General features: G+C 34.6%; 2 long non-coding RNA genes and 1 pseudogene across 2 annotated transcripts; all 3 read right to left on the bottom strand.

Moving 5' to 3' along the window:
* Nucleotides 1–22,821: 22,821 nt before the first annotated feature.
* LOC139899367 (uncharacterized) lies at nt 22,822–51,731 on the bottom strand. The gene is made up of 6 exons (XR_011777448.1): nt 51,600–51,731; nt 51,216–51,383; nt 50,429–50,770; nt 50,232–50,277; nt 49,349–49,429; nt 22,822–22,904 (listed from the first exon to the last, which is right to left on the bottom strand). It is a non-coding gene; the product is annotated as an uncharacterized lncRNA (long non-coding RNA).
* LOC139899368 (uncharacterized) lies at nt 23,034–24,173 on the bottom strand. The gene is made up of 3 exons (XR_011777449.1): nt 24,052–24,173; nt 23,863–23,907; nt 23,034–23,061 (listed from the first exon to the last, which is right to left on the bottom strand). It is a non-coding gene; the product is annotated as an uncharacterized lncRNA (long non-coding RNA).
* Nucleotides 51,732–65,653: 13,922 nt separating the features above from the next.
* LOC139899366 (protein TRANSPORT INHIBITOR RESPONSE 1-like) lies at nt 65,654–68,036 on the bottom strand (annotated as a pseudogene).
* Nucleotides 68,037–72,089: the final 4,053 nt, after the last annotated feature.

Genomic DNA, 72,089 nt, shown 5'->3' with positions numbered 1-72,089 from the left:
AACTTGTGAATCAGTCCACGAATCATTCCAATTTACATTTGACTCTTCATTATTATTAGGTGAGTCAATGGGACTTGTTCTAGAGGTAGACATCTATCACATAATATCAAACGCGTTAAGAGATTAATATATCACATAATATTCACATGTTAAAAAATATATAGTTTCCAACAAAATTTGTTAAGCAATCATTTTTCAAGTAAACACGGTCGAAGTCCAGACTCACTAATGCATCCTAACAAACTCGATAAGACACACTAATGCAAAATTCTGGTTCTCTAAGACCAACGCTCGGATACCAACTGAAATGTCCCGTTCTTATTGATTAAAAACGTTCCATATTAATTGATTTCGTTGCGAGGTTTTGACCTCTATATGAGACGTTTTTCAAAGACTGCATTCATTTTAAAACAAACCATAACCTTTATTTCATCAATAAAGGTTTAAAAAGCTTTACGTAGATTATCAAATAATGATAATCTAAAATATCCTGTTTACACACGACCATTACATAATGGTTTACAATACAAATATGTTACAACAAAATAAGTTTCTTGAATGCAGTTTTTACACAATATCATACAAGCATGGACTCCAAATCTCGTCCTTATTTAAGTATGCGACAGCGGAAGCTCTTAATAATCACCTGAGAATAAACATGCTTAAAACGTCAACAAAAATGTTGGTGAGTTATAGGTTTAACCTATATATATCAAATCATAATAATAGACCACAAGTTTTCATATTTCAATACACATCCCATACATAGAGATAAAAATCATTCATATGGTGAACACCTGGTAACCGACATTAACAAGATGCATATATAAGAATATCCCCATCATTCCGGGACACCCTTCGGATATGATATAAATTTCGAAGTACTAAAGCATCCGGTACTTTGGATGGGGTTTGTTAGGCCCAATAGATCTATCTTTAGGATTCACGTCAATTAGGGTGTCTGTTCCCTAATTCTTAGATTACCAGACTTAATAAAAAGGGGCATATTCGATTTCGATAATTCAACCATAGAATATAGTTTCACGTACTTGTGTCTATTTTGTAAATCATTTATAAAACCTGCATGTATTCTCATCCCAAAAATATTAGATTTTAAAAGTGGGACTATAACTCACTTTCACAGATTTTTACTTCGTCGGGAAGTAAGACTTGGCCACTGGTTGATTCACGAACCTATAACAATATATACATATATATCAAAGTATGTTCAAAATATATTTACAACACTTTTAATATATTTTGATGTTTTAAGTTTATTAAGTCAGCTGTCCTCGTTAGTAACCTACAACTAGTTGTCCACAGTTAGATGTACAGAAATAAATCGATAAATATTATCTTGAATCAATCCACGACCCAGTGTATACGTATCTCAGTATTGATCACAACTCAAACTATATATATTTTGGAATCAACCTCAACCCTGTATAGCTAACTCCAACATTCACATATAGAGTGTCTATGGTTGTTCCGAAATATATATAGATGTGTCGACATGATAGGTCGAAACATTGTATACGTGTCTATGGTATCTCAAGATTACATAATATACAATACAAGTTGATTAAGTTATGGTAGGAATAGATTTGTTACCAATTTTCACGTAGCTAAAATGAGAAAAATTATCCAATCTTGTTTTACCCATAACTTCTTCATTTTAAATTCGTTTTGAGTGAATCAAATTGCTATGGTTTCATATTGAACTCTATTTTATGAATCTAAATAGAAAAAGTATAGGTTTATAGTCGAAAAAATAAGTTACGAGTCGTTTTTGTAAAGGTAGTCATTTCAGTCGAAAGAACTACGTCTAGATGACCATTTTAGAAAACATACTTCCACTTTGAGTTTAATCATAATTTTTGGATATAGTTTCATGTTCATAATAAAAATCATTTTCTCAGAATAACAACTTTTAAATCAAAGTTTATCATAGTTTTTAATTAACTAACCCAAAACAGCCCGCGGTGTTACTACGACGGCGTAAATCCGGTTTTACGGTGTTTTTCGTGTTTCCAGGTTTTAAATCATTAAGTTAGCATATCATATAGATATAGAACATGTGTTTAGTTGATTTTAAAAGTCAAGTTAGAAGGATTAACTTTTGTTTGCGAACAAGTTTAGAATTAACTAAACTATGTTCTAGTGATTACAAGTTTAAACCTTCGAATAAGATAGCTTTATATGTATGAATCGAATGATGTTATGAACATCATTACTACCTTAAGTTCCTTGGATAAACCTACTGGAAAAGTGAAAAATGGATCTAGCTTCAACGGATCCTTGGATGGCTCGAAGTTCTTGAAGCAGAATCATGACACGAAAACAAGTTCAAGTAAGATCATCACTTGAAATAAGATTGTTATAGTTATAGAAATTGAACCAAAGTTTGAATATGATTATTACCTTGTATTAGAATGATAACCTACTGTAAGAAACAAAGATTTCTTGAGGTTGGATGATCACCTTACAAGATTGGAAGTGAGCTAGCAAACTTGAAAGTATTCTTGATTTTATGTAACTAGAACTTGTAGAATATATGAAGAACACTTAGAACTTGAAGATAGAACTTGAGAGAGATTAATTAGATGAAGAAAATTGAAGAATGAAAGTGTTTGTAGGTGTTTTTGGTCGTTGGTGTATGGATTAGATATAAAGGATATGTAATTTTGTTTTCATGTAAATAAGTCATGAATGATTACTCATTTTTGTAATTTTATGAGATATTTCATGCTAGTTGCCAAATGATGGTTCCCACATGTGTTAGGTGACTCACATGGGCTGCTAAGAGCTGATCATTGGAGTGTATATACCAATAGTACATACATCTAAAAGCTGTGTATTGTACGAGTACGAATACGGGTGCATACGAGTAGAATTGTTGATGAAACTGAACGAGGATGTAATTGTAAGCATTTTTGTTAAGTAGAAGTATTTTGATAAGTGTATTGAAGTCTTTCAAAAGTGTATAAATACATATTAAAACACTACATGTATATACATTTTAACTGAGTCGTTAAGTCATCGTTAGTCGTTACATGTAAGTGTTGTTTTTAAACCTTTAGGTTAACGATCTTGTTAAATGTTGTTAACCCAATGTTTATAATATCAAATGAGATTTTAAATTATTATATTATCATGATATTATCATGTATGAATATCTCTTAATATGATATATATACATTAAATGTCTTTACAACGATAATCGTTACATATATGTCTCGTTTAAAAATCATTAAGTTAGTAGTCTTGTTTTTACATATGTAGTTCATTGTTAATATACTTAATGATATGTTTAATTATCATAGTATCATGTTAACTATATATATATATATCCATATATATGTCATCATATAGTTTTTACAAGTTTTAACGTTCGTGAATCACCGGTCAACTTGGGTGGTCAATTGTCTATATGAAACATATTTCAATTAATCAAGTCTTAACAAGTTTGATTGCTTAACATGTTGGAAACATTTAATCATGTAAATATCAATCTCAATTAATATATATAAACATGGAAAATTTCGGGTCACTACACTAGCTGCTATTCGAAGATTGGTCTGAGATCCGGTTATCATCAATTGAGGGTCAAGGAAGCTGATGTCTCGAAGATGGCGTTTAGAACACGTTATGGACATTATGAGTTTACAGTGATGCCGTTAAGTTTGACGAACGCACCGGAAGTGTTCATGGATATCATGAACCGTGTGTGTAAGCCATACCTAGATAAATTCGTCATTGTGTTTATTGATGATATATTGGTGTACTCCAAGAACAAAAAAGAGCACGAACAATATTTACGTTCGATACTGGCTATTCTTAGAGAAGAGCATTTGTATGCAAAGTTCTCGAAGTGTGACTTTTAGTTGCAAGAGGTGCAATTCCTTGGTCATGTGGTAGGTGCCAATGGAATACAAGTTGATCCGGCAAGGATTGAGACGGTTAAGAGTTGGGAAATCCCAAAGATACCAACACAGATTCGACAATTCTGGGGTCTAGCTGGTTACTACAGGAGATTCATCGAAGGATTCTCTAAGATTACCCGACCATTAACCGCGTTGACTCATAAAGGCAAGAAGTATGAGTGGTCAGAACCACAAGAAACTGCATTTCAGTTGTTCAAGGAGAAGCTAACAACTGCACCGATATTGTCTCTACCCGAGGGAAATAAAGATTTTGTTATTCATTGTAATGCCTTGCGTCAAGGAATGGGTTGCGTGCTTATGCAACGAAACAAGGTTATTGCTTATGGATCGCGACACTTAAAGATTCACGAGCAGAACTACACAACGCCTGATCTTGAACTAGGAGCTGTAGTCTTGGCACTCAAAATGTGGAGACCTTACCTGTATGGAACCAAGTTTACTATCTTCACCGACCATAAGAGCCTACAACACATATTCGATCATAAACAGCTCAACATGAGACAGCGACGCTGGATGGAATTACTTAACGATTACGATTGTGAACTTCAATACCATCCGGGCAAGGCAAACGTTGTAGCGGATGCTTTGAGCAGAAGAGAGAGAGAGAGAGAAACCTCTCAGAGTTAAAGCTCTTAACATGATTGTACGTACGAACCTTACCTCACAGATCCGCGAAGCACAACTGGAAGCCGTGAAACAAGAAAACGTTGATGTTGAATTTATCAGAGGGTTAGATAAGAAATTCGACTTAAAAGAGGATAGAACACGGCATTTTGCTAACCAAATTTGGGTACCAAAGTTTGGTGGATTGAGAGAACTAGTGTTGGAGGAAGCACACAAGTCAAGGTACTCAATTCATCCTAGATCAGATAAAATGTACCAAGATTTGAAGGCATTTTATTAGTGGCCAAATCGAAAAGCTGACATTGCTACCTATATCGAAAAGTGCTTGACTTGCACGAAGGTCAAGGCTGAACATCAGAAGCCATCAGGGTTACTGACTCAACCAGATATTCCCCAGTGGAAATGGGAAGGTATTACAATGGACTTTATCACAAAATTGCCAAAAACTGTGGGAGGTTACGATACCATTTGGGTTGTCGTGGATCGTTTCACTAAGTCTGCACACTTCTTACCGATAAGAGAAACTGATAAAATGGAGAAGTTGGCTCAAGTCTACATTAAGGAAGTCATTTCTTGGCATGGAGTGCCTATATCTATTGTATCCGATCGCGACAGCAGATTTACTTCTAGATTCTGGCAGACATTACGGAAAGCAATGGGGACTCGTTTAGATATGAGTACAGTATATCACCCCAGACGGACGGCCAAAGTGAATGAACTGTTCAAACACTTGAGGACATGTTGCGAGCATGTGCCATTGATTTCGAAAACGGATGGGATAAGTATTTACCGTTAGCCGAGTTCTCATACAACAACAGCTACCATACGAGCATTTAAGCTGCACCTTTCGAAGCGTTGTTCGGAAGGAAATGTAGATCTCCCGTGTGTTGGAGCGAATTGGGGGATAGTCAGTTAACAGGTCCTAAGATTTTTCAGGAGACAACAGAGAAAATAATACAGATCCAAGAACGATTGAAAACGGCTCGGAGTCTTCAAAAGAGTTATGCCGATGTCAGACGACGAGATTTAGAATTCCGAGTTGCTTAAGGTATCACCCTGGAAGGGTGTGGTACGGTTCGGGAAACGAAGCAAATTGAGTCTTAGATACGTTGGATTATTCAAAATAACAGAAAGAATTAGACTAGTGGCTTACAGATTGAAAATGCCACAAGCACTCAGTGGAATATATGACACTTTCCATGTGTCCAACCTGAAGAAGTGTCTAGCCGACGTGAACTTGGTGATTCCTTTAGAGGAACTGCGTATCGATGACAAACTTCATTTTATTGACGAACCTGTCGATATCATGGACCGTGAGGTCAAACATTTGAAACAAAGTAACATTCCTATCATTAAGGTTCGTGAAGAACGCGAGAAGAGGACCAGAGTTCACATGGGAGCGTGAAGATCAAATGAGACAAAAATACCGCAACTGTTTCTGGAAGGAACTACTTCAGCGGACGTTCACTAAAATTTCGGGATGAAATTTTCAATAACAGGTGGGTAATGTAACAACCCTGATTTTTCCGTCACTTCTGTTAACTGTCTGTTAGTTGATTTAACGGCGATTACTTCACTTTTTTATGTATTTAAGTGTATTAAATGCATACTTGATCCTTGGAGAGTTACTTGAATTAATATGGGCTAATATTAATTGATAAATATATTTCGAATAATGAAATACGATAAAAACGATACGGTTTGATTAACTGCAAAAACTACTTTTCGTGCAATGAAACGCTCGGGTTTATTTTAATAATTATATTAACAATTATTAACTTTTTAAAATATTTAATTTATTGGTATTTTTAATAAATTAAACGATTGGTTGCATTTTAACGATCGGTTTAGCGTTCCGGGCCTTCGGTACGTTTAAACGGCACTTGAAACGGACCACGATTACACGTTTTTGTAAAACACGAGCCCGGACACTCTCCTTGGGCCATGTTCGGCTGACCACACCACTCCCTACCCCATTTAATTTGTTTTTGGGCTTATTGGGTTAACTAGTGACTTTAGGCCCTAACTTAAATACTTAGTAATAACCTAAAATAGTGCAAACCCTCACACAAACACAACACAATCGACTTCTTTCCCTCCTTCCCCTCCCACGACCCTCGTCCAACACCTCCATACAATCACCTTCAATTTTGATCTTTTGATTAAACCTTCTACATGAATCTTGCAATTCCCTTCATCCTCTACGCGTTGGTGTAAGCAATTTTGTGATCAAAGGTATATTTAGATGAACCCTAATTTCTAAAAATCTGATTTTGATGTGATTACATAGTGTATGTTGTCAATTGCTCAAGTCTACACGCTTACATGTTAATTGCTTACGTTAATTTGATCGTTTGATGTGATTAGGGTTAATCCCGAATTTGTTTTGTGTGATTACAGAAATTTGACTTTTCTAAGTGTTAAATATTATTGTATATTTGTAATCCTCTCGAAAAACTAATAATTTTAGGCTTTGGATTCGCGTATTTTCGTTACCGTATGCTTAAGTTATGATTGTTTGATGTTTTGTTGATGAATCTGTGAGGATGTCGAATTCTGAAATTCTGAAAAATTGTGCATGAAATTGAATTACATACTGATCATGAATGGATATAGGACTTAAAAACACTGAAGTTATACTAGGATATCATGCGATTTGGATTTATAATGCTCCCGTTATGCTTAATTGATCGTAAATGAAAAACTGATTTGCGCGGTAACTTAAAATAAATGTTTAAGGCTATTTGAAACGAGGTAATGAATCAAATCTTTACATATCTAGAAAATTCACATTTTGTAGATAACTTTTCATCTAGGCCTTGCATCATTTAGATTTGTGAAACTTGTGTAATGTGCGCGCGAACATGGTAACTTGTATGCTGTCCAAAACTGTAACGTATGCATCTTTTGCCCTATAAGTTGAATTGTACATGGTTTGAGAACTTAAGCTTCTGGATTATTGAACTTTGTATGTTAGTTTGATATATTTCTAGTTTATTGGAACCTCCAAAACCTTATGCATTGTGCACACTAAGGCCATAGTTTTGATAATTACTGAATTGAGCTGAAACAGAACGTCCAACTTGATTGAATAACTTGTACCAATTGGCAAAACTAAAGTTTCTCATTTTTGGATATGTGGTAATTTGACTTGTCCTTGAACCATGGCCACTAACCTAGCTTGATTTTCATGTCCCTAGCTCCGGTTTTAGCCATTACGAGATTGGTGCGTAGTCAGAAACAGATTTAGTGAACCCTAAATGTACCTCTTCTGAAACCCGACTTGTAGACATCGTATGAGACCCTGGTTATGCTTTTTGGAAATTTTTATATGTATAGTTAAGATCTGGAGTTTGCCATGTTGCCATGAATTATGTGCTATGGGATATTATGCGTTGTTTGCAACATGTACATGAACGTTATGCTTGACGATAATCTGTGATCGCATATTTGGCAAATTATGAACTGAAACGTGTTGGTTGACCTAGGTTTGACATGTTGACCAATATTTGACATGAACCTACTGATGTTGACCTTAGTTGACTATTTTGACCAAATTTGACTTTTGGTTTGACTTTTGGTTGACTTTCGTTGACTTACATGAACTAGTTGACTTTTACTTTGAAACGCGTCGAGTCGAGCCATAAGACAACTTACTCCATGGAACCACTAGTGTATATGATATAAATATTGACCAACCTAAATACGTATACTTAGGTTGCATTTCTCGGCAATAAACCATACAAGTTACTTGCTTACTTGTCGTTCAAGAGCTTTTCAAAGTTGAGTCTACAGTCCCGCTTTTTACATGTTTTCAAAGATGAGAATACATGCTGTTATACTTATATTTTCAAATGCTTTTATGTTTACACGAGTACTTATTATACATATTGAGTTTGATCACAAAGCCCTTAGCTTGAATACTTTTATTAACTTCGGGTAAGCACAATTTAGATGGACGGATCCGTTAGGTTAGACGAACCTCACCCTACATTATTATCTGTGGTGCATTTACTTTGAACATTAGATACACTTGAACAAGTGTATACGTTTTTATGGGGTAAAGGGAGTGTAGTGGATACTATACTCTGGTCATTGCTAGTGTTCATGTACTCATGGATTATGTATACTTTGCAACTTTGGGTTGTGCTTATTGAAATCTCGTGGTCAAATGCGATTAAACTATTTTTCTAAATAAAGTTTTTCAGATGCTATATTACGTTATTTAAAACTATGGTTTACAAACAAGAGAGATAAAACTTGACATGATATTGTCTACAAATATTTGAAATTTGACACGATGGTGTCTACAGCATTTGAAACAGGACACATTATTGCCTACAAACTTTAAACATGAGACCATTGTGGTCTCATACGTTGTAATTGGTTACTTAAACTTGTGTTTTGCAAACAGAAGAAATAAAACATTTTTTAATGTCATACACAACTGAACTTGACATTGATGTACACAAACAGACTCACACTTGTCAAACGTTGTCTGCAAACTTTTAATATTAACCTTGGTGGTCTTTTACTAATAAACGTTTTCTGAAAATCGTTTCTTAAACATACTGTATTGTTTACCTAAAACATGTAGATTCACTCAACATTATTGTTGACCCGTTTTGCGTGTTTTATTCTCAGGTATTAATTGATTCCGCTGTAAAATATTGTTGTTACGTAGAAGTCAAGCCAAACACTGGGACCAGAGTTAACATCCCGTTAATGGATTTTGACGGGGTGTTATATAGGAGGAATAGTAAAGAAAGGGTTCCTTTTTTTTTGAAATGAAATTTCCACTCTTAATAGTTACTTTTTCCACATAAATTTACTAAACTGCTCTTAATGAATTAATAAAAAAAACTAAAGGCAAATATGTTTGAATTAATAAAAAAAACTGCCCTTAATCGGAAAATGTGACGACCCGAAAATTTCTGACCAAATTTAAACTTAACCTTTATATGTTTCCGACACGATAAGCAGAATTTGTAATGTTGAATCTCAAAAAGTTTGGAACTACATTCATGTAATCAATTACCCTTTGACCGTGTTCGACGATTCACGAACAATTATGAGTATATAGATATGTATATATAATATATAATATTAACTGAAAACATTAACAAAGTATTAGATATATGATACTTTACATGAACGTATTTGTTTCGATATATTTATCGACAGAATTAAGAGATAATATCAAATGATTGAATTATCAGATACATTATGATATGATTACGGGCCTATGTTATGAGGTCCACTGTGATTTAAGAAATCTATTCTTTTTGACAACATTCGGAAAATGGTAAAGTGATTTATAAATAAGAACAAATGTGTCAATTAACGGGAACTAGACAAGGGTTAGTGGAAATTCTTGTTTAATTTCCAAGGCATGTTTTATAATATTTTCCTCGTGACCTTGATAAGATAACTATGTTAACTTTCATTTTATTTAATATGAAAATAAGAACGTGGAGTGTAAATAACTTAGATGTTGGATATCGACAAGTTAAGTAACTCGACATTTTTCATTAAGATGATTTCATACGTTTATTTAACCTTTGGACTTTATCCCATGCTTCACCAACAGACTGTAATTTAAAAACTTGAAACCTATTATGAATATATATAATTCTACTTTTCTAAAATGTTTTGTGGTATAACGATTTCCATTATTTTAACCCTTTTACAAAATGATTCTTAAATATATTTAGTTTTGGAAAATAAAATTATCATATTTATTTGATTTAGTTTCAAAAGTACAAAAAACGTTTTCAGTTTAAAAAGAACTTTATTATTAAAACGTATATATCTTTTATAAATATCTAGAACCACTTTTGACAACTCATTACTTAACCAGTATGATAAAGATAACGATATTTATATTTTATTTTATTAAATATATATAACGATTTAAATTAATATTATATATATTTATACGCGTATTATACGTTTTATACTTTTACTATACTTTAACTTTACCTTTACTTTACTTTTATTTTACTTTAACTTTAATAATTCATACTTTAATAATTTACTTTAATAATTTACTTTAATAATTCATACTTTAATAATTCACTTTAATAATTCATACTTTAATAATTCACTTTAATAATTCACTTTAATAATTCATACTTTAATAATTCACTTTAATAATTCACTTTAATAATTCATACTTTAATAATTCACTTTAATAATTCAAAAATCTATTATAAATAGAATTCAATAGGTTTCATTATTTCATAGAAACTTGAAAATATATTTCTCTAAACTCTCTCAATCGAATTACACACACACACACACATACATACATATATATATATATATATATATATATATATATATATATTTTGTATTATTTCAAGATATTATTAGTATACATAAAATACTACGACGGAGTTATACTCGGACGATTTCAAAATAAGTTTTCAAACGGGATAGAGCTAAGGAAATTATGGGTTATAGCTATGGAGGTTATGGGTATTGATCGAGGGTATTGCTCGTGAGGTCAACCTAACGTTTATCATTTTCAGTGCCGTCATATACATAATTGCTACGAAATACAGTATTGTTAGTTTCATTTGTTCCCTTTTTAATTGCTTTTGCAATATATATTTTTGGGCTGAGAATACATGCGCTGTTTTATAAATGTTTTACGAAGTAGGCACAAGTACTAAAACTAATTCTATGTGGGTTTAAACCAGAAATATACCCTTAGCTTGGTAACATTAAACTACTTGTCTATGTACGGTAGGCGCGAATCCTAAAGATAGAACTATTGGTCCTGACAAACCCCATCCTGACTATGGGATACTTTAGTACTTCGAGGTTATTTTAAACACACCTGATCTGGTGTACTTCAGAGGGTAAAACATGAATGTTAAGGCTTGTTACCGGGTGCCTACAACTTATAGAATACTTTTAAACACTTGCGAGTGTACGGATATTTATGGAAACTGAAATCTTGTGATCTATTACTATTACGGAAATGATTGATTATGATAAACTAATGAACTCACCAACCTTTTGGTTGACACTTTAAAGCATGTTTATTCTCAGGTATTAAAGAAATCTTCCGCTGTGCATTAACTCATTTTAAGGATATTACCTGGAGTCATTCATGACATACTTTGAAAGACGTTGCATTCGAGTCGTTGAGTTCATCAAGATTAATATTAAGTCAATTATAGTTGGATGTAATATGAAATGGTATGCATGCCGTCAATTTTTGATGTAAAGAAAGTTTGTCTTTTAAAAACGAATGCAATGTTTGTAAAACGTATCATATAGAGGTCAAATACCTCGCGATGTAATCAACTATTGTGAATCGTTTATAATGTATATGAACGGGTCCTTTCAGTTGGTATCAGAGCGGTGGTCTTAGCGAACCAGGTCTTGCATTAGTGTGTCTAACTGATAGTTGTTAAGATGCATTAGTGAGTCTGGACTTAGACCGTGTCTGCATGTCAAAAGTTTTGTTTATCATTTTTAGTCGGAAATCATCTACTTACCATCCTTAGGAAATTACCTGCTTATCATTCTTAGTCTAGACACGTCTTGCTGCATTGATTGCATGAATAGTGTATAGACAAAATTCATATCTTAGCGTATCTGCTAAATCATATCTTATCGTATCTATTACCGTAAACTTTGCCTGACATATTCCGTAAATTCCTCCGTAATCTATGAAATCTTTTGATCTATATATATAGATATTCTATGTAGTTAGAATACCACCCGATAGCCGGAAAATTTTTTCGTATCGAAAAATCCTTTATCAAATCGTCCGAAATGGAATTCGTCATCAGTTCAAGTTCCTCGGATTCCGAAATGGAATCCCACTCAAGCTCCGAAAGCAGTGTGACTGGAATGGATCAACCAATCAGCCATCATCTATTCTGGATGAATTGGGGATGGGTTCGTAGCCTCCTTAATCATTGGAGACAAGAAGAAGGCGATCCTTTCCATCCACCACATTGCCCTCTTGGCAATGAACCTGAAGCACTTACCGGCGAACCTGTTCGAAACACCATTTTCTCTCATTTCCAGAGTATCTCGTCATGATTATATACTACACTAAATTCTAGATCTTATTTATCCGCTCGTCCGAACCGACAATCACCCAGGTGTAATAGAAGAAGTCAACGAGCTTCGCGCTCGGGTAGTGGCTTTGGAGAATATGGTGCAAAGGTTACAAACACCAGCAGCAGCACCAGCAACATAACAAGTACCACCATCAACAACATCAACAGTACCATTACCACCACCAACAACAACCGCATCGCAAACCTCAACTTCACAATCTGTCCCATGAGCATCGACGTCATACGCCCTGTAGATACTAAGGAATACCACAACGATGAAGTATTGATTCATAACTTCATTGGGAAAACATTCTACGACGATTATGTAATTTCTAAAGTTTATAAATTATCTATCCTAGCCTTAACCATAAATCAAGTGAGTTTAATTTAATATTAACTCATTAAATCTATATTACATCTGAAGAAATATACACATATATTTCCATAAAGACTGTAATAAAATTCTTTTGTACAAAATATTAATTGTGACATTTTTTTTAACGGGTAGGTAATACCCGAAAGATATATAAATTCACAATTAATATGTTACATTCTTCGAATTTGATTCAGCAGATCATCCATTATACTCCCTACTTTCACAACAATATACATTCTTTTATAGAAATCAAAACAACCATACTCATTCAAAAATCTAATTACATATTCTGATTTTGAAATCGCCGAATTCAATTCATGTTATAACCGGTATCATCACTCTTAGATTCTTACATCTTTCAAAGCTATACTTTAACTTCAAAACTGTGTTAGAACATCGTATGTATATTAACGATTATAATCTGTGTTCAAACCCTTCGAAATACCTGAAGACACTTCAAATAATGAACAATCGAGATGATGATCCAACCACATGTTATGCACAGTTACGTACCTGAAAAACTCTTGAAACTAAAGTCATAATTTAACATGTATCCATGTCAGACCTTTTGACATTTACTAGCTAAAATAACTTTTCAATCCCTTCTAAAAATAGACGGTTTTGTCACAGCTCCAGCAAACCAACTTCAATTGTTCAATCGAATAAGCCTTATTATAATGATTACCCCTTCATCATTATTACCGGGGAACCTTTCATATCTCGCCACATTTGCAGTAAACTTATTAACAACTTCATTGATCTTTGATTTTCCGAAAAATCTTTATATTTATCAAAACCCCATCATTTACTCATCTGCATCTTGTAACGAGAATTGCCATACGAACCATCGGAAATTAGCAATCAGTATTTTGAAATCTCGCAGCATGTCTACACCAACAATTATATGTGTCTATCTTCTGGACTTATATACTTTGAATGTGAAGTTTCTGAAAACACCCTAAACTGCGAACTAGTTCTCGAAATACTGATGAAGCAGCAAAAACTATAAACGACCTTAATAGTAAAAAGTTTGATGATAAAGAGTAGTGTGTTAGCAAAGCTCAGAAAAAGAGAAGATTTGGTACTGAAAAATACGGATTGAGCAAACCATGAAGAAGGCTGTGGATAAATCACAAGGACGAAATCTACCTTCAAAGAATCCAAATGATTCCATGTCTGCTGAAGTTATTATCGAATACCTTGCTCCTGACTCTAAACCCTTACGGACAATATTCTTCATCATCCTCTAATATTAGAAATTTTAAGATATCATCGTATCTTTCATTATAAATATCCTCCATATTTCTGAAGATATTTCCATAATTATTCTTATCTGAAATCATTTACCTCTTCATGCTGTCTGTATTACATCATAAAAGAAACTATTTTAGTTTCTAAATTCTGAAACTTTCGAATTTAAAATAGGAATATTTTTGAAGTAGTGTTGGGAACTGAAGCATGAACTAGTATAATATAATGACACTTGATCAACGTGATTATATTACAGTAAGTCATGCTGAGTTTCTAAATGGAACGTGATGATTCACAGATTATAACGTCATCATGTTCTATGTTACACGACTCTTGTATTCTCTTTAACCTCTAAAATATCAAGAAAATATTTCTTGATGATTCGGCCTTATCCGAGGTATTCTAGTAATTTGACAAGTCAAGATCGTGCCATTACAATTTCCTTCTTAGAACATTAACAATGTTCATTCCGAAATTCATATATGCGAATTCTGGACCATTACAAGCGGTGCTTAATCGCAAGAAGAAGAAACGAAAGGACAAAACTCCGAAATAGAAATTGGGGTATAAATCGCAGCAAATAAAAGAGAGCATTAATTGGGGATGACAATAATTATAGAAGACAGAAGCAGGGACATCGAAATATAAGGGAAGATATAAAACCCAACAACAACCCAGAAATTATAAACCGTATATATCGATGCATATAGCAATATAAAGACACGGGAGAACAAAAAAACACTATAAAACCAAGAGTATAGTAGAAGTAAATAGATTCTTCCGGAGGTAGATGAAAAAGAAGAACGACAGATATGAAAGTGAGGAGTATATCTAGAATCAGCACTGGATGAAGCATATTGACGAATAATTTTAAAGTAAGAATTGAGGGAGAAAGAATAGAAGGTGAATTAAAAGGAAACGAATGAGGTGGATTTATAGTGAAATATCCGACAGAAAAATCGAGATGAATCATCGCATTAAATCGAAGAGGATCATAATTTCCTTAATCATCGAAGAATCAAATCATATATAGATTACAAAGATTTTCTTTAATCCGGAGATCAACCGTGATGACGTTAAAAGATAAGACGAATCCCTATTTTCTCATTTCACTCTTTTACGATAGCTTCACTCATACGTTTCGAGTAATCGAATTATTTTATCCATATTTCTCAATCATGATAAAACCCTATGAATCAACTTATATTCGTCATAAAAACATCCTTATTGTTAGCCATGACGACCTCGATCAAATTTCGGGACGAAATTTCTTTAACGGGTAGGTACTGTGACGACCCGAAAATTTCCGACCAAATTTAAACTTAACCTTTATATGTTTCCGACACGATAAGCAGAATTTGTAATGTTGAATCTCAAAAAGTTTGGAACTACATTCATGTAATCAATTACCCTTTGACCGTGTTCGACGATTCACGAACAATTATGAGTATATAGATATGTATATATAATATATAATATTAACTGAAAACATTAACAAAGTATTAGATATATGATACTTTACATGAACGTATTTCGATATATTTATCGACAGAATTAAGAGATAATATCAAATGATTGAATTATCAGATACATTATGATATGATTACGGGCCTATGTTATGAGGTCCACTGTGATTTAAGAAATCTATTCTTTTTGACAACATTCGGAAAATGGTAAAGTGATTTATAAATAAGAACAAATGTGTCAATTAACGGGAACTAGACAAGGGTTAGTGGAAATTCTTGTTTAATTTCCAAGGCATGTTTTATAATATTTTCCTCGTGACCTTGATAAGATAACTATGTTAACTTTCATTTTATTTAATATGAAAATAAGAACGTGGAGTGTAAATAACTTAGATGTTGGATATCGACAAGTTAAGTAACTCGACATTTTTCATTAAGATGATTTCATACGTTTATTTAACCTTTGGACTTTATCCCATGCTTCACCAACAGACTGTAATTTAAAAACTTGAAACCTATTATGAATATATATAATTCTACTTTTCTAAAATGTTTTGTGGTATAACGATTTCCATTATTTTAACCCTTTTACAAAATGATTCTTAAATATATTTAGTTTTGGAAAACAAAATTATCATATTTACTTGATTTAGTTTCAAAAGTACAAAAAACGTTTTCAGTTTAAAAAGAACTTTATTATTAAAACGTATATATCTTTTATAAATATCTAGAACCACTTTTGACAACTCATTACTTAACCAGTATGATAAAGATAACGATATTTATATTTTATTTTATTAAATATATATAACGATTTAAATTAATATTATATATATTTATACGCGTATTATACGTTTTATACTTTTACTATACTTTAACTTTACCTTTACTTTACTTTTATTTTACTTTAACTTTAATAATTCATACTTTAATAATTCACTTTAATAATTTATACTTTAATAATTCACTTTAATAATTCATACTTTAATAATTCACTTTAATAATTCACTTTAATAATTCATACTTTAATAATTCACTTTAATAATTCACTTTAATAATTCATACTTTAATAATTCATTTTAATAATTCAAAAATCTATTATAAATAGAATTCAATAGGTTTCATTATTTCATAGAAATTTGAAAATATATTTCTCTAAACTCTCTCAATCGAATTACATATATATATATATATTTTATTATTTCAAGATATTATTAGTATACATAAAATACTACGACGGAGTTATACTCGGACGATTTCAAAATAAGTTTTCAAACGGGATAGAGCTAAGAAAATTATGGGTTATAGCTATGGAGGTTATGGGTATTGATCGAGGGTATTGCTCGTGAGGTCAACCTAACGTTTATCATTTTCAGTGCCGTCATATACATAATTGCTACGAAATACAGTATTGTGAGTTTCATTTGCTCCCTTTTTAATTGCTTTTGCAATATATATTTTTGGGCTGAGAATACATGCGCTGTTTTATAAATGTTTTACGAAGTAGGCACAAGTACTAAAACTAATTCTATGTGGGTTTAAACCAGAAATATACCCTTAGCTTGGTAACATTAAACTACTTGTCTATGTACGGTAGGCGCGAATCCTAAAGATAGATCTATTGGGCCTGACAAACCCCATCCTGACTATGGGATGCTTTAGTACTTCGAGGTTATTTTAAACACACCTGATCTGGTGTACTTCAGAGGGTAAAACATGAATGTTAAGGCTTGTTACCGGGTGCCTACAACTTATAGAATACTTTTAAACACTTGCGAGTGTACGGATATTTATGGAAACTGAAATCTTGTGGTCTATTACTATTACGAAAATGATTGATTATGATAAACTAATGAACTCACCAACCTTTTGGTTGACACTTTAAAGCATGTTTATTCTCAGGTATTAAAGAAATCTTCCGCTGTGCATTAACTCATTTTAAGGATATTACCTGGAGTCATTCATGACATACTTTGAAAGACGTTGCATTCGAGTCGTTGAGTTCATCAAGATTAATATTAAGTCAATTATAGTTGGATGTAATATGAAATGTTATGCATGCCGTCAATTTTTGATGTAAAGAAAGTTTGTCTTTTAAAAACGAATGCAATGTTTGTAAAACGTATCATATAGAGGTCAAATACCTCGCGATGTAATCAACTATTGTGAATCGTTTATAATGTATATGAACGGGTCCTTTCAGAAAATCATCCCAGAGATATGTTTTTAGCAAATACGGTATCTGAATTAGCAAATATGGGAAGATGTGAGCTAATTATTGATACGACGGCTGATATTTAAGATACATAAAAACTAAAGGTTTTAAAATTATATAGTCGAGTTCACACTCTTCTTCCCTCCAAAACAATCACTGAAAACGAAAACCTAACAAGCTTAGGTATGGAGCAAGCTAACAATCCCTTGCCACCTCCTCTGAAGAAATTAAATCTCGTAACATTCTGATCGTGACTCGCGATTGATTGAATTTGTATATAGCATATCGTTCGATTATAATATTTCATAACTCGTATAAAGATGAAGAAAGCTCAATGTCATGGACTTATCTCTATAAGCTCCTCGCACGGCATTTAATCCCTACTAAGACAACCTTACTCAGCGATTTAAGTAACCAATAGTGAACTAGTGAGAATAAAGGAAAATACTTATACTCCCTCCTCCCCATTATTATTGTCCAATTGCAAAATTTGTTAGATTTAAGATAGATTGGTAACTTGTCATTATTACACTTTATTAAATCAAATCTATATAGTCATTTAAAGTTCTAAAATGATGATTTCATCATTAAGCTAATTACCCTTTAATTTTCATAATGATGATGTCATAATTATATATTAATTTAATTAAAAATAATACGAAATCTTTTATAAAAGAAAATACTAATCTCTCCTAAATTGTAATTTTAATTTTTTAAAAATTTTTAAAAGACATTTATTATTACTAACTTGTCATTATTACCCTTTATTAAATCAAATCTATATAGTCATATAAAGTTCTAAAATGATGATTTTATCATTAAGCTAATTACCCTTTAATTTTCATAATGATGATGTCATAATTATATATTAATTTAATTAAAAAATAATACGAAATCTTTTATAAAAGAAAATACTAATCTCTCCTAAATTATAATTTTAATTTTTTAAAATTTTTTAAAAGACATTTATTATTACTAATAAGTATTATTATTATTATTAAAAATATAAATACTCAACTTTGTGCGAACTTTCTTATTATTATATACTTTTGATATAATAATTATAATTATTATTATTATATTATTAATATTCAAATATGAATTCCCTTTACGAAATTAATTACGTTACATATGTATGTAAAAATACATTTCTCTATATATTTGTAAAAATAACGACAAGTTTCTTAGTCAAATGGGTCATTAAAATAAATAACTTTAGCATTTACATTCACTTAATACCTAAAACATGTTATTAATTGTTTCGTTACCTATTTTAATTTTCAATTTACCTTCTTTCGTTTAAGTTACAAAGTTATGGTTAATCTTCATATAATTAATTACTTTCTACATTTACTTCTTAAACTTACAAATATAGAAAAGGATATATAATAGGATCTTTTAGGGATTTTTAATGTTATTATGAATAAAGAACATTTTTAGGTACAAACTAAAATAGTATGTGGGACAATTTTTTTGGGACGAAGGCAGTATTAATGGAAAGAACTTTATAAGAGATGATACAAGATATTTGAGGTATGTTGTGCCAAATGAGATTACCCATATCTATACCACCTTTACTACCAAATCGATGACTAGAGTTAAATCATATGAATGGTTATGATCAAAGTACTAGAAACTTCAAGTATGTAGATAATTTTAGAGATATCCATATTGTTTTCGCACCAATCCAAAGAAGAACCAATTAGAAAGTTCTAGGACTTTCCTTGATTTTGAGTTGACATCTCACAATTGTGCTACAAACTTAGGGAGTTTGACATCATCTAACAATTCAATAATATTTCAATAACAACTCTATCTATAAATTGTAACAAAATATTTTATTGAGAAAAAGAAGTTAATAATCATCACCGTTTTAAATAGAATAAATGTACGAGCCAAATCAATAAATCAATTTTATCAAATATAATCTATAACATATAGTTAATTTTGCACACGTAGAGGCATTTATCATGAACTAGCTTGTCAATAGTAGTTAAATAGTTATGATTAATTAAGTATTGATATAATTTATTTATTTACATATATACTAATACCCACCGATTTTTTTGTCGTTTTATGTTTTGAAAGATGTAGTTTCAGCTACGGAAGAAAATGTGTCAAACCACCTATACTTTAAGGGTAAAGATTATAAATATTCAGTGACAAAGTTGTAATTGTTTAGGGTATAAATGGTAATTTTAGGGACTAAAATGTAATTTTCTTATATAATATTTTATAAAAAAATACGAGATCCATTAGATAATTCACCGTTAGATTTTAACTTAATAATACTATCAAAAACTATAACTTGTTAAAAAAAATAAGTCGTAACATATGTAACCTACATGCTGTAAATTACATAGCTGACTAGTATGTCATAAGTTTTGTGTATGTATACAAATATACAATCTGATTACAACAAATACACCACACATATTAGAATATGATCATCTCTCAGGATATGCTAATCGGAATATCAGTTAAATATCTAGGAAAATATCCGTAATTTATAATGGAAAATATTAAAAATTTAATGCAATAAATAAGTGAAAAAATGTATAAATTTAATGAAATGCTAAGTAATTATGATTATGTATTTATGTTTATATATCAAATTCTATATATATATATATATATATATATATATATATATATATATATATATATATATATATATATATATATATATATATATATATATATATATATAAGCATTTCGGGTGAAATCGAGTTAATCCATAGAATACAAATTGTCATCCATATCCGATCCAATAAACATTCATATCCATACCCATAGCCAATATTCATCAAGTTAGATCATCCGTATCCGCTTTAAGCGGATCGGATCGGATGAATATCCAGCGGATCAGATGTTAATTGTCATCCCTACTCGCGGTAGCGAGATGGTGTTTTTCAGGAAACTCTAACAGAAGCTTTAACCGCATTTCTACGATCCTGTTTACAGTTTGGATCGTGACCGCAAAGTTTAATGTTGCGACCACAAAACTTTGACTTGGTGACCAAGTTGGAAGATTTATTTCCTTATTTGTTTTGCATTATAAAGAGGGCCCTGAAGTAATCTGTAACCCTAAGCACGAAAATTCAATAAAAAGCTCTCTAGTTAGCCGTTGACTAAAGCAATCACAACGATTGCATATAACCACGTAATATCTTGTGTTGTTTGATGTTCCTTCGTTATTTTGTCCATTTGTTGATTATGGGATCACGATACTTGATTGGTGATTGTTGTTTAGGGTCCATAAAATCCTAACAAATTCAACGTATAATAGGTCTCTTTGTTTAGGTGTCCCCTTGTCTCCACCTCTAGTCCCGGAGAACTAGATTTCATTAGTCATGCACTCATGCCATCAACAACCTCATGGCTTTGTTTGCTATTACTGCAATAAGGCTTACTTCTCGTATTATGCTTTGTAGCGTGTGGGAATTTAGTGGTTATATGTTGGTATTTGGTGGTCTTAATGTCTTATGCTGCACAGGTCCTAGAATTTTGTTGGTGCTTTGTTGTAGATGTATTGGGAATTTCTTAACAAATATCAAGCCCATGTTAGTCCATTGAACCCATTTAGTGATTTGAGCATAGCATTCAATATATCTATCAGTCACGAGTTGTTTAGAGGTTGCCAAACATTGGTTACATGTAAGCTAGTTTCGTTGTTTTAAAAATCAAGATACATTTGAGTATTATCAGAATTATTGTGTATATATATTAATGCACATTCACCTACAATATGACCTATTCTTCGAAACAAAATAAAAAAAAAAAAAAAAAAAAAAGTTGAGCCTAGCTTCCAATACATCATTCAAGAGTTGTTTAGAGTTTGCCAGACATTGGTTATATGGTTGGTTATATGTAAGCTGGTTTCATTGTTTTAATAATCAAGATACATTGGAGTATTATCAGACTTATTGTGTATATTCTCATATATATACCTACTGCTCACAGTTGGTAAATCTGACTACTTCGGTATGTGATGATTCTTCCAAAAATTTTGATTCTATGCTAAATAAGATTGTGGAAGATCAGGTTATGTGTATTAAGATTTGGACAAGGTTCAAGTATAAGATAGGTCAAACTGAATATAACAGGGTTGTTAATTACAAAAGGTGAAACCTTCAGTCTAAAATCTTCTTGAGTCAAAAAAGCCAAAGGTGTAAAAGGATACAAATTAGGGTTTTGGTGGAAAAATGATCATGCTGAGTTTAGCATCAATAGTTACACACTTATACCCTTAGTGATATAAGGTGGTTTTTAGTCTATTTTTATTTTTATTCTATTTTGACTCAGTTTCCAAAAAAACATTAGGGCTAAGGCTTTGTTGAAACTGCTTATAAGAAAGTGTAGAAAAAGAGCTTTAAATATGTTGAAGACAACAAGAAACTTTAGATCAATTGGCGCTTTTATTGATATTTTATTGTTCGTATTATTTAAGACTCATCATAGCTTGGGAAGTTAAGATGATCATCACACAATCCAATTATTGCCAGGTATCAAGTATTTGTTTTCTGAATAAATTATTTTGAACTTACCGATTACCAATTAACGGAGATAGAATAAAAGGCCGATACTAAATCACGAAGAGCTTCAGACAGGTTTAAACTCCATGAAAATTTGATTCTACAATTTCTATGGTGTCTCACATAACTTACTTATTAGCCCATCCATATCTCATGCATGTTGCTTAATGATTCATCGGTCTAGTACCATAACCCTTTAGTTGCTCACTCGATGTGATCGCACAAAATGCTATCTCCCCAAATTTTTGGCAAACATATCATAATTTCAAAATAAATAAATAAAAAAACAAAAAGTAAAAAAGTAAATGAGAACAGACATATTGCAGTGTTTTTTACCTTACATAAGGGCGGTATGTAATGCCACCCATGACAGCATTCCCTCTAATGACCATTACAGATTTGTGACCTCTGTAACAGTTAAAAAAGTTTAATCATCAAATAAAGATCCTCCCTTTTTTAACATAATATATTGTTAACAGTATACCTATCTATAACAAGACGAACAATGTATTCCTTAGGCATGTTAGGTAATTTCCCTGCACATATATTCTGCTGACCAATTAATCTGCAAATAAAAGAGAGATAAGTGCAATTGACATAATACTCATACATCAATCTTTGACTAGTAAACAAAACACTCCTGGTATTATACTATTTATTTGAATAAATACGTAAACTGTGCGTCATTCTATTACACTATTTTAAACACATAAACATCAGCCACTAGTTCATGAATTCTGAATCATAACTCAAACTCAGTAACTCATATGTTTGTCTTGAAGACTACACAAACAATATGGGTTTTACACAAATATCTCTAATTTATAAACTCATATTAATATATAGGATCAAACATACAAGGAGAGAAAAGAAGATACCGCATCATATGTTCATCATTTCTATCATTTGATACATAGTTAAATTTAGTTTTCCCCCTTCGGATATCGGTTTACCGAAAAACATATTGCAAGCTGACCATGAATAAAAAAAAATGTTGAATTTTAACTGCTTTAAAAATTAATAAACAATAAACTAGTTAGGTTTAAAAAAAATTACTATTATTTTTCTTGATATAACAAAATATTTTTTAAAATATTCATAAAATTCTGAACGTAATTTCATCAACAAAAACAAATTCAACTTGTACTAATATATATTTATACCGACCAACAAAGCTAAACCCTAAAAACCGATTTTTATTTTTTGTAAAATTCAAGCTACTTGCATTTCTAAGATGCTAAACGGTAATCAATAAAAAGAGAAATTTTCAAAACCAGTCTTCAATTTGTATGATATAAGTAATTCAAAGCGAGCACTAAGTTTGATTTACGAAATACATAATAACTAGAAAAGCAAAAATTGATACCTTCAGATTCGGTACTGGTAGTAGCATATCGTGGAATTGTAACATCTGGTGGAACAATATATTGTTGTTATAAGTTATTTGAAATTGATATTTTATTTTTTGATTTAATTATAATAAATAACTATAATTTAATTTAATTTTAGTAAAGGAGAGTTATGGTTTGCTTAGCAAGTAAGAAAGATGATATACTTCCGCCTTTTTCTCTACCCCTCTGGCTACCGGCAGTGGTCCGGGTCAACTCGCCTGCTTTTACTCTTTCCCTTTACTCTCTCTCGTTCCCTTCTCCTTCCTCATCTGGATCGGACGTTTTTGGTTCATTTGGACCTTGGTCTTGGTCGTTGAAGATGGTTGGCATGTGGTGGAGCATGAGGTGAAAATTTTTTAGGGATTTTACAAATGGATTTTCAAGAAGAAAACTGATATGGACGGAAATGTACATACATTTAAGGCAAGACTAGTGGCGAAAGATTTCACTCAAACTCATGGTGTTGACTATGACGAAACTTTTTCTCCAGTAGCCATGCTAAAATCAATTAGAATACTCATCGCCATAGCCGCATATTATGACTATGAGATATGGCAAATGGATGTCAAAACCGCATTCCTTAATGGACACTTAAGTGAAGATGTCTATATGGAACAACCAGAAGGTTTTGTAAATCCTAAGTATCCTAATAAAGTGTGTAAGCTTAAAAGAGCCATTTACGGATTAAAGCAAGCATCTAGAAGCTGGAATCTTCGTTTTGACGAGAAAATAAAAGAGTTTGATTTTATCCAAAATGAAGATGATCCATGTGTTTACAAAAGGGCTAGTGGAAGCATAGTAGTATTTTTAATCTTATATGTAGATGATATACTACTTATTGGAAATGACATCCCAACTTTACAAAAGGTAAAGTCTTGGCTTGGGAAGTGTTTTCAAATAAAAGACCTTGGCGATGCTGCTTATATTCTAGGAATAAAAATTCATAGAGATAGATCAAAGCGGCTAATCGGCTTGAGCCAAAGTGCATATATTGAAAAGATTCTAAAAAGATTCAAGATGCAAGATTCCAAACGCGAATTTTTGCCAATGTCACATGGTACAATATTGAGCAAGTCTCAAAGTCCTAGCACAAATGATGAGCTTAGACGAATGAATGGAACTCCATATGCTTCTGCAATTGGATCCATTATGTATGCCATGTTATGCACAAGACCAGACGTATCGTATGCTTTGAGCATGACGAGTAGATACCAACAAAATCCGGGTGAAAGCCACTGGATGGCTGTCAAGAACATCCTAAAGTACTTGAGAAGGACTAAAGATATGTTCTTAATTTATGGTGGTGTGAAAGAAGATCTTACTGTAAAGTGCTGCACAGATGCTAGTTTCCAAACTGATAGAGATGATTCACGATCACAATCTGGATATGTCTTTATCTTGAATGGAGGAGCTATAACTTGGAAAAGTTCTAAGCAGAAAGTAGTTGCACAATCTACTACAGAAGCTGAATACATTGATGCATCAGAGGCAGCAGAAGAGACTGCGTGGATGAAAAAGTTCATTGCTGATTTAGGGGTGATGCCAAGCATAGAAGACCCCATAGAAATATTTTGCGACAATAATGGTGCTATTGCTCAAGCAAAAGAACCTAGATCGCATCACAGCACCAAACATATCCTTAGGAGATTCCACTACATACGTCACATAGTGGGAGACGGAGATGTTTGTATTCGTAAAGTTCACACAGACCAAAACCTTGCTGATCCTTTTACAAAGGCTTTGGCACAATCAAAACACGAGGGTCATGCTCGGTGCATAGGGCTTCGTAATGTTAATGATTGGAATGATTTGTAATTTAGTATTATGATATTTTGGAACATTTATGCAACATTTATATTAAATGATATGATGTATTTGGAGATAATCATACTCATTAATAATTGTTGTATTCTTTATTAGTATGTTTAAATCCTTGAATAACCCCGTTATTCAAAAACGTCCATAGTCGATCACAACTATGAGAATAGTTGTGAGTTAAGACTAATGTGAATAAGTTGGTTGACTTTCATGAAGATGAAAGTAGAGCAAGGGAGTTGCAACCAAATTCACCTATGTTTATTGAAGAATAAACATTGGACATGACCCGCTTTCAAGATCACTTCATGGATCGATGTCATAAGTGATTCTTGAAAATGGTAATATCTTTATATCCTTAGACCGTAGATACATATTGGGTCTTAAGTGTGAGGATTGTTATACTTTGACATAGTTAAGCATTGTTCTTTAGCCAGGCAATCATAAAAGCTATTGTTAAGTATAATATGAGACACATGAGAGACGTGTGTAGTCTAGACGGGATTTGTTCCTCTCATTTGGATGAGAGATTGACATCTATGGGCCCCTCGATGATTTAAATTGATTAAGATGCGTGGCCACGCTCAAACTATGTTGATATATTCAATGGTGTTTGTTTTATCATTTTCAATCTTGATCGAGTAACATAATGTATGAGCTAAATATGAGATTGATTACTATCCATGTCTCATGCTCAACGTGATGTCAGTAACAAAGGAATAACTGATACCTTACCTATATATTGATTTGAAGTTTTAACTTGAGAATCAATAGATGCTCGGAATGTAACATTTTCATGTGTTGTTAGGGGCAGTGGCATGTTGCTAGACATTTACCACTGTTTGTGTTGACATATATTGAATCTTGTGCAAGTGGGAGATTGTTGGTTTATATGCTCAAGACACGATATATGTATACACTACTAATAACATATGAACCTATAGGGTCACACACAAATAGCAAATAAATATCAATTAAGTATTTAAATGGGATTTAGATATTATCAACCATAAAATGTTTAATAACATTATTATTTAGGAGAAATAATGATGTAGCATGAGAATATAAGTATGTACACATGAACTAGTAATGTTACAAGTAACATTCTCTTGTGTTATATTTATTAGAAAAATACAATATGGTATGGTCATAAGTCATGAGTGGTATGGTCATTAATCATGAGTGGTATGGTCATAAGTCATGAGTGATATGATCATAATTCTTATGCCATCATTATGTCTAGCAATTATTGTTGCTTTTGTATTTGTGATGTGTGTAAGAACACTTCTTAAATAAGTTACTTACATACACTTGCAATGTACATACGTACACACATATGAATGAAATGGATTCAAGTGTCATTTCATTTTAACTCATGCAAATAACTTTCAAGTAACTCTTTTAGTAAGTAAAAGTGTTAGTGTTCTTCATCTTGTTATTTCACTTATTATTGGTTGATAAGGACTAGCATCCATTTGGTATTGGAACTTTGCTCAAGTGTGGATTACCGATAGAGGAAGGCTACGTTGGCTTCTTGGTATTCTTTGTATCCATAACTTCTCAAGTTCAAAGTCTTCAAAGGTTGTAGTCTTTAAACTCACTATTTATTATTTAGTTTTCTTAACAACATGCAATTGGATCCTTGGTGGGGAGTTTTTGAAAGGTTTAAAAATTGTTGTACATGCTTCCGCTGCTAAAGAGTTTTATGAAATTTCATACAAACCCCTTCAGTGATATCAAGAGCCGCTTTTGCATGTGTTAAGAAACTTATGTTATATACAATAAGAACTTGTTCTTATTATTAGAAATGAACAACTTTTTTTTCTAAAAAGGAAAAGTTGTAGATTTCTAAAATGCAACTTAGTTATTTTATTTGCTACAACCATTCCTTTTACATGCATGTATGGTTGTAGAAGTTGCTATATATATATATATATATATATATATATATATATATATATATATATATATATATATATAATAGTTGATATATTAAGTTGCATGGTGCATAGAAAGCCTTTGGATCATTTTGTGATGTTTGGTTGTGTTGAAATTCGATTGGGTTGTAAATTATTCTTTCATCTATAATGGTTTGTAATAATTTTATTTTTCATGTTTTGTTTAATTTTGAGATGTAAAAGTATTAGTGTAGACTTGTATATTTTATCCATAAAAATGTAACAAGACATGAGGAAAATTCAAGATGGAGTTCTAAGCAATTTTGGAGCCATTTGCAACACCAAATGTTGACTAGGCAAGTGGGAGCTTCAAGACATCACAATGAAGCATGGATATTTGTTATGTCCTTAGATTGATCCGGTCCCTTCGTTTGGCTCACGAAAACCGATTAGGAAAAGGCTTGGCTATGCACCTATTAATTGTTGTGTTTATGATTGTATGTTGCATGTTTGAATATAGGATATTTGCATGCTAGAAAATATTTTTTTTTTTTAACAAATCAAACACAAATAAGAGTTTGGTAAATTTATATATAATTTTGAAAATGGTTTTTCGTAAAAGTATAAAATGAGTTTTAATAAAAAGGAGTTTTTACATAAAGCTCAAAGTTAACATTAAAATTATGAATTTTAATAAATTATTATGAATTTAATAAATTTAAACCAAACTCTTGTATAAAGTTTTAAATAAAATGAGTTTTATTAGAAACTAAAATTGGTCTTAAGTTAGCGCGCTCAATGTATACATATTAATATAGGATATTAGTTTAAAATTGGACACGCCGTGAGTGACTAAAATAGTGATTCTATAAACTCAAGACCAACATATAAAATATGATTTTATCTAAAGTATACGTATAATATATTGTTGAATGCATGCAACAATTATTATACGAAATGTTTTGTCAAATTGAAATAATACAAAACACAAAATCCCTTTTAAAATGCAAGTTTATGCCATCCTTATTAAGACACTCGCTTGTCATTTGTACGTCGTTGTGGAGAGAGCATCAGCCAACCACCATGGTCGTCTTGTGATTACCGAGATGGTGTTTCGCGATTCCCATGACAGTCTTGGGCCGAACATCATAGTTTTTTAATAGGACAAATTAATTAGTGCTTCTTGTGGAGAGAGCATCAGCCAAACACAAGAGGCCCAAGGCATAGATGGGATTGAACATACCAGTTGACAATTGTTGTTAAAGATCCCATTAAGATATAGAAATTGTATTAGACTTGCAATTGGTAATCGCTACCTACCTTGTTAATTTAAACTTAGTGGAGAGAGCATCGGCCAACCACTCAAGGTTAAATGTAACTTGGATTCTAGCCTTTAACAAATTAATTTTTCATAAAAAAGTTAGGGTAATTAATTATTAAAGGATCAAATATTAAAATACTAAAAGAACTTTGTTAATTTTGTAGATGTCACCCAATGCAACTACACCCGTTCACCACCTTTCTCTAAGATCTGTCTTAGAGAAGGAAAAACTCAATGATACGAACTTCTTAGACTGGTATCGTAATTTGAGAATTGTTCTCAAAGTCAAAAAGAAGTCGTATATACTTGATGGACCCGTTCCCGAGGAACCCCCTGCTAATGCCACTAAGAGCATCCGAGATGCTTGGACTAAGCACACGGATGACTCCACAGAGGTAGCATGCCTCATGTTAGCCACCATGATTCCAGACTTGCAAAAGGACCTGGAACATCATGATGCCTTTGAGATGCTTAAGCAGCTAAAGGAAATGTTCCAACAATAAGCTAGGCAACAACGCTTTGAAACTGTCAGAGCGTTACACGCATGCAAGATGACAGAGGGGACATCTGTAAGCTCTTATGTTCTAAAATTGAAGAGCTACATAGATCAACTTGAGAGGCTTGGATCTTCCATTGGTCCTGAGTTGACAATACACTTGATCCTCAACTCACTGCCAAAGTCATATGACCAGTTCGTCTTGAACTACAATATGAACAATTTGGAGAAATCTATCTCGGAGTTGCATTTAATGCTTAAGACTGCCGAGAAGAATATTCCATCCAAAACCTCTGAAGTCCTCATGATTCGGGAAGGAAAAATCAAGAAGCCACAAGCCAAAGGCAAAGGTAAAGGCAAACCTAAGAGTCAGGGCAACTACAAAGGCAAAAAGTTTGTCCCAAAGGATTATGTCAAGAAGAAAGAAAAACCTGCCAAAGATGCCACTTGTTTCCATTGTGGAGAAATTGGTCATTGGAAGCGAAACTGCCCGACTTACCTTGCAGAGCTGAAGAAGACAAAGGCTAGCAATGCTAGCACCTCAGGTATCTATATGATAGAACTATTTGCTTTCTCTAGTAATTCATGGGTATTTGATACTGGTTGTGGAACTCACATTTGTAATAATGTGCAGGGACTAAGAAAGATTAAGAAGCTGAAACCAGGCGATTTGGTATTGCATGTTGGCAACGGAGCACATGTTGCGGTCGTAGCAATAGGCACTTATGAACTTTTATTACCAAATGGCATGTATTTAATATTAAATAATTGTTATTATGTCCCTAGTCTAACTAGGAACATTATTTCAGATGCACGTTTGTATGAATCTGGATACTCGTATGCTTTTCCTAATGGAAATATTTCAGTTTTCAATAAAGATATTTTTTCTTTTGAGGCACGACCTCACAATGGCATATATGAAGTTGACATACAAGATTCATCCAATAATAGTTCTATGTATAACATAAACACCAAAAGATCCAAGCATGACTTGAATCAAACTTATCTATGGCATTGTCGTCTTGGTCACATAAACAAGAAACGCATAACCAAACTCCAATCTGATGGAATTTTAAAATCAACTAAATCTGAGTCATTTGATGTATGTGAATCTTGTTTAAGCGGGAAGATGACAAAGGCACCTTTCTCCGGTTCCGGAGAAAGAGCAAAGGATCTTTTGGGACTTATACATTCCGATGTATGCGGTCCTTTTAGAACTATGTCAAGAAATGGTGAAAGATACTTCATTACATTTACTGATGATTTCAGTAGATTTGGTTATGTTTACTTATTGAAACATAAACATGAGGCATTTGAAACGTTCAAAGTGTTTCAAAATGAGGTTCAAAATCAGCTAGGCAAAACGATAAAGGTTCTCCGATCGGATCGAGGAGGTGAGTACTTGTGTCAAGAGTTTGACGATCATCTAAAGAATTGTGGAATTATTTCACAACGCACTCCACCCGGAACACCACAACATAATGGTGTTTCTGAGAGGAGGAATCGAACCCTACTTGATATGGTTCGATCTATGATGAATCATACTTCACTTCCTCCATCTTTCTGGACCTATGCCTTATTATCTGCTGCTCGCATACTAAATATGGTACCAACCAAAAAGGTAAATAAGACACCATATGAGTTATGGCATGGAAAGGTTCCAAATTTATCTCATTTGAAAGTTTGGGGTTGCGAAGCTCATGTTCGACAAGAAACTTCCAACAAACTTGATCCCAGATCTATCAAATGCATTTTTGTGGGATACCCAAAGGATTCTATGGGATATTATTTCTACAATCCTACCGAGAACAAAGTGTTTGTTTCTAGACACGCTACTTTTCTAGAAAAGGAGTTTCTATTAAATAAAGCAAGTGGGAGTAATGTAGAACTTGAAGAAATTCAAGAACCACAAAATATCACACCTGAAGTTGGCACTAGCTATCAACAAGTTGTTGAAGAACCTGAACAATTGGTTGCTCAGGAACCTGAAGTAACACAAGACATTTGTAGATCTAGTAGACCTCGTCATAGTCCCCAAAGATATGACGACATTTTCTTAGTGGATGAAAGTGAGCCCACTAACTACAAAGATGCTACATTAGATCCTGAATCTAAGAAATGGAATGAAGCCATGAATGAAGAGATGCAGTCCATGTATGACAACGAAGTAGGGACTTAGTTGATCTACCTCCTGATAGCAAGGCTGTTGGGAGCAAATGGATTTTCAAGAAGAAAACCGATATGGACGAAAATGTACATACATTTAAGGCAAGACTAGTGGCGAAAGGTTTTACTCAAACTCATGGTGTTGACTATGACGAAACTTTCTCTCCAGTAGCCATGCTAAAATCAATTAGAATACTCATCGCCATAGCCGCATATTATGACTGAGATATGGCAAATGGATGTCAAAACCGCATTCCTTAATGGACACTTAAGTGAAGATGTCTATATGGAACAACCAGAAGGTTTTGTAAATCCTAAGTATCCTAATAAAGTGTGTAGAAGCTGGAATCTTCGTTTTGACGAGAAAATAAAAGAGTTTGATTTTATCCAAAATGAAGATGATCCATGTATTTACAAAAGGGCTAGTGGGAGCATAGTAGTATTTTTAATCTTATATGTAGATGATATACTACTTATTGGAAATGACATCCCAACTTTACAAAAGGTAAAGTCTTGGCTTGGGAAGTGTTTTCAAATGAAAGACCTTGGCGATGCTGCTTATATTCTAGGAATAAAAATTCATAGAGATAGATCAAAGCGGCTAATCGGCTTGAGCCAAAGTGCATATATTGAAAAGATTCTAAAAAGATTCAAGATGCAAGATTCCAAACGCAGATTTTTGCCAATGTCACATGGTACAATATTGAGCAAGTCTCAAAGTCCTAGCACAAATGATGATCTTAGACGAATGAATGGAACTCCATATGCTTCTGCAATTGGATCCATTATGTATGCCATGATATGCACAAGACCAGACGTATCGTATGCTTTGAGCATGACGAGTAGATACCAACAAAATCCGGGTGAAAGCCACTGGATGGCTGTCAAGAACATCCTAAAGTACTTGAGAAGGACTAAAGATATGTTCTTAATTTATGGTGGTGTGGAAGAAGATCTTACTGTAAAGTACTACACAGATGCTAGTTTCCAAACTCATAGAGATGATTCACGATCACAATCTGGATATGTCTTTATCTTGAATGAAGGAGCTATAACTTGAAAAAGTTCTAAGCAGAAAGTAGTTGCACAATCTACTACAGAAGCTGAATACATTGCTGCATCAGAGGCAGCACAAGAGGCTGCGTGGATGAAAAAGTTCATTGCTGATTTAGGGGTGATGCCAAGCATAGAAGACCCCATAGAAATATTTTGCGACAATAATGGTGCTATTGCTCAAGCAAAAGAACCTAGATCGCATCACAGCACCAAACATATCCTTAGGAGATTCCACTACATACGTCACATAGTGGGAGACGGAGATGTTTGTATTCGTAAAGTTCACACAGACCAAAACCTTGCTGATCCTTTTACAAAGGCTTTGGCACAATCAAAACACGAGGGTCATGCTCGGTGCATAGGGCTTCGTAATGTTAATGATTGGAATGATTTGTAATTTAGTATTATGATATTTTGGAACATTTATGCAACATTTATATTAAATGATATGATGTATTTGGAGATAATCATACTCATTAATAATTGTTGTGTTCTTTATTAGTATGTTTAAATCCTTGAATAACCCCGTTATTCAAAAACGTCCATAGTCGATCACAACTATGAGAATAGTTGTGAGTTAAGACTAATGTGAATAAGTTGGTTGACTTTCATGAAGATGAAAGTAGAGCAAGGGAGTTGCAACCAAATTCACCTATGTTTATTGAAGAATAAACATTGGACATGACCCGCTTTCAAGATCACTTCATGGATCGATGTCATAAGTGATTCTTGAAAATGGTAATATCTTTATATCCTTAGACCGTAGATACATATTGGGTCTTAAGTGTGAGGATTGTTATACTTTGACATAGTTAAACATTGTTCTTTAGCCAGGCAATCATAAAAGCTATTGTTAAGTATAGTATGAGACACATGAGAGACGTGTGTAGTCTAGACGGGATTTGTTCCTCTCATCTGGATGAGAGATTGACATCTATGAGCCCCTCGATGATTTAAATTGATTAAGATGCGTGGCCACGCTCAAACTATGTTGATATATTCAATGGTGTTTGTTTTATCATTTTCAATCTTGATCGAGTAACATAATGTATGAGCTAAATATGAGATTGATTACTATCCATGTCTCATGCTCAACGTGATGTCAGTAACAAAGGGATAACTGATACCTTACCTATATATTGATTTGAAGTTTTAACTTGAGAATCAATAGATGCTCGGAATGTAACATTTTCATGTGTTGTTAGGGGCAGTGGCATGTTGCTAGACATTTACCACTGTCTGTGTTGACATATATTGAATCTTGTGCAAGTGGGAGATTGTTGGTTTATATGCTCAAGACACGATATATGTATACACTACTAATAACATATGAACCTATAGGGTCACACACAAATAGCAAATAAATATCAATTAAGTATTTAAATGGGATTTAGATATCATCAACCATAAAATGTTTAATAACATTATTATTTAGGAGAAATAATGATGTAGCATGAGAATATAAGTATGTACACATGAACTATTAATGTTACAAGTAACATTCTCTTGTGTTATATTTATTAGAAAAATACAATATGGTATGGTCATAAGTCATGAGTGGTATGGTCATTAATCATGAGTGATATGGTCATTAATCATGAGTGGTATGGTCATAAGTCATGAGTGATATGATCATAATTCTTATGCCATCATTATGTCTACCAATTATTGTTGCTTTTATATGTGTGATGTGTGTAAGAACACTTCTTAAATAAGTTACTTACATACACTTGCAATGTACATACGTACACACATATGAATGAAATGGATTCAAGTGTCATTTCATTTTAACTCATGCAAATAACTTTCAAGTAACTCTTTTAGTAAGTGAAAGTGTTAGTGTTCTTCATCTTGTTATTTCACTTATTATTGGTTGATAAGGACTAGCATCCATTTGGTATTGGAACTTTGCTCAAGTGTGGATTACCGATAGAGGAAGGCTACGTTGGCTTCTTGGTATTCTTAGTATCCATAACTTCTCAAGTTCAAAGTCTTCAAAGGTTGTAGTCTTTAAACTCACTATTTATTATTTAGTTTTCTTAACAACATGCAATTGGATCCTTGGTGGGGAGTTTTTGAAAGGTTTAAAAATTGTTGTACATGCTTCCGCTGCTAAATAGTTTTATGAAATTTCATACAAACCCCTTCATTTGTTACTTTACATATAGGTGTTAAGTACAAATGGGAGGCCCGGAGGAGAGCATTTAGAGAGTACAAAGGTTCAGCATTAAGAGGTGGGAAGATGTAAATATCTTCGCCAGTTGAGGCTGTGTAATGAGGAGCAGTGACTGGTCAATGGCAGGCTGTTTCCCGGGACGAGTACCTCTGCCCGCCTCGATATGAGTGTCGGGTGAAGAAGTAACCAACGAAGTGCCATGACTAGCAGCAAAAGAGATACCTAAAGACAACAGAGAAAAAGTGTAAACAAGGACATAACGGATTCAAATCCGGCATAAATGATGACGCATACCTTCACCAATTGGGGGGACTACCGTTCGGCGCCTCTTGCGGTGAACAAGGTCACCGGTTGAGGAAACTTGGGCATCCTTAGGAGAGCGCGTGAGCCGGCGTCTCTCCGTCACCACCTCCATTAAATCTAGTAATTTACTAGTAAAAACCAAGTCCCTGGCACGAAGAACTTCCGACAAAGACAACTCTAAAAAAAACAAACCGTCAAAGAACATGTGACAAAATTGACAAAAATAGGAAAGTAGTAGTACATACCTCTACCACCCTGACTAATAACAAGAACACGGTCTGCACGGTCCGAGTTATTGCTAACGTTACCTAAAACAAGAACATGTTCAACGTACAATCGTTGGGGTATCTTTAAACCCTTGCACTGCTCAAAAATATCACTCTCTTACTTGGAAAGGGGACAGGGACGTTCGACAGCAACTTTCCTCCGCTAGAATGACTCATCATGCTTCATAGGGAAATCCGCACGACTCACAAAAACAAATGTCTCTAACCAGTCATCTGCAAAGGTAGACATTTGACGAAGAAAATCCACCTGATCGGTAAGCGTATACCAACCTTTGTGATATTCAGTCAGGCGGAAAATATTCTTAAATATCTTCAAACTCAATGCTAACCCAACACTATTAAAGTACATCTCAAACAAAAAAATGCATCGAATCGCATATGGATGCATACGCCCAATGTTAACACCATAGAAGTCAGATGTACAAAACCTCGTCAGAGGATAACGAAGATTGGAAACCTCGAAAGATTTTAGGTATATAGCAAAATGATTATTCGAAAGAGGGAAACAAGCACGCTGATCTCGATTTGGAATAATCGGTTTTAAATTGGCAAATTGAGGACAAAGATAATTAATTCTATCAAGACACTAGGGTGTAACTGTGCTAGGAACACGACTAACATCAAAATACAGAGACGCGGAGGTTTGATATTTGGGACCCATATTCCTGGAAAAAAAACAGAAAATGGATGAAAATGAAGAAAAGCAAAAGCTGATTTTTAAAAACGAAAAAGAAAAATAAATCGATGACGATGTATTTATGAAATTGGGCCAAAATAGTGGGCCAAAAAGGAAATACAAGGCAAAACAGTGTCACGAAGACCGATAGGATTGGATAGCAACTTTTGATGTGACATAATCGAAAAAAGATCACTCATAATTACGTGACAAATGGAGCCCACTATGACTTAAAGGTTTGATAAGTTTGGCAACGCACACGTTCGGCTAGCGTCACCAAACTGGGGGACTTGATGATACGCATATAAATCCGTATCAAATAAATCCTATTTCTTAATACGATTTATTAACAAATATACTACCTTGCCTTTATCATCATCCGACACTCCGCAAACAACTAAGTAGTTTGTGAGAGTTTGTGTCTGCCTTGTTTACATGAAAGTGACAGTATATTAGATTATTAGCATTGCATATTCAAATTCAAGAATAAATATATATCTTTCTATATTCTAATCTACCTTTTTTGGATTAGATGGATTCAGGTAGTAATTTTAACTGTTTTATTATAAATAGGTAAAAATTAGAGTTAAGTTATTTTCGCCAATAACAAGAAATGCAGAAAGATGAAAAGAAACTGGATCAATAAGGACAAACAAGTCAAAAGCCACCAAAAAGGCAAAAATGTATTTTAATTCATAAAATCTCCTAAATCATAGTACTCAAATTAGTAAATGCCGGTTATCATATCTGACGCCCTAATTACTTGCAATAAATACTCACATATATATTTATGACAAAACATGTTTAAACCTGACCCAATATGACCCATATACGAAAATGACATATTACCTAACCCACCAAGTTTTCCACCTCTATTATGTACCAAAATAAAGAGTACATACATTTCTTCATATTTGCATGAATTTGTCCACCCATGTACTCGATTTTGATCTTCCAATCATCTTACACATTACCAACCATCTAGAAAATGTACTCTTATGAATGTCTTATAATAGAAAATGTATTAAGAATAATACCTTGGTTGTTACAGATGGAACACCCATAATACGAACTTTCAGATCTCTGGATTTTTCACTGTACAATGATGATTCGGACATTCCATTACCAGCTGTTTTTTAGAAGTAGGTGAAGTCTGAGGCATTATCCGAACAGGTTTTTCCACCGTCCATGTCTGGAACTAGAGGATTCATTACACGAGAACATTATTAGAATTTGTATGCCCCAATTCTAACAAAGTAAAGATGGGACCAATTTACTTATGAACAGGTCGACTAGGGTTTGCATAATCTCAAACAAGTCATATAAAAAAGCATCCATTAAGAAATGGGTCGAAGGGTCAAAGGCTGCGCAATAATCAATGTTCACAACTGAGTAACCTATATTAACTTAACATATCAAATACGGAGTACAATAGTAATAGTAATAATATTGTTTTCGTAAGCATGACAATGTACTAAATTTTTGATAATATAAATACTTAAATTTAAAGGACAAAGATGGTACCATCCTAGCTTGGCCCGTTTCAACTCATACTATACCTGCCTAACCCACCCAAACAATGAATCAAGACTTTTAGTGAAGTACCTTGTTTAGATATTGGTTTTCGTTCCTTCTGAAATCTTCTATTTTCCTTTTACACGATCAGGCTCAGAAGTGGAGTTTGCACACTTGCTCCAATAGGTTAGAAGCCCGTTGCAGTTATAGGTACCTCCCGAATAGTGAAGATGCCCAAAACAAAGTGAGCAATATTCAAGTGCTCCAAAAAGTATCCCATCAACACGTGATGTGAGAAAGATGCAATATAATTACAAAATATCCGATCAACGAAAAAAAAAATTAAACGAATTTTCATTATTACTATCGGTCACGTATGTTAGCTTCGAATCCTAACCAATCTTGATTATTAATCTTCAACATTTCCCTAACAGAGTTATATGAAATGCAAAAAGTTAATAATCACGATTGGTTATGAGATATTGCGAGATAAAACATATATAATTAGAGCAATATCAATAGTATTAGTATTAAGCAGATGATGGGTAATTATTTCAGTCGAGTACAAACACAGAATACGACCATAATTTGGGTAATTATTTCATATCACAGCACAGTTTAGAGAATTATTTCATATTGCAAATCATCAGTCAAGTACAATAACAAAATACTTCCCAACCAATTTTGACATAACGACCCTAAACACTATAAAATAAGTTTTAAATTGATAATGAACCGTTTCAGAGGTGAAGATAAACCTAGATATCTCAGACTAATAAATAATTAAAGAGGTTGAATACTAGAAATTATAATCACACCGTATGTATGATACTAATATTCAAAAAATAAATTTTAATAAGGAATTACCACCTTGTATGCGTTGATATGTCTGGTAAGCTCAAAGTGTATTTGTTGCCTTTAAGTTCATAGACATCAACAGTGGCGAGGTTAAATCACGTGAAGTGAGGTCTTATGACCCATTATTTAAAAAAAAAAAAATACAAAGTTATCTTCAAATTATATATGACACTACTAAATATAACTACGAGACCCCATATATTTTTAAAAATTTTGGGTTTTTGAAGTAAACAACCACTAAAATACCCTTCAAATATAATTACCTTTAAAAAAAAATTTAGGACCCCATTGAGGTTTCGTCCTAGATTCGCCACTGGACACCACACATATTTGAATATGATCATCTCTTAGGATATGCTTATCGGAATATAAGTTAAATATCTAGGAAAATATCGGTCATTTATAATGGAAAATATTAAAATTTTAATGCAATAAATTAGTGAAAAAAATGTATAAATTTAATGAAATGATATACATATAACTGAGAGTAATTATGTTTATGTATTTATATTTATATATCAAATTCTTTATATATTTAAGCATTTCGGGTGAAATCGAGTTCATACATAGATTACAAATTGTCATCCATATCCAATCCAATAAACATTCATATTCATATCAATATTCATCAATTTAGATCATCCATATCTGTTTTAAGCGGATCAGATCGGATGAATATCCATCGGATCAGATGCTAATTGTCATCCCTACTCGCGGTCGCGAGATGGTGTTTTTCAGAGGAGACTCAGACATAAGCTTTCAAGCCGTATTCCCACGGTCTTGTTTACAGTTTGGATTGTCACCGCAAAGTTTAAGGTTGCGACCGCAAAATTTTGATTGACCAAGTTGGAAGATTTGTTTCCTTATTCGTTTTGCACTATAAAGAAAGCTCTCTAGATGGTCGTGGACTAAATCAATCACAATGATTACATATAACCCTGTAATATGTTGTTTTCACTTTTCTTTCGTTATTTTGTCCGTTTGTTGATTGTGGGATCACCATACTTGATTGGTGATTGTTGTTTAGGCTCCATAAATTCCTAACAAATTCAACGTATAATAGGTCTCTTTGTTTAATTGCCCTCTTGTCTCCGACTCTAATTCCGAAGAGCTAGATTTCATTTGTCATGCCATCAACAACCTCATGGCTTTGTTTGATGTTAATGAAATAAGGCGTACTTCTCGTATTATGCTTCGTTGCGTGTGGGAATTTAGTGGTTATATGTTGGTATTTGGTGGTTTTATGTTGCATAGATCTTGGAATTTTGTTGGTGTTTTGTTGTAGATGTATTGGGAATTTCTTAACAAATATTAAGCCCATGTTAGTCCATTGAACCCATTTAGTGATTTGAGCCTAGCATTCAATATATCAGTCACGTGTTGTTTAGACGTATGGTTGGTTATATGTAAGCTGGTTTCATTGTTTTAATAATCAAGATACATTTGAGTATTATCAGACTTATACTGCTCACAGTTGGTAAATCTAACTACTTTGGTTTGTTGATGATTCTTCCAAGAATTTTGATTCTATGCTAAATGAGATTGTGGAAGATTATGTGTTTTAAGATTTGGACAATGTTCAAGTATAAGATAGGTCAAATTGAATATAATAGGGCTGTTGATTACAAAAGGTTAAACCTTTAGTCTAAAATCTTCTTGAGTAAAAAAAGCCAAAGGTGTAAAAGGATACAAATTAGGGTTTTGGTGGAAAAATGATTATGTTGAGTTTAGCATCAATAGTTATACCCTTAGTGATATAAGGTGGTTTTTAGTCTATTTTTATTTTTATTCTATTTTGACTCAGAACCCAAAAAACATTAGGACTATGGTTAAACCAAGTCATGTGTTTAGTGGATGGATAAGGCTTTGTTGAAACTGCTTATAAGAAAGTGTAGAAAAAGAGCTTTAAATATGTTGAAGACAACAAGAAACGTAGATCAATGGGCTCTTTTATTGATATTTTATTATTATTTAAGACTCATCATAGCTAGGGAAGTTAAGATGATCATCACACAATCGCATAAGCCAATTATTGACATGTATTAAGTATTTGTTCTCTGAATAAATTAGTTTGAACTTACCAATTAACAGAGATTGAATAAAAGGCCGATACTAAATCACAAAGAGCTTCAATCAGGTTTAAAACCCATAAAAATTTGAATCTACTATTTCTATGGCGTCTCACATTTTTTTTCAACCTACTTATTAGCTGGAGGTCCATTTGAAAACAATCTCTCTATCCATAAAACATTGAGAAGAAAGACTCTCTCTACTCTTGAGGTGTTTCACTCTGGGTAAAAAAATGAATTCTCTTTATTCTAGAAATAGGAGAAGAATTGTCTACCAACATATGAAGGGATTGAGTTTGTTGTTATTGTATATATATGTGATTAATGACAAACTCTAATGGTATGAATTATTAATCCTTATGGTATGAGCCTAAATATCACAATCCCACATATTTCTTTTACGGCACAAAAAATACCTCGACGAAATCTTCTTCTATCTACCGACCACCGTCAAGTTCTAAGGCCAAAGTCTTCTTCTATTTTTAATTCTAGTACCGACCAGCACAATTCTATTCTCATTATTATATACTCTGTGATTAATAATTTCTTAGTGTTAAGTCTGGTCATTGAGATCTGCCATAATATATATATATATATATATATATATATATATATATATATATATATATATATATATATATATATTAATTTGGGTAATGATATATCCACCACCAAAATTACTACATCCACTACAAATATGCATTATTTAGTTGAAAGTACAATCTAGTAAAGCACAATTTATGGTGGATGAAGTAATTTTGATGGTGGATATATCATTACCCATTCTACTTTATCAAACTCACGTTCGCATAATCATCATCACCCGTGGTAAAACTATAATATTTTACCTCCCTCAAAATAACCTAACTCGGCTTACAATCAAGTATCCTAATACTTTTCTGGATTTCAACTCAACAACTAAATATGAAACAATGACATAAGCTTAAATAACAAAAATCAATAAAACCAACCCAGAAACTACCACTCTAGAAATTGTTGTTTGGCCCAAATTGCTGACGAATCACAAGATCTATTTTCTCGTTAACACAAAACTGTTGTCGTCGTCAGTTTGTTCATTGATTATTCATGGGAATCTTCAATGACGTCCGTGGTGAGTGAAGAAATCTTGACGTACAGGTGGTGATTCCGGCAACCTTTGTTGCTGCGGCGGATTTTTTACAATGAACGGAGGGTGGCCGGGGCGATGGTCAACTCTGACCGTGATGTCTTGTAATTTTTTAACAAGGGGTTTCAAAAATTTTAGAAGCAGAGGGTTAAGAACTCTTAACAGTAGTTTGAAAATAAAGGTTCTATGATAGATGAACATGAGTAAAAAAATAAAGGTTCTAAAAAGTGGGTCAAAAATGAGTCGCATTGATCGATTCTTTGTTTCTCAAAATGTTATGGATTTGTTTTCTGATTTGAAGATGAATGCATTGAATAGGGCTTGGTCCGATCATGTTCCAGTTCTACTTCATGTAGAAAAAAGTGATTGTGGTGCTATTCCTTTCTTTCAAGTTATTTTCTTCATGGTTGATGCGGGAAGGATTTGGAGACTTTGTCGTTATGGTTTGGAAGTCAGATGAGTTGCCGAATTTAGACTTCTTTAACAAATTGCGCAAGCTAAAATTAAAGTTAAAGGAATGGATGGTGTCCAGCCATTCAAACGAGCATATCAGAAGTGTTGAGATCAAAGCGCGTTTTGGGGTGATTGAATCTCGAATGGATAATAATTGTGCCTCTCTTGAGGAATTAGACGAGAGGACAAATATTATAAACGAGTTAAGCGTTATGGCTAGAAGAGATGAGATGGATTTATGTCAAAAAGCTAGAGTTAAATGGAATGATGAAGGGGATGAAAACCCGCAATTTTTTCATTCTACGTTGAAAAATAAAAGAAGATACCAAATGATAAATGGTATTTCTATAAACGGAGAATGGATCATGAGTCCGGATCGAATCAAATTTGAGTTCTGGAAGTTTTATAAATTAAAGTTTTGTGAGCAGGAAAAAGACGGCTTCTAATGAAGATATAAAACAGGCAGTTTGGTCATATAGAAGTTCTAAGGCCCCTGTCTCGGATGGATATTCATTTCATTTTCTTAAGACGAATGGTAGCTAATGAAAGATGAGGTGTTTGATTTTATTCATAAGGCGATGGATTTGTGTGTCTTACCTAATGGTGTGGGTTCGGCGTTTACTTCTTTAATTAAAAAGATTTCGAATCCAATCGGGATTAAATATTATAGGCCCATCTCGCTAATAAGGTTAATATGATCTTGGCAAAATTATTAGCGAACCGTTTAGCAGCCGTGATCGACAAGATTATAAGTACGAATAAACCGTTAAGCGAGATAATGGCGTGGTACATGAAAAGAAAGACGAAATTGATGATTTTTAAAGTCGGTTTCGAGAAGGTGTATGATTCCGTTAGTTAGAAATTCCTAGATCATATGTTACATTTGTTGGGCTTTAGCCAAAAATGGCGCATCTGGATTAACATGTGTTTTAAATCATCCAGATCTTCGGTGCTCATTAATGGTAATTCCTTAATAAAATTTACTTTTTGAATATTAGTATGATACATACGGTGTGGTTATAATTTCGAGTATTCAACCTTTTTAAATATTTATTAATTTGAGATATCTAGGTTTATCTTCACCTCTGAAACGGTTCTTTATCAATATGAAACCTTTTTTATAGTGTTTAGGGTCGTTATGTCAAAATTGGTGGGTTGAATAGTTGGGAAATATTTTGCTATTGTACTTAACTGATGATTTACAATATGAAATATTTCTCTAAACTGTGAAGTGATATGAAATAATTGCCCAAATCATCTGCTTACGATTGTATTATGAAATAATCCTTTCATATTATTTTCTTGCTGTAATATGAAATAATTGTTCCATGTGTTTGCTGTAATATAAATGAATTACCCAAATCTTTTGTCCATGTTTTTTTGTTCAACACGTTGGTGGATTCACATTTTACGCCTTATGAATGTTCAATTAAAGAATTTCAGAAACAATTTGGGACCAGAAATACGAAGGAATATGTATGGCCGTTGCGTGTGCCGACGATTTTATACCGGATGGACGGATACAAGGAACTGATTATGTCCCCACAAAACCTAATCGACCTTAGGTGTCAAGAACTGATTTTGTTCAACAGTCTGTCCATGATTACCCCTTTATACTTATGTCGCCTTCAGATTACAAGCGAACTGAGTGGAGACGAAAGACTTATGTGTATCCACTGGGGACGAGATATAACGTCGATGGGTGCGTTTATGGAAATTTTGATCAAGCCCGAAAGCTTATATTACACAATTTCTCACAGCATGGAAAGCACTATAACATGGTCGTTGGTGTAGAAATGGGCACGTTTATGGACGATACGGTAGCACGTGAAGCCTATTATGATAAGCCATATCGACACTTAGTAACAAGCGGGACGGGGGAAAAAATTTGAAAAACCCAGTGTATCATGCCATGCTGGCGGTCGGCATAAACACTACATCGGAAGACACAAACGAACACCACATCTTCATAAAAAATAGCTATGGCAAATGTTGGGGTGTAGATGGTTACAGTAGGATGTCTTTTGAGATGGTAAGGATAGATATCTTACCAATTTTTCATCCTACATTACGAGGGATTAAGAGGTATGTATGCACTTCTTTATTTGATATGTTTACTCAAATTATGATACACTGTTCAAATAAAGAAGTAGATACTTACCTCTTAATCCCTTGTAATGTAGGATGAAAAATTGGTAAGATAGTCATCCTTACCATCTCAAAAGATGTAACCATCTACACCCCAACATTTTCCATAATTATTTTTATGGGGATGTGGTGTTCGCTTGTGTCTTACGATGTAGTGTTGATGCCGACCGCCAGCATGGCATGATACACTTATTTTTTCGAATTTTTTTCCCCCGGCCCGCTTATTACTAAGTGTCGATAAGGCTTATCATAATAGGCTTCACGTGCTACCGTATCGTCCCTATACGTGCCTATTTCTACACCAACGACTATGGGATAGTTCTTTCCACGCTGTGAGAAATTGTGTAAAATAAGCTTTCAGGATTGATTAAAATTTCCATAAACGCCATCGACGTTGTATTTCGTCCCCGGTGGATACGCACAAGTCTTTAGCCTCCACTCAGTTTGCTTGTAATATGAAGGCGACATAAGTATAAAGGGACAATCATGGACAGACTGTTGAACAAAATCAGTTCTTGACACCTAAGGTCGATTATGTTTTGTGGGACATCATCAGTTCCTTGTATCCGTGCATCCGGTATAAAATCGTCAGCATGTCGGCACACGCAACGAGCATAAATATTCCTTCGTATTTCTGGTCCCAAACTGTTTCTGAAAATTCTTTGATTGAACATTCATAAAGCATAAAATATGGATCGACCAACGTGTTGAACAAAAAAACATGGACAGAAGATTTGGGTAATTTTCATATTACAGCAAAGACATGGATCAATTATTTTATATTACAGCAAGAAAATAATATGAAATGATTATTTCATATTACAATATTAGTATTAAGCAGATGATATGGGTAATTATTTCAGTCGAGTACAAACACAAAATACGACCATGATTTGAGTAATTATTTCATATCATAGCACACTTTAGAGAACTATTTCATATTGCAAATCATCAGTCAAGTACAATAACAAAATACTTCCCAACTATCCAACCTACCAATTTTGACATAACGACCCTAAACACTATAAAATAGGTTTCAAATTGATAAAGAACCGTTTCAGATGTGAAGATAAACCTAGATATTTCAGATTAATAAATAATTAAAGAGGTTGAATACTCGAAATTATAACCACCGCGTATGTATGACACTAATATTCTAAAAATAAATTTTAATAAGGAATTACACCTAGTATACGTGGATATGTCTGGTAAGCTCAAAGTGTATTTGTTGCCTTTAAGTTCATAGACATCAACAGTGGCGAGGCTAAAGCATGTGAAGTGAGGTCTTATGACCCAATATTTAAAAAAATACAAAGTACTCCTCAAATTATATAGAACACCACTAAATTTAACTAAGAGACCCCATATATTTTTTAAAAATTTGGGTTTTTGAAGGTAAACAACCACTAAAATACCCTTCAAATATAATTACCTTTAAAAAAAAATTTAGGACCCCGTCGAGGTTTCATCCTAGATTCGCCACTGGACACCACACATATTTGAATACGATCATCTCTCAGGATATGCTTATCGGAATATCAGTTAAATATCTAGGAAAATATCCGTCATTTATAATGGAGAAAATTAAATTTTAATGCAATAAATAAGTGGAAAAAATGTATAAATTTAATGAAATGCTATCTATAACTGAGAGTAATTATGATTATGTATTTATATTTATATATCAAATTCTTTATATATTTAAGCATTTCGGGTGAAATCGAGTTCATCCATAGATTACAAATTATCATCCATATCCGATCCAATAAACATCCATATCCATAGCCAATATTCATCAATTTAGATCATCCATATCTGCTTTAAGCGGATTAGATCAGATGGATATCCATCGGATCGGATGCTAATTGTCATCCCTACTCGCGCTCGCGAGATGGTGTTTTTCAGGAAACTCAAACATAAGCTTTCAAGCCCTATTTCCACGGTCTTGTTTACAGTTTAGATTGTGACCGCAAAGTTTAAGGTTGCGACTGCAAAATTTTGATTTGCTAACCAAGTTGGAAGATTTGTTTCCTTATTCGTTTTGCACTATAAAGAGGACCCTTAAGTAATCTGTAACCCTAAGCATGAAAATTCAATAAAAAGGCTCTCTGGATGGCCGTAGACTAAATCAATCACAATGATTGCATATAACCACGTAATATGTTGTGTTGTTCACTTTTCTTTCGTTATTTTGTTCGTTTGTTAATTGTGGGATCACCATACTTGATTGGTGATTGTTGTTTAGGGTCCATAAATTCCAAACAAATTCAACATATAATAGGTCTCTTTGTTTAATTGCCCCCTTGTCTCCGACTCTAATTCCGAAGAACTAGATTTCATTAGTCATGCCATCAACAACCTCTTACTGCAATAAGGCGTACTTCTCATATTATGCTTCGTTGCGTGTGGGAATTTAGTGTTTATATGTTGGTATCTGGTGGTCTTATGTTGCACAGGTCTTGGAATTTTGTTGGTGCTTTGTTGTAGATATATTGGGAATTTCTTAACAAATATTGAGCCCATGTTAGTCCATTGAACCCATTTAGTGATTTGAGCCTAGCATTCAATATATCAGTCACGAGTTGTTTAGAGGTTGCCAGACATTTGGTTATATGGTTGGTTATATGTAAGCTAGTTTCATTGTTTTAATAATCAAGATACATTTGAGTATTATCAAACTTATTGTGTATATTCTCATATATATATATACCTACTTTGGTTTGTTGATGATTCTTCCAAGAATTTTAATTCTATGCTAAATGAGATTCTGGAAGATCAGGTTATGTGTATTAAGATTTGGACAAGGTTCAAGTATAAGATAGGTCAAATTGAATATAACATGGGTTGTTGATTACAAAAGGTCAAACCTGCAGTCTAAAATCTTCTTGAGTCAAAAAAGTGAAAGGTGTAAAAGGATACAAATTAGGGTTTTGGTGGAAAAATGATTATGTTGAGTTTAGCATCAATAGTTATACCCTTAGTGATATAAGGTGGTTTTTAGTCTATTTTTATTTTTATTCTATTTTGACTCAGTTTCCAAAAAGCATTAGGGTTATGGTTAAACCAAGTCGTGTGTTTAGTGGATGGATAAGGCTTTGTTGAAACTGCTTCTAAGAAAGTGTAGAAAAAGAGCTTTAAATATGTTGAAGACAACAAGAAACTTAGATCAATGGGCTCTTTTATTTATATTTTATTATTATTTGAGACTCATCGTTAAGATGATCATCACACAATCTCATAAGCCAATTATTGACATGTATTAAGTATTTGTTCTTTGAATAATTTAGTTTGAACTTACCGATTACCAATTAACGGAGATTGAATAAAAGGCCGATACTAAACCACGAAGACAGGGGTTAAACTCATGCAAATTTGATTCTACCATTTCAATGGTGTCTCACATTTATTTCAACCTACTTATTAGCCGGAGGTCCTTTTGGAAGCAATCTCTCTATCCATAGAACATTGAAATGGATGATTTTCTCTACTCTTGGGATGTTTCATTCTGGATGGAGAAATGACTTCTCTTTATTCTAAAAATAGGGAAATGATTGTCTACATCTTACATCCCCATATCTCACATATGTGGGATTTGGTTTTGTTGTTGTATATATGTGTTTAATGACAAACTCCAAGGGTGTGAATTATTAACACTTATATGGTATCAACCTAAAAATCACTTTATAGCACAAAATACCTCGACGAAATCTTCTTCTACCTACCGACCACCGTCAAGTTCTAAGGCCAAAGTCTTCTTCTATTTCTAATTCTAGTACCGACCAGCACGATTCTATTCTCATTATTATATACTATGTGATACTATGTGATTAATAATTAATAATTTCCTAGTGTTAAGAATCACTGAGATCTGCCATATATATATTTTTTTAATCAAACTCACGTTCGCACAATCATCATCATCATGGTTAGTCCTTCTTCATATTTTCATGAAGAATCATTACCTCTTAAATGGTATGATTGTGACGTACTTTTGTTGAGAAAAATAAGTAGCATAAAAGGTTGTCGGAGAGCGTTGTGACAAATTATGGATGATATAACCAAGTAAGATTATTATGAAGGTGGTTCGAGTCAAACAAACTCGAACCAAAATTTACCACTCTCAACCCATTACCCAACCCGCCCATTTTACCACCCGTGGTAAAACTATAATCTTTTACCTGCTTCTGACGGTGAATCATGGTTGATAAATCTGTATATGGGAGTTTTGGATCAATTTTACATTCCATGAGAATCCAGCAATCGTAATCTTTTACGTACCTATTATACAAGATAGTTACCAACATCATGAATTAAAAAAGAAAAAAGTTAGGTATAATACACACAATGAGAGATATTGCATTATAAACTATCACAAAAAATAATAAACTTTTATTTAAAAAAAATCCCTATCATTTGTGTATCTGAAAATATAATAAAACAAGGGAGAATATGTGAATTTAATCAACCACGGCTGCATATATTAGTCAAGATTTCTATAATTCACATATACATACCCGTGCCACGTTCATTTTCCAAGAATATATCTTTTGTAAAACACTACAAATAAATAAAGAGACGTGTTCACTAAAATAATACCATTACTATTACTAGACAAGGATGGATATTTACTATACAAACATGTCTGTAATTTAGTCAAAATAAGTCAAAATAGTCAAACTTGTTTAATATAATAACCAACAGCATATTATTACAATATTATGCGCATATATTAAAAAAAAATGAGTAAGCCCATCCATATCTCATGCACGTTGCTTAATGATTCATCGGTCTAGTACCATAACCCTTTAGTTGCTCATCCGATGCAATCACACAAAATGCTCTCTCCCCAAATTTTTGTCTAACATATCATAATTTCAAAATAAATAAATAAAAAAACAAAAAGTAAAAAAGTAAATGAGAACGGACATATTGTAGTGTTTTTTACCTTACATAAGGGCGGTATGTAATGCCACCCATGACAGCATTCCCTCTAATGACCATTACAGATTTGATTTGTGACCTCTGTAACAGTTAAAAAAGTTTGATCATCGAATAAAGATACTCCCATTTGTAACATAATATATTGTTAACAGTATACCTATCTATAACAAGACGAAAAATATATTCCTTAGGCATGTTAGGTAATTGCCTTGCACATATATTCTGCAGACCAATTAACCTGCAAATAACACAAAGATTAGTACAATTGACATAATACTCATACCTCAATCTTTGACTAGTAAACAAAACACAAAAACTATTATACAGTACAATTTATTTGTATAAATATGTAAATTGTGCGTCTTACTATTACACTATATTGAACACATAAACATCAGCCACTAGTTCATAAATTCTGAATCATAACTCAACCGCAGTAACTCATATGTTCCTCTTGAAGACTACATAAACAATATGGGTTTTAGACAAATATCTCTAATTTATGAATTCATATTCATATATAGGATCAGACAAACAAGTATACAACAAGCAGAGAGAAAATAAGATACCACATCATATGTTCATCATTTCTATCATTTGATATATACACAAATTTTAGTTTTCCCGCTTCAGATATTGGTTCACCGAAAAACATACTTCAAGCTAACCATGAATATAAAGAAAAAATGTTACAGTATATTTTCATTTCTTTAGAAAATTAATAAAAAATAAACCAGTTAGATTAATAAAAGATTATTATTTTACTTGATATAACAAAATATTTTTTTAAAATATTCACAAAAATTCTGAAAGTAAATTCATCAACAGAAACAAATTCAACTTGTATTAATATATAGATTTATACGACCATCAAAACTAAACCCTAAAAACATTTTCATTTTTTGCAAAGTTCAAGCTACTTGCATTTCTAAGATGCTGAACGGTAATCAATAAAAAGAGAAATTTTCAAATGCACTCTTCAATTTGTATAATTATAATAATTCAAAGCGAGCACAAAATTGATTTACTAAAATTGATACCTCTTCAATTCGGTACTGATCGTAGCAAATCGTGGAATTGTAACATCTGGTGCAACAAAATATTGTTGTTATAAGTTATTTGAAATTGATATTTTATTTTTTGATTTAATCATAATGAATAACTTTAATTTAATTTAATTTTAGTAAAGGAGAATAGTTATGGTTTGCTTAGCAAGTAAAGTAGATGATGTACATACATCTCTCTCTGGCCCTTCCGCCTTTGTCTCTACCCCTCCGGCTACCAGGCGGTGGTCCGGGTCAACTCGCCTGCTTTTACTCTTTCCCTTCACTCTCTCGCTCCTTCTCCTTCCTCATCTAGATCGGACGTTTTTGGTTCATTTGTGTCTTGGTCGTTGAAGATGGTTGGCATTTGGTGGAGCATGAAGTGAAAAATTTTTGGTCAAAGATTTTTTTTGGGTGAAACAATAATCATTTGGGTGAACAATTGGTTTATGGGTGAACAATAATCAATTTGGTACTGATCGTAGCAAATCGCTTCCTAATTCGGTCAAGACACAGATCCACAATCTCCTTGCCGACTGTTCAACGAAAAGACACTATGAATAAGTCTCAATTTCTAAATCAACTACATCAGCTGTAGCACAACATAACACAAGCTCAAGATTACAATGTCTAATCTTCAGAAAAATAACATAAACAGATGTAGAATAATATCACCACATGACAATTTTAAAATTACTATAACAACAACTTGACATGTTAGCCTAAACAATTATACCAGTAATTCAAACAAATTATATTCAATTCAAACACTGCATAACATAAATCAAATCACTATAATTCAATTCATTTGTGAGTAGCAAATCCTAACCAAAACATATGACTAACAACTTTACCTATAACCATTTCACATACCTAAACAACCCGTTCGACAAAATGCCTCAAATTTATATTCATCAATCAGCTTAAAATTTAACAGAATAAGAATAAATAAACAGATCTAGTTGTATAACTATTACTTACTTGTGTAGTGACCTCTAGCAAAGTTATTAACAGCATCTTCTTTGCCACTAATGAGCTGCTCAGGGTGATACAACTGCCTGTAAGTTCACAGTTCTCACCTCATCAATCACAGTTGGTTTCAGATCTACAAACACAGCTCTCGGAACGTGTTTACCAGCACCAGTTTCACTGAAAAACGTGTTGAAATTCACAATTATTATTCAATTAATTTCAAAACAAAACCCTAAGCTAACAAAAAATCAAACAACGTTGACACCAGATCTACAATCTCATCAGCAAAATAACTATGAACTTGCATAAATCACCTACATAATTTCATCATAAAATCAAAATAATATCAAAAAATTGCACTATATGTATACATTTGTATATGTATAGGAGTACCTGAAGACCGTGCTCGAGGCAGTAGAGTTCCCAACATGAGTTACCGACTTGGATTCCGGCTTGACCGATGTGAACTTAAATGCATTCTCTCATTTTTGGTTGAATATGATTTTGAAAGTAAAGATAATTTGGGGGCGAATAGTGAGAGTAGAGAAAATAGTGGTGAAAGAATTAGGGTAAATTGTTAAATTTGAATTTAAATAAATAAATGAAGTGGCGTTAAAAAGGAAAATAAATGTAGGTTGTACAACGGTCAAAGATTATTCGTCAAAGATTTTTTGGTCAAAGATGTTGGTTCACCAAGTGTTTATGGGATTGGGTGGTATTCTTGTTTGGTATACTCCGTTTTGTTACTTTACAGGTACGTGTTGCGTACAATGGTTTGATTTTGTAGGTACAATGGTAGTGTTTGGTTATTGTTTGATTATTGTTTAGTTTAAGGGTTACAATTTGGTTCATGAGTGGTTTATTCTTTGATTATTGTTTAGTTTAAGGGTTCAAATTTGGTTCATGGGTGGTGCTTGATTAAGGCTTCCTTAATTATTATTATTTTTGAATGGTCAACTCATACGCACCACTACACGAATTAATCACGAAATACATATACAAATTTTCTAAAGAATGACTCGAACCATCAAACCTCCAGGTTGGAAAGGCCACCTCGATACCGCTATGACAATGGGTCTTTGGTTATGGCTTCCCTAATTTCTTGTTATGATGCTAGTTCGTTCTTGATTCCTCTGCCGTACTTTTCCTTGTGCAGCTCCTTTCCTCCTGAACGCTACTTTTTTTGTTTTGTCGGGTTTCTTTGGTGTTGTGAATTTACTTTTCGTTGCGGCTCGTGAGATTCAAGAATGCTTTCCTGATATCCATTTGTTAGTTTCTTCCCCGTGGCAATTTCATGTTTTGGTCGGGTTCACCTCTCGAGTTAGTTTTCGTTGGTGTTTCACGACTCTGAGAAGGTGTCTTTGGTTTTTGATGTAGTTAGGGTAACTCTATGTTCAGATTTGGTTGCGGTATGCGGTGGCTAGTGATGTTTGGATGTGATCGGTTTTTCTAGATATTTTCGAGCTTTTGAAGACGTTTCGACACTGTTTAAGTGGAAATTTGAGGAAGTTCCGATTGTTCATTCACATGTTTGTGTACAATAGGTTGTATTGGTGAATTGTTAGGGATTGAAACATGTTATAGTCTCGATTAGTCTGTCAAATAGATCGTAGGATCTATCAATCAGACTCTCTTCCCGATATGACTTGATTTCTAACACTCTTTAGGGTGGGTTTGATAAAACTGGCATGAATTATAACTATAATATAATTGTTTAATAAGTGTTTTTAATATAATTTAAAGAGTATATTACATAAAAGTTACGGAGTATGTGTTTGATGGTTAATGTGATGCCCCGTACAAAACCATCGTGTACGAATCATCAACAACAGGATCATTACAAGGTTAAGTACTATATGCTGTAATTAAAGAAGTTGCATTCATGATAAAAAGCTGATGTCGTAACCGACATCAAATGTTTTACATTTCAAAAGCATGCTTCACTAAGTAGAAGCAAATAATAAGTGTACGTGACCACAATGGTCGTTACAAGTCATAGTTCAAAAGTACGAATGTTTGAATGCAAAGTAAAGTAGTTCATGCGTGGACAACTCTAAGCAGCGGGTTCTACAGCACGACTAGTACACAGCGGAAGCAACCTCAAGCACCTGAGAAATACATGCTTAAAAACGTCAACACAACGGTTGGTGAGCTATAGTTTAAGTATAACAGTATGTAAGGTAGGCCACGAGATTTCAGTGCTACAAAGAGCGTTTCAAAACAGTATGATAAAGTATATGTTAACCGTGGGCACTTGGTAACTAACTTAACGTTTAATATACCCCCTTAAAGTACACTTGGCGAGTGCGTATGTTTACGAAGTATTAAACACTCGTTGACTGCTAGCGCGACTAGCCCGAGTGGGGATGTCAAACCCTATGGATCCATATCTAAGATTCGCGTTCACGGTTCAAAAACCAATGATTAAACGTTACCGAGCTAAAGGGAATGTTTATGCCGTTGTATAACCCACACATATATAAGTTTAAGTACTCGTGCCTAGTATGTAAAACATAAAATCCGCATGTATTCTCGGTTCCCAAAATAAGTTAAAGTAAAAAGGGAATGCTATAACTCACAATGATATGTAGCGGTAAAGTAGTAGTCGGGAAAGGTGTGCAAGTAAATGGTCCGAAGTCCTCAACCTACGTCAAATAGTACTAAGTCAGTAAATCGTCTTAATAGGTTTAAAAGTATGTATTTAAGGTCTTAAGGGTCATCATCATTCATCATCAAACAAAAGGCGTAAAGTAAGTTTCGTTTATGAAAGCAGTTTTCAACAAAGTCTGACTTCAGTCCGTCACCACGGCCTCTACCCTTACTGAATTAAGGTGAGACCAGTGGCCATGGCTCCGTCTATGAGTCCCTTAAGTGTGGTAAAATATACAGAAGCAAACTCGTCTTGGTTTGACCGTGGCGACGGTCTAAGTGCGAGTAGGTCAGAAATTTCTGCACAACGTTAAAGGACATAGTAACGATCGGAGGGCCATAAATCCTAAACCGTAACTCGGATTAAGACGAGTCCTATATAAAAAGTTATCTACTCAAAAAGTTCTATCTAAAAATCAAGGTTAGAACAGCCCAGGTCTACTGGTCTGTTCCAGAAGCATCAGGTCCGTAGGTTTTGGACAGAAGCAGTGAGTTTAAAAGGGTTCCGGTGGTCTTGGTGCTTGATGTTCATCATGGTTCTCATCCTTGATGCATATAGCTTCAAGTGTACAACTCATTGATGTGGTTACATCATCTTAACCAAGTCTTGACCATCATAACACTAGTGCAAGTCAAAGACATGAAGCACAACTCACTTAAGAGTTGCATGTAGTTTGATGAACCAAAGTTACATCAAAGTCTTAGGTTTGACACTTACATGAACTATAAACTTGAAAGTTAACTAACTAATCAAGATCATAAGTAGTAGAACATAGTTCTTAGTTTGATCTTGAAGATCCAAGACTCAAAAGTCTAGATCCAAAGTTATATTTAAAGAAAACTTATTTGTGTGTTCTTGAACTTTCAAAGTTAACTTAATTTGTTCAAGAGATATGAGATCAAGACTACCTTGTAGTACTTGACCATATAACTAACTACATGAAATTAAAGTGCATAAATTGAAGAGGTAAACTTAAATAAACAAGAAAAAGATTCATGGTTGTTCATACTTTTTAAAGATTCAACCAAAGTTGATCTTTAAGTAAAGTAAACTTTAAGTTTACTTCCATGACTTACAAGTATGATTTTAACAACAATGAACTTATAATCTTTGAAACATTATATGTAGAACCTAAACTAGAGAGTTTAGTTCTTGAATGTTCTTGTTAAAACAAGATAAAAGAAGAATGAAACTAGAAAGTTTATCCTTGTAACCAAGTAAGTAAGTAACAAGTAACTACTAGAAATCAACACAAGTAACAAAGATTAAATCAAACAAAGCATGATGATGATTAAAGGGCATAAGGCCTACGGTTTTAGAAAGAAAAAAGAGAAGGAAGAAGTTGTTCAAACACTTACAAGAAGAGAGAAATGTGAGAGAGAATGAAATGCAAGTTTGAGAGTGTTTTGAAATGAGAGGAAATCTAGCAAATGAAGTAAGTGAAAAATGAAACAAAAACCACTCCATATGGAGTCCTAGCCGACGGTTTAGGAGCTCAAGGGGAGGAGAGGAAAGTTCAATGGTTACTTGCTTGTAAAGCCTTACAAAAGTTGGATTTTAGATGGGTTTACATGGGGATTGTGTAGTAACAAGATTCTTAAGGAAGTAACTAACTAGTTCACATTTAAATATGATACTTACAAGTCTCATGGGCTAATTAATCCATAAATATAAGTAGGGTGGGCTTAGAAACCCAATATCATGAGTCCATTTCACAATAAAGCCCAAGTTCAAGTAGTTTAACAAATAAACCCAATTAAAGCCCAAGTAACTAACTAATAGCCATAGTTAATCAAAATGATTAATAAAACTTAATCATGAATGCAAATAATATCTAGAAATATTATTCGTGAAGTTTCGTGTGTCACAAAGACGTTTCGGGCACTTAAAAGTCAAGTACGGGCAATCATGGCAACATGTAAATGTAATAACATACATTCGTTTAAACACGCGTATTAATAATAATAATTATTAATAAAATAACGTTGGAATTTCCAGGGTCGTTACATTACCCACCTGTTAAAGAAAATTTCGTCCCGAAATTTAAGCTGAGGTAGATGGAGGAGTCGGGAAAAGGTGAGGATATTTCCGCATCATTTGATCCTCTCGTTCCCAAGTAAACTCAGGTCCTCGTTTGGCATTCCATCGTACTCGAACGATCGGAAATCTTGTTGCGTTTCAAAGTTTTGATCTCACGATCCATAATCTCAACTGGTTCTTCCACAAAGTGGAGTTTGTCGTCAATCGTAAGCTCCTCAAGTGGTATGATAAGTTCAGGTGCAGCAAGACACTTCTTCAAGTTTGACACATGGAAGGTAGGATGAACTGAGCTCAATTGTGCTGGTAGATCCAAACGATATGCAACGGGTCCAACACGTTCCAAGATTTCAAAAGGACCAATGTATCGTGGGTTTAACTTTCCACGTTTTCCAAAACGAATCACACCTTTCCAAGGTGCAACCTTCAACATTACACGATCACCAACGTTGAATTCAAAGTCTTTACTTTTAAGATCGGCATAACTCTTTTGGCGATCACGGGCAGTCTTAAGTCTAGCTTGAATCTGAGCAATCTTCTCCGTGGTTTCGTGGACTACCTCGGGTCCGGTGATTTGCTTTTCGCCTACTTCAGCCCAACAAATAGGAGATCGGCACTTACGGCCATACAATGCTTCAAAAGGTGCAGCATTAATGCTAGAGTGATAATTGTTGTTGTACGAGAATTCGGCGAGTGGCAAATGTCTTTCCCAGGCCTTTCCAAAATCAATGACACATGCACGCAACATGTCCTCCAAGGTCTGAATCGTGCGTTCACTTTGCCCGTCAGTCTGAGGGTGATAAGCAGTGCTCATGTCGAGACGAGTTCCCATGGCTTCTTGCAAGGAACGCCAAAATCTAGAAGCAAAACAGGGATCGCGATCGGAGATGATCGATAAAGGTACACCATGACGAGATACAACCTCTTTGATGTACAGCTGAGCAAGTCTCTCCATTGTATCAGTTTCCTTCATCGCTAGAAAGTGTGCAGATTTGGTAAGGCGGTCAACAATAACCCAAATAGTATCGTATCCGCCCACCGTCTTCGGCAGCTTAGTAATGAAATCCATTGTGATCCTTTCCCACTTCCATTGTGGGATTTCCGGCTGTTGAAGTAACCCAGAAGGTCTCTGATGTTCGGCCTTAACTTTCGAACAAGTCAAACACTTCCCAACATAAGTTGCAACGTCCTTCTTAAGATTCGGCCACCAATACTGTTCTTTAAGGTCGTGGTACATTTTACCCGCTCCAGGATGAATCGAATATCTCGACTTGTGTGCTTCATCAAGTATCAGGTTCCGTAGATCTCCATAAAGAGGTACCCAAATTCTTCCGGCATAACATCGGAGTCCAGACTCCCTAACCTCGAATCGAGAGACAAGTATGTTCAAATGTTCGTGAGATATGTTCTCCTCCTTGAGAGCCTCAACTTGGGCTACTCTGATTTGGCTGTTGAGGTTCGAATGGATGGTGATGTTCAGAGCCCTAACACGAAGAGGTGTCGTCCTCTCCTTTCGGCTTAAAGCGTCAGCTACAACATTGGCCTTGCCAGGGTGATAACGGAGTTCACAATCGTAGTCGTTGAGCGTCTCAATCCATCGACGCTGTCTCATATTCAGTTGCTTTTGATCAAAGATGTGCTGGAGACTCTTGTGATCGGTGAAAATAGTGCTCTTAGTTCCATACAAATAATGTCTCCACAATTTGAGCGCAAAGACAACTGCTCCAAGTTCAAGATTATGCATAGTGTAGTTCCGTTCGTGAATCTTCAATTGGCGGGAGGCATAGGCAATAACCTTTGATCGTTGCATCAGTATACAACCAAAACTACTCTTCGATGCATCACAATAAACAACGAAATCGTCACTGCCTTCGGGAAGCGATAGAATAGGTGCGGAGGTTAACTTCTTCTTCAAAGTTTGGAATGCTGATTCGTGTGCGGGTTCCCAAATGAACTTCTTCCCTTTGTGAGTCAGCGCGGTCAAAGGATGCGCAATCAGAGAAAATCCTTCGATAAATCTTCGGTAATAACCGGCGAGACCTAGGAATTGGCGAATATGCGTCGGAGTAGTGGGGGTCTCCCACTTGCTGATGGCTTCAATCTTGGCGGGATTAACTTTGATACCCTGGTCGCTTACAACATGACCCAAAAATTGTACTTCCTTCAACCAAAATTCACACTTGGAGAATTTGGCGTAAAGTTGCTCTTGTCTTAAGAGTTCAAGCACTAATCGGAGGTGTTGCTCATGTTCTTCTTCGCTCTTAGAGTAGATGAGGATATCATCTATGAAGACGATAACAAACTTGTCCAAGTAAGGCTTGCAGACACGATTCATGAGGTCCATGAACACGGCAGGTGCATTTGTCAAACCGAATGGCATCACGAGAAACTCATAATGACCATAACGGGTTCTGAATGCAGTCTTCATCACGTCACTTTCCTTCACCCTCAACTGGTGATAGCCGGATCGCAAATTGATCTTTGAATAAACGCTCGATCCTTGTATTGATCAAAAAGATCATCAATTCGCGGAAGAGGATACCGATTCTTGATTGTCAATTTGTTGAGCTCACGGTAGTCAATACACATACGAAAGGATCCATCCTTCTTCTTCACAAACAGAACAGGTGCGCCCCAAGGTGAGAAACTTGGTTGGATAAACCCTCGATCTAACAGCTATTGTAGTTGACTCTGTAATTCTTGCATCTCGGAAGGTGCGAGTCTATAAGGTGCGCGAGCTACAGGTGCAGCTCCTGGCACTAAATCAATCTGAAATTCTACGGCTCTCGGCGGTGGTAATCCAGGCAATTCCTCTGGGAAGACATCGGAAAATTCGTTCACAATTCGAACGTCGTTCACGCTCTTCACCTCAGTTTCTACCGCTTTCACATGTGCTAGGACAGCAAAGCGTCCCTTCTTCATAATCTTTTGCGCTTTCACGCAACTAATGAGGTTCAACTTCGAGGTACATCTCTCTCCATAGATAACCAGTGGTTCGCCATCTCCTTGTGGTATTCGAAGTGCTTTATCTCCACAGATAACATCGGCCTTTATCTTGCTCAACCAATCCATACCGACGATCATGTCAAAACTTCCCAGTTTGATAGGTATCAAATCAATTTCGAAATCTGCACCAGCTATGTTGATAATAGCTCCACGACTAATATGGTCAACCTTTTCGAGTTTTTCATTGGCGACCTCGACAAGCATACTCTCTTTTAACGGGACTAATGACCAATTAATCTTATCGCAAAAATGTCTACATACATAACTTCTATCCGCACCAGTATCAAACAAGACAGAAGCTAAAAGATTGTTGATTGTGAATATACCTGTCACCAAGTCGGGGTTATCGCGTGCATCCCTTGCATTAACATTAAAAGCTCTAGCACGCGGTGGTCCGCCATCCTTTCGTTTGTTCGGGCACTTGTTTCTGAAATGGCCCGTCTGCCCGCATTCGTAACACTTTTTCGGCCCGTTGGTGTTCGGCCTCCCTGTCATCGTGGTAGTCTTGCAGTCTCTACCGATGTGCCCGCTCTTCTTGCACTTCTCACAAACAGCATTACAATACCCGGTGTGGTGCTTGTAGCACCTCTTGCATTGTGGTAGCGTGCCCTTGTAGTTCGGGTTGGAGTTATTGTTGTTGGGGTTGGGGTTGTTGTTGTTTTGCCTGAACCCTTCATGTCGCTTCGCCGGGTTTTGATCATAGTTTCTACCCCTGTTGTTGTTATTGTTGTTGTGGTTGTTGTGGTTGTTATCCCATTTCCTCTTTTCGCTACTACCAGCTTCAAACTTAGCCTTCTCCGGCTCATCAATAAGGATCTGATTCATGAGAGTATGCGCCATGCGCATTGCTTCGGGAACATTCGGTGGTTTGGATGAGGTGACATTTCCTTTGATGGACTTAGGAAGTCCCGAGAAGTATTTCTCCATGCGCTTGAATTCGGGGGTGACCATGGTCGGACACATTAATGCTAACTCCAAAAACCTACGATTATAACTGTTAAGGTCGTTCCCTACGGCCTTCAACTGCATGAATTCAATTTCCATCTTCTGAATTTCGGTTCTTGGACAATACTCATCAATCATAGCCGCCTTGAATTCCTCCCATGGCGTAGCATACGCCTCATCGATACCTTTCGCTTGAGCTAACGTGTTCCACCACGTTAGCGCGCCGTCTGATAGCGTGCAAGATGCAAACTTGGTCTTATTGTCCTCCGAACAGTTGCTAACTCGGAATACTGATTCAAGTTTTTCGAACCATCTGGTGAGACCAACTGGTCCCTCGGTGCCGCTGAAGTTATGCGGTTTGCAGCTCTGAAATTCCTTGTATGTACACCCATTTCGAATGGGTGGAATAACCGGTGGTGGCGGCGGTGGAGCTTCGAGATTTCTTTCTGCTAGGGCTGCAGTGACCCGTTCGTTGATCATGTCCTCAATCTGGGCGGCGGTAGGTGTGGATCTTCCGTTAGCCATGATATTCTAAACAAAAATTTTGACCCAAGTCAAAATCCAGCATGCAAGTAGTAATAATACAGTATATAGTGACCAATCATGGAATCAAAACATCACATGTTATTAAATAATGCATCTAGGTACAAATACCACAGAATCATCGTACAGCAATGTAAATAGAACATCGTGCAAGAATTAAATAATGCAAAGTTCCATTCATAAATAATAATAAGTTTCATACATATGAATAAGTTCGTACAATACATATGAAATACATGAAACTATATCTAGATTACATCATGAAATCTAAATACAAAGTCCTACGGTGAAGGCGGGTGAACTGCTCCTCGAGCCAACTGCTCCTCGAGCTCAGTGACTCGAGCTCGGAGAGTCTCAACCTCCCTCATCAGTTCCTCGTTAGAGGGAGCTAGTGGGGCAGGCGGTGCAGGTGGGGCGGGTGGTGCGGGTGGTGCCGGTGGTGCTGATGTAGATGGTCCGGCTCTGGATGTAGACGGTACGTCCCAAGATGTAAGTGGTCCGTATCTAAATCTAGGTGGTACGGTTCCAGGAATAGTCAATACGTAACGGGGAACCTTACGTATCTGTGGGTCGGCAGGGTATGGCACAACTCGTTTACGAGCAGTAACCCTACGACGATGGCCAAAAGCGTCAGTAAAACCACGAACTCCATTCACCCCTGGAATGACGGTGCCGTCGGAACGGTACCGCTTCTTCGGCAGGGTGGAGGGTGACTGAATAGGTCTATCAGCAGGATCCTCATCATCGCTGGAGTCGTCTGATGATGAAGAATCGGCGGATGATGAGTCATCCGAATCGTGTGGTGGTGACACTGGAGGCTGAGCTGGTAATCCGAAGCGTCCGAAGGCGGCCAACATCTGTCTGTGTCTGCCTGGCGGAATCACGACTAAACGCCCGTCGGGAGTGCGTCGGCAAGGCGTGCACATGTGGTTACGAAACGGCCCTTCCCCAAACTCCGCGGGGATCTCAATACCACCAATGCGGGGCTGTGACCTCGAGGGTCCGGGAGCAGACACTGGGGCAGGTGCACTAGTACCAGCTCCGGAAGTAGAAGCGCCGGGATCACTAGTGGGTGTCGGGGCCGGTGTATCGGCAGTAGCAGCAGCAGGTGTAGCAGTAGGTAGGGCGACGGGGTCTGAGTCTGTACTGCCCGAAATGCCAGCAGGTGGAACATCCGACATCTGAACAAGGAAAAATAAATTTTCCATGTCAGTATGTCATAAAGCAAGCAAATAATAGGCCAACAGTTTAAATCATGTATAACAATAAGTAGCATGGCAATAATAACGAATCGTACAGAAGTAGCATGCAATCGAAAGCAAGTAATATCATGCAGTAGTGAAATCATGTAGTAGCATACGGCATATAGCAGTAACAGTAAGCAGCAGCATGCAGTAAGTTCAGCAGAAACACGTAAACTAGCAAGTTGTAGATTAGTCCTATTAGTGAATCCTACTCGGGTCGGTCTTAGACTCACTAATGCAACCTAATTCCCTACAACCAATGCTCTGCTACCAAATGTGATGCCCCGTACAAAACCATCGTGTACGAATCATCAACAACAGGATCATTACAAGGTTAAGTACTATATGCTGTAATTAAAGAAGTTGCATTCATGATAAAAAGCTGATGTCATAACCGACATCAAATGTTTTACATTTCAAAAGCATGCTTCACTAAGTAGAAGCAAATAATTAGTGTACGTGACCACAATGGTCGTTACAAGTCATAGTTCAAAAGTACGAATGTTTGAATGCAAAGTAAAGTAGTTCATGCGTGGACAACTCTAAGCAGCGGGTTCTACAGCACGACTAGTACACAGCGGAAGCAACCTCAAGCACCTGAGAAATACATGCTTAAAAACGTCAACACAATGGTTGGTGAGCTATAGTTTAAGTATAACAGTATGTAAGGTAGGCCACGAGATTTCAGTGCTACAAAGAGCGTTTCAAAACAGTATGATAAAGTATATGTTAACCGTGGGCACTTGGTAACTAACTTAACGTTTAATATACCCCCTTAAAGTACACTTGGCGAGTGCGTATGTTTACGAAGTATTAAACACTCGTTGACTGCTAGCGCGACTAGCCCGAGTGGGGATGTCAAACCCTATGGATCCATATCTAAGATTCGCGTTCACGGTTCAAAAACCAATGATTAAACGTTACCGAGCTAAAGGGAATGTTTATGCCGTTGTATAACCCACACATATATAAGTTTAAGTACTCGTGCCTAGTATGTAAAACATAAAATCCGCATGTATTCTCGGTTCCCAAAATAAGTTAAAGTAAAAAGGGAATGCTATAACTCACAATGATATGTAGCGGTAAAGTAGTAGTCGGGAAAGGTGTGCAAGTAAATGGTCCGAAGTCCTCAACCTACGTCAAATAGTACTAAGTCAGTAAATCGTCTTAATAGGTTTAAAAGTATGTATTTAAGGTCTTAAGGGTCATCATCATTCATCATCAAACAAAAGGCGTAAAGTAAGTTTCGTTTATGAAAGCAGTTTTCAACAAAGTCTGACTTCAGTCCGTCACCACGGCCTCTACCCTTACTGAATTAAGGTGAGACCAGTGGCCATGGCTCCGTCTATGAGTCCCTTAAGTGTGGTAAAATATACAGAAGCAAACTCGTCTTAGTTTGACCGTGGCGACGGTCTAAGTGCGAGTAGGTCAGAAATTTCTGCACAACGTTAAAGGACATAGTAACGATCGGAGGGCCATAAATCCTAAACCGTAACTCGGATTAAGACGAGTCCTATATAAAAAGTTATCTACTCGAAAAGTTCTATCTAAAAATCAAGGTTAGAACAGCCCAGGTCTACTGGTCTGTTCCAGAAGCATCAGGTCCGTAGGTTTTGGACAGAAGCAGTGAGTTTAAAAGGGTTCCGGTGGTCTTGGTGCTTGATGTTCATCATGGTTCTCATCCTTGATGCATATAGCTTCAAGTGTACAACTCATTGATGTGGTTACATCATCTTAACCAAGTCTTGACCATCATAACACTAGTGCATGTCAAAGACATGAAGCACAACTCACTTAAGAGTTGCATGTAGTTTGATGAACCAAAGTTACATCAAAGTCTTAGGTTTGACACTTACATGAACTATAAACTTGAAAGTTAACTAACTAATCAAGATCATAAGTAGTAGAACATAGTTCTTAGTTTGATCTTGAAGATCCAAGACTCAAAAGTCTAGATCCAAAGTTATATTTAAAGAAAACTTATTTGTGTGTTCTTGAACTTTCAAAGTTAACTTAATTTGTTCAAGAGATATGAGATCAAGACTACCTTGTAGTACTTGACCATATAACTAACTACATGAAATTAAAGTGCATAAATTGAAGAGGTAAACTTAAATAAACAAGAAAAAGATTCATGGTTGTTCATACTTTTTAAAGATTCAACCAAAGTTGATCTTTAAGTAAAGTAAACTTTAAGTTTACTTCCATGACTTACAAGTATGATTTTAACAACAATGAACTTATAATCTTTGAAACATTATATGTAGAACCTAAACTAGAGAGTTTAGTTCTTGAATGTTCTTGTTAAAACAAGATAAAAGAAGAATGAAACTAGAAAGTTTATCCTTGTAACCAAGTAAGTAAGTAACAAGTAACTACTAGAAATCAACACAAGTAACAAAGATTAAATCAAACAAAGCATGATGATGATTAAAGGGCATAAGGCCTACGGTTTTAGAAAGAAAAAAGATTGTTCAAACACTTACAAGAAGAGAGAAATGTGAGAGAGAATGAAATGCAAGTTTGAGAGTGTTTTGAAATGAGAGGAAATCTAGCAAATGAAGTAAGTGAAAAATGAAACAAAAACCACTCCATATGGAGTCCTAGCCGACGGTTTAGGAGCTCAAGGGGAGGAGAGGAAAGTTCAATGGTTACTTGCTTGTAAAGCCTTACAAAAGTTGGATTTTAGATGGGTTTACATGGGGATTGTGTAGTAACAAGATTCTTAAGGAAGTAACTAACTAGTTCACATTTAAATTTGATACTTACAAGTCTCATGGGCTAATTAATCCATAAATATAAGTAGGGTGGGCTTAGAAACCCAATATCATGAGTCCATTTCACAATAAAGCCCAAGTTCAAGTAGTTTAACAAATAAACCCAATTAAAGCCCAAGTAACTAACTAATAGCCATAGTTAATCAAAATGATTAATAAAACTTAATCATGAATGCAAATAATATCTAGAAATATTATTCGTGAAGTTTCGTGTGTCACAAAGACGTTTCGGGCACTTAAAAGTCAAGTTCGGGCAATCATGGCAACATGTAAATGTAATAACATACATTCGTTTAAACACGCGTATTAATAATAATAATTATTAATAAAATAACGTTGGAATTTCCAGAGTCGTTACAGTTAAGGGATAGTTTTTGTTCTGAATGGTTCAGAATGATGAACCACTCAGCAGTCAGCACCATTTGTCATTCAGATGTCCGAAATAAACGCATCAAATGCTGAATGATTCAGCATTCAATGTCGAACCATGCAATTAAGAGGTAAACAAACACCCTTAGATCATTTTAATCTACTTTTATTTAATAGTTGTTTTCGGCATAAAAAAAACATTGTACTAATATTTATATTAATGTCGACCATCAAAACTAAACCCTGAAAACCGTTTTTAATCTTTTGAAAAACTTTGAAACTACTTGCAGTGTTAGATCACTCCCAACGCATGCGTCGTTAGGAGTGCTTTTACATCCTAAAATGACAGCATAAGCATGGCTCTGTTTTTATCGTCATTTTGAAGCAAAAATACTAAATAGTCATTCTGTGGAAGGTTGAAGACGAATATATTAATGGGTCCCCAGCATTATTAGTATTTGTTAAGCAGTGTGTAGTGATATTGTGGCCTTGTGGGGTCTGAAAATAAAGACAAACTTATAATTTTAATTTTAAAATGTTAAGTTTTTTAATTATCTTTTTGAAGAAGTATATAATGGTTGGGTGTGTCGAGTCTTTTTTAGTCTTTTGGAAGAAGAAATGACGTGGTGTTGAAGTGAAGTTCAGTCTTTTTAATGAAGCTTGTCATGGTTGGGAGTGGTCTTAAGATGCTAAATTGAATTTTTAACGAGTTGAATCCAAATAGAATGGATTCAAAGTTCCCCTAGAATAGTTTCCGGTCGAATAACTCGACTCATTTACAATCTACTTAGTCTGATTACACAACGGTCAAATGACAAACCTTCCATACTGCCCGTGCTATTGTAATTGGTTAAAACTAATATACATGTTCACAAATAGTATGCTGTTAAACAAGATTGAAAGAATTTTAATCTAAAGATACTTCACATCACAATAACATTAATACTACAAATTACATTCGACAGAAGCACGTAAAGAATAACTTAACCGAATTTGGGCAAATCGGTTGAATAAATGAACTTCAACGACGCTTTATTTACCTCAAGAAATATTATGCATGTCATTTTTACCCATTGTACGGACAAAATTTGGCATGTCAAACCTTCGACCAGCAACTGTTCGGTATATGTACAGGAGAGCTTTCGGGTATCGAATTTAAATTTTTGAGCTCATCCATAACTTCAACATTAAGAAAAGGCATCTTCTGACCGAGAAGTCTACACGCTCCAAAACTAACAAAACACGAAGACATCCAAAGGGATCGCATTGTCTCCAACTTGGAAGCATTGGCCAAAAGATCCATGTCACCAAACGGGCAATCACGAATCTCCAACTTTCTAAAGCTTTCACAACCCGATAAAACATAATGCAACCCCAGATCACTATCACCGACAAAAGCTATAGAAATCATATCGAGTTTTTTAGCGTGATTTCCAATGTACTCAATTACACGATCCGTGAGGAGACCGGATATTGAAATTAAAGGCGTCTAAGATCTTTGCAGTTTTCAACTATGGATCCAAGACCAACATCGAGGGTTGAAGAACTGAAGATGTTAGATAATCGGGAGCCTTTGGTTCTAAAATGCATAACGGAACGCATGTTAGGTTAGGACTGTTTTCAGCTATGGAAATGAGTGCTGCATTTGACATTTGTCGGCAAAAATATAGAACGGAATGAAGTTTCGGGCAAACCTTTGAAACAGATACTAGGCCTTCCTTCTGTTTAGTGTACATTTGCGTCTGCAACGAAGGGGTCAGAAGGGAAAACTCTCAATTCTTTAAGGTCCTTACATGACATAACAAGGGCATTAAGGCCAGTGTCCTCAATGTAATCAAACACCTACAGTTTCACATTTCTTTAATATGATAGCTAACATATGGACAAAATTGCACCGGGGGTCCCTGTGGTATGTTCGAAATAACAAGTGGAGTCCAAAAGAATTTTTTCACCTTGGGGGTCACTGTGGTTTGCAATAGTTTCACCAGGGGTCCAACGGCCTAACGTCTGTCAACATTTAACGTTTTGAGACCTCACATGACTTGCACATGAGGGTAGTTTCGTCTTTATGAAATTTAATGAGTTCATACCTTATCCTTTTAACTCTTTTTCTTTCATTCTAAACTTTTTATCCACCCAAAAATTATTAACCTTAAATTGAAACCCAGTAAAATCATAAACCCAATTTAAAACCCACCATCCATAGCCAACCACGAATCAAAATCAAATTAGTAAACACTCGTTCATCACTGATTTTAATTATCAATGATGGTTATGGTAGAATAAGCAAGTGAAGGGAAGAAAAAAAAAGAAATAGTAGGTGTGTAGGTGTTCAAAAAGTTTTAACAGCAAAAAGTAATATTTTCACTGTAACATTCAATAAGTTGTGATCTTGTTACAGTTTCAACATTTTTTTATAATTGTTCACAATAGCTTCCAAGTTGAAATTAATATAATTAACCTCAATTGTGAAAGTAAAACCTCAAAATTGTAACTCATCATAATACCTGCTGTGAGTTACAACTCCTTTGGCTGCTTGTTCGTCATCGAGAGAAAATATTGCATTGGATGCACCTCTGAACTTAAAAGCACCACTGATAACCATAACCATCAAAGATAAAAAAAACCTTCATAAAACAATACTAAATTGCATTGCAAATAAGTAACAATTGTGCTAACTTCGGTACCAAAAATATAAAAAAAATGTTCAAGAAATTTCTTACCCCTTCTGAAAACATTCACACTTGAAATGTAAGATTTTTCCAGTGATAGAATTCAAGGTTTCCGAAGATAGAACCGGAGTCATATGAATATAGGGCTTGATTAAAGCTTGTGCTTTCGATATTGATTCGATATCAGCAGCATATTTCTGAACATCCGTAATTCGATCCAATTAATTCGTTGACCAAAAACTTGTAAAGTTTGACTTTCAAATCTCGATCATGTGATGAATTTCAATTCGATTCGATGCTTCAAAAAGCTTGAGTGACTGATTAGGAATTAGAAACTGTACTCAAATCAACTTGTGATTGGCTAAATTGTTCCAGAGACTTTCATAGCTTGAAATTCTGATCGACGAGTGAATAGCATCTAATTATTGATGATTTTGTTGTTGTAAATTCGAATTGAACGATGACGAGGATTTGGTTTTGATTATGAATAATAAATTTGTGTTGTTGGAACTTAGGGTTTTTGGATCTTTGGGTTAAAAAATTGAGAAGGGAATGAAAATAGGTGAGAAGGGAACCAGCAGGTAAGGAGGTTGGTGGGTAACAAGCACATGACTTGCACATGAGAAGGGGCAAAAGCACATGAAAAGGAAAAAGACGAAATTACCCTCATGTGCAAGTCATGTGCACCACTAAATTGTTAGTATTACACAGACGTTAGGCCGTTGGACCCCTGGTGAAACTATTTCAAATCACAGTGACTCTCCAAGGTGAAAAAATTCTTTTGGACTTCACTTGTTATTTCGAACATACTACAGGGACCCCCGGTGCAATTTTGTCTAACATATGTACTATACTTAAAAACTCACATTAAGCATAAAAAGATTACCACGAAGAAATGTAATATATGAAAACTCACATTGGATATGGTTATATTAAACGATATAAACATATATTTACGGTGTCACAATTCCATTAAAAATAAAAGAAAAGTTTCAACGGAAATCCTGATTTTGCAAAAGGATTTTTCAGTTCTCCTAACCCTAACCATAATTTAATCTATACTGCAAAAGGATTTTTCACCTCTCCATGAAAGAATAACCACAATCTCTGCCTCCGGAAGAGTAGTTAAATCACCGTGCTTATGTTGTAAATCCTCTGTTAAAAAATGACTTTAATGTCCTCAGAAAGTACTGGACTATTAAAGGTTCTATGATTATTAGTATAATATAATACAATTAAAATGTATTAACTAATTAGTGAAAAATCCTCATATACCCAATCCTAGTTTTAATCGGTTACAGACTATACGAGTATCTCCATAAATGCACATAAACTCGAAGTCGCTGACAAAGTTCGTCCATGTGGTGGAACAAACCGCCATCCGTCAGAGAAGAAAACAGTAATAAATGCATTCACCTCTGAGGCTATACCATCATCATAATTGTGCTGTAAAATTGTTGAATCCATCTGATACTTCCTTTCCCTTCGAATTACTGCTTCTTGATTTATGAAATGCATAAATGAAATGATGAACACTGAGCTACAAAAAGCCATGAAAAATGTCTCAAGTATCCCAGGCACTGTACTACAAAAATATAGTAACTTTCTCATTTGTGTCATCATACATTTCAATTTTAAAGCAAACCCAGAACTTGATTTGTGAAAAAAAAAAAAACAAACTTTAATATCATCTGATAAAAAAAACAAAGGTGGATTCAATAACGGATATGAAAGACAAGAATTTGACAGTAACAGGAGATGTAGATCTAGTTGTAGATGGGTGAAAAGGAACTCAATTAAAGATATGTAAATTGATTGTTTTATCCTCAAGCATCTGGCGTATCAAGGAACTTAACAGAAATTCCTAACGGTTGTTTGACATAGAAACTTCCCGTGTAACTTAAGCAAACCAACCATAAGGACTATCCACATCAAAAATATAGGGACGGGACTAACTTATAAAAAAAAACCATGAGGACTAACCACGTCAAAAAAAAAAATATAGGGACGGCACCAGTAATATGGTATTAAACACATCAAGTATCCGTTTACTTTATCGGGTTAAAATAATAAACTTGTTCACAAACAATATGCTGTTGATACAAGATTAAGAAGAAGTTTTATTCAGAGATAACTAATAGCACCCAGTACATTCTACAACTTACAGACCAGATACACCTAAAGTATGACTTAACCGAATGTTAGCTTATCGGTTGAATACATGAGCTTTGACGCTTTATTCGAACCCGGGTAACACAAGCCAAGTCACGGGTCAGATATCGTTCACTTGAGAATCTTTTACAAAGAATTATAGATTATAGAAGGTGATAACACAATGCACCTCAAGAAAGATTGTACATGTATCTTTACCCATTATAGACCTGCAACACCTGCAGTTCAACATGGGTCAAGAGATTTAATAATCCAAGACATCGAGTGTTATTATAAGTATATATTGACAAATTTATAGATGAACATATAATCATCTAGTTCTCATAGTTGTTTGGAATTTTTTTTTTTTTTGTTTTCACAGCCTAAATCGAGTGTTATTATAAGTATATTGACAAATTTATAGATGAACATATAATCGTCTAGTTCTCATAGTTGTTGGAATTTTTTTGTTTTCACAGCCTAAACCTTTATGTAACAAATATCATGCGAGTAAACTTGTAGAAACTGAGAATACAAAAAACAATAATAAAGTTCCCAAACAGATAATCCTTAAACACTTAAAAGATACGGAGTATTAAATATGTATAGTTCATCGCAGTGATAATACCATATCAGTGGCATACCACATACTTCCGCTACCTCCGGAAATCGGGCTCATAAACCTAAAATCCAGACTGCCCAATATCTTCTGTTTCGTCTTTCGTCTGAATGAGGCAGCAACGTCCTTATAATCAGCTTCATCAGCAATCCAATTACCTTAACAATTTCAACGGTTTCTTCAAGGAGAAAAATATATGATTCTAGAGATGTAATAGAAATGAAAGCTAAACTTTCATCTTAATTTTGGATTTAAAAAATACTCTTTTTGGAACGGTGTAATATATGAAAAATGCAATAATATATCCAACAGTTGGGTTATTGGTTTCCAATTAATGAGAAAGGCCTAAGCCCAACAAAATAGGCCCAAGATGCTAGTTGACTTAGTCAATCATTCTAGGGCATTAAAACCTTCAAGTGTGCAGCTATTTTTGGTCATTAAGAGAGTAGATAGATCAGAGAGATCAAAAAAAGAAAAAGAGAGATTCTCAATTTCCGTCTAAAAATAGAGCAGTTCAGAAAATCGACGATCCCCGGAGATCTAACCGTTGGATCTTCATCAAATTTGGGCTGTGTCTTCCTGACATCAGTGCCAAGGTTTTCAACCGTTGAATTCGTCTAAAGAGGCCTGTAGCTCATGTTCTCGCTGTTGGAACAGAGGGCAGTTTATTGGGTGAATCATTCATCTTTTGTCTTTAATTTCTTCATATACTTGTTGATTATTGTTGTTCAAGAGTATGATGATGTTGTATACCTCTAGTTGATCTAGAGAAGGATTATTGTATTGCTCTCTTTGTTGATGATAGTGGAATTTAAGTGGCTTACGAGTCCCGTGATTTTTACTCTCGATTTTGAGGAGTTTTCCACGTAAAAAGTCTCGTGTGTATTGTGTGTGCTTGATTATTGCTTAGCTACTGATTTGCTACTGATTTGGTATTGTTTTGCTACTGATTTGGGTTGGATTTGGTATAGCTTGTTTGTTAGCATCCTCACGGGTTCATACGGGTCGGGAAAGTATTGGTCAAACGGATTTGTTTCCGCTTTGTAGATTGTCCGTTGTGACTATTTTCCCATCAAATTGGTATCAGAGCTAGGTTATTTGATTTGACTTGTGTGAAAGATGGAAGCTAATACAAGTAAGATGATTAGTTTAAATGGTTCAAATTATCATGTTTGGAAAGGCAAGATGGAGGATCTTCTTTATGTGAAAGATTATTATTTGCCTGTTTTTACTGAGGATAAACCTGAGGAAAAATCTGATGCTCAATGGAAAATTTTGCATAGACAAGTATATGGGTATATTCGGCAGTGGGTTGATGATAATGTTGTGAATCATATTACTGGGGAGACTGATGCTAAAGCCTTATGGAAAAAGCTTGAGCAGTTATATGAACGAAAGACTGAGAATAACAAGTTATTCTTAATTAAGCAGATGATGGCTTTGAAGTATCATGATGGGACTCCTATTACAGATCACCTAAATGCATATCAGGGTATTATAAATCAGCTTGCAGGTATGGGTATCAAGTTTGAGGATGAGATTCAGGGTCTCTGGTTACTTGGTACATTACCGGACTCTTGGGAGACTTTTAGGACATCTTTGTCCAACTCTGCACCGAATGGTACTATCACCATGGAATTGGCTAAGGGTAGTATTTTGAATGAAGAGATGAGAAGAAAGTCACAAGGTTCCTCTTCACAGTCAGATATCTTGGTCACAGAAACGCGGGGGAGAAGTCATAGTAGAGGTCAGGGTAAAAGAGGCAATCATCATAGCAGCTCACGCAAAGGTAAATTTGTTAATGTTGAGTGTTATAATTGTCATGAAAAGGGGCACACAAAGTAGTATTGTCCAAAGTTGAAGAATGAGA

This window comes from Rutidosis leptorrhynchoides, chromosome 3, assembly GCF_046630445.1.
Source record: "Rutidosis leptorrhynchoides isolate AG116_Rl617_1_P2 chromosome 3, CSIRO_AGI_Rlap_v1, whole genome shotgun sequence".
NCBI lineage: Eukaryota > Viridiplantae > Streptophyta > Magnoliopsida > Asterales > Asteraceae > Rutidosis > Rutidosis leptorrhynchoides.
This window is presented reverse-complemented; position numbering and strand designations above follow the sequence as displayed.